The sequence below is a fragment of the Mytilus californianus genome, unplaced genomic scaffold, assembly GCF_021869535.1.
Source record: "Mytilus californianus isolate M0D057914Y unplaced genomic scaffold, xbMytCali1.0.p SCAF_11, whole genome shotgun sequence".
In the NCBI taxonomy this organism is placed as follows: Eukaryota; Metazoa; Mollusca; class Bivalvia; order Mytilida; family Mytilidae; genus Mytilus; species Mytilus californianus.
The window spans coordinates 56,388,550-56,460,638 of record NW_026262593.1 but is presented as its reverse complement, the minus strand read 5'-3'; the positions used below and the strand labels follow the sequence as shown (position 1 = coordinate 56,460,638).

Genomic DNA, 72,089 nt, shown 5'->3' with positions numbered 1-72,089 from the left:
TATGTCTAGCCAGCAGTTTGATGATGTTAAACTGTAATGTATATATTAAAACAATTTTAAGATCTACCGTGCAGCTACTTCCTGTTTGTCGATGGTTTGACATTTCAATCAATTATACACAGCGGTATTGGTCTTGTTATTGCCAGAGGCCGTTTTGAAGAGTAAACATCTCTCTGTAATCTTAAATGAAAATTTAAACTTTAAGTTAGTTATTTATACTGCTTCTAAACCGAACGCGAAAGTCTTATTAACTAAGGAAGCAATACACAGTTAGGAATTTGGTTTCGCATTATGGCCCCGGTTATTGTGTAATAAAATTGATTTTTAGATAGCTGAAGAATAATTTAGCCGTCACAGTGGGTTTATATGAACATCAATATGAAAAAGAGATGTGGTATGATTACCAAAGAGAAACTATCCACCAAAGTTCAAATGAAGTGGAGGTAGGCAATTATAGGCAATCGTGCGGCCTTCAACAATGAGAAAAACCCATACCGTATTGTCGGCTATAGAAGGCCCCAATCAAGATTGTTTTTCACATGCTTTATAGGTCATACGGACTGGTTGACAGTCCGTATATTTTTACCGTCAACGAATAATGGTTCCGCCTTACAGAAGTTCCCCTTGAAACTTTGTTATGAACAATGCCATAATATCTGCTCCTGTTTGAACAAATTCTAAACCCTTTATTCCGTTAGAACAAATACTGTAATAGTTCTTACATTTGGATTTTATAGTATGAATGAACTTCTATTTTAAGTCATCACATCGGTCCAGAAATTATTGTATTGTTTTCCAGCTAATATTTTACGCTCGAACTTTTCAATTCAATTTTATGGAGAGATGTGGTGAAATGCATATAATTCTTATTTCACCTCTTGAATTGTAATTATAAATTTCATTGGTTTTAGAAAAGGTATCACTCAAATGGATTAAAATTCTACTTTGGTCCAAATTTTGGAGATTTTTGTGACATTTTCACCCCCCCCCTTTTTTTGGAATATTTGTTATCAAATAAATGCAGATTGCTGCCATGGTTACACCAAACAGAGATTATAATTCATCATTTTAACTAATGGAAATCAATGCTGTTTCCATACATATGCACATACATTATCCCGAAAAAATTCAACAGATCGGGTTTTTATCAGTTTCCCACAATTTTCCGGAGTACCTGAGATCACCCCCGCTTTTCAGTTGGGTTCGTGTTGCTCAGTCTTTTGTTTTCTGTGTTGTGTTTTGTGTACTGTTGTTTGTCTTTTTGTTTTTGTTTTTTTTTTCTTTTTTGCCATGGCGTTGTCAGTTTATTTTCGACTTATGATTTAGAATGTCCTTTTAGTATCACTATCTTTCGCCTCTCTTTCTTTGTATTTCACGTTATATTTTAAAGTGTTGACAGAATCTGGCATATGGGCATACTTTTAGAGAAAACCACAATTTGACCACCATAAACAATAAAAATAAATCCACGCTTCAATAAAAGAGAAAGAAGTATTACACATGATTTCAAAAACACCGTGAGGGACTGGCCATTTGTTACATTAAAAGGGGTGGGGTTGGGGTAGGAGGAAATTAAGGGGCGTGGCTTGTAAAATTATTGGAATGGAAATTAAGGAGAGGTATCCACTTTTTCAATAATTCATTTAGGGGACATCGAAAAATTTCAAAGTATTTGAGCAATTTTTTAGTCTTTCCCAGTTGCAAATTTCTTAATTTGATATTTATCTTGAAAAAAATACCCCTTTCCATCTGAGATTTCTATACTGTGATTTCCATATGATTAAAACACTAATAAGATTAATAGTTATTGTTTTACATGATTAATCGTAAACTCATGATTGCCGGAGCATATATTTCAATTGTTCAAGATAATATCTAGGATGGGTGAGTGGGTAAAAATGTTATGACAGTGGAAGGGAGGTCATGAATTTATTTTCCTTCTTCAAGGTTGGTACTTGAAAAAAATAAAAGAAATTCAGATATTTCCTTCCATCCCCCAATGAAAGAAAATTATCAGTCCCTTATAAAGGAAACATCTTTGCTCAACACGGATTTATTGACCGTCTCCAGTTCAGTCGGTTTTCAACGTAAGCCTCTCTGTGATCTGAACCGAAACGTGTCAGCCTTGAAGATTGAAGCAGTAACAAAGTTTTCTAAAAGGTAGGAAATTCACGTTTGCAGGAAACATTGTTAGCTCTCAGTCAAAATGTGTATTTCGACATCGGTACTTCGTATTATAAGATTATAATTATTGTTGTGCAAATTATGTGCCAGTACTTAAACAAGACGATTGCATCACGACACAATTTTATAAAATGATCTAAAATGTGACGTCATGATTAAAAAATGGTTGTTGCATGACGTCAGACGGTTATTCGGAGACATTTGCAGTATTCTGTAAACCCCATCCAGACCTTCATACATCAATCCAGATAGAAATTCTTTATAAACTATTAATTGAGTCGACCCTTGCGAGGGAGGCGACACAGCAAAAAAAATAAAATAACCTTTCAAGACGTCATAATTATTTAGACTAAACACTATGTGAGTCTAAATTTTGACTAAAACTTTTCTATAACGTAAAATATTTAAAAAATATATAATTATTTTTACTTTCATTTGTTTATATAGAGGACAGCATACAGTACAGGTAAATATTTTTTTTACCTCAGACATCAAAAGATTTTTCTCAACTAAATAATTTAAAACTCATAATCCAAATATCTCTCCAAGTGCCTATGACTCAGTTTGATACCTTTTCTGAAATTCTCCAGACATAAAATCTTTTACAAAAATTCATCCTACAACAGTTTACATACTTTCAACCAAGCTCTAAATACCCGCGATTTCGCGGGTGTGTTCTAGTTACCCTTAAAAGCTTGACATACTGGATTGGCATAATCTTTTGTGGAATACCGTTCATATGTTGGCATATACATGTCTTTTTGTTTTATGATCATAGTATATGTATGTTTATACTTGTTTTACAATTCTTGTAGAAAACATACAATTAAGAATAATCTTTTAAAATGCCAACAATATTTTCGTCTTTTAAATTTATAATTTTCTTTTATTTCTCTTTCTCTCATATAACATGTCTAGTATAAATAGTCAATAAACCTCAAAACAAACATTAGAAGTTTGTTCCTGACCCTGCTCATAGCTTCAAGTAATATCTGAATTATTTTTTGTAACATAGGAAATATGTTCCACCGAAATTTATATCACAGAAAATTTATACTCGGAATATATATTATAAGGAAATATGTTCCAACACTGTAAAATTTGTTCCGGAACTAATTGTTTTACTAAACGTTAAATAAATTGCGGGTGTTATAGATAATAAAATGATGCATTAACTTAATATCAAGCAAAACATTCTATAGTTGTACATTACAAATTTAATACTCAACATTGAAGTCTTTAAACAACAAGAAAACATTCAAATAAGGTAAATCTTTTAGAAATTCAAATTAAGTCAGCATAAAATCATATATACTGTATAATATGATTAACAACTGTGACAAATATTTAAAACACACTATTTCATTTTTCTACAAATTCTGATATAAAGTAACATATATGTTGAATTGCAGTATTCATAAATAAATGATTGATCTATAAAAAAAATTCTGATGGATTTTTCTTATTCTTCGCTTTTCTGCCTCATTAAATTATTGTCATTTGGGTATTATTTTTTTTTTGGATAATGTAATTAAACATTTTGCTATACTCCACAGAATCCATATTGTTGACACCTTTTATTTATTACATTATCAATATAATACATGTTTTTTTATAATGTACTTGAATTATAACTTTAAACTCACTGATAACAATGCTCAGTATTAAAGATAACTTGTATAACCAGTGGAACATATTTCACGGACAAGGAACTTTTTTCTCCAGGTAAGGAACAAATTTCACAAACCCGGAACTTATTTCACTAGATAAGGAACAAATTTCACAAACCCAGAACTTATTTCACCAGGTAAATTGTGGAACTTATTTTATAGAGATGGAACAAATCATATAGAAATTATCAAATAAGTTCTCCCAGAATATATTTCCTGTGATATTTGTTCCACTGGAACTTTTTTCACTGGAACAAATTTTGGCTCACATATTCACAACTATTCTATATATTAAAGTTAGCCTTGGGAGGATAAAAAAAACTTTAAAATGTTGTAATGACATGTCCATTGAAGAAGTCCATAGATTGAACTTAATTTAGAAGTAAAGTGTCACGTTTTGTTTGTTGCTTAATTGGGTTGCTGTCTAAATTAATTAAGTCTCCCAAACGAAGTAAGACTTATTGTTTTTGCTCAGTTCTTATTCTTCTTCTTCTTCTTCTTCTTCTTCTTCTTCTTCTTCTTCCGCCGCTTTTAAATTTGAACTTGTCCGCACCCGTTCTCCAAAACCGCTTGTCAGATTAACTTAGGGTTTCACAATATGTTAGACTAACATGTCTAGTGGTGCAATCAGGGTTTTGTTTGTGCAATGGGGTTTATAAAGGGGTACTTTGAGGGCAAAAAGAAAAGAGGGTTTTACTATAGAACCCTACGGGATTTTATTTTTTTAAATTTTCAAATGATTATAAATTGAAAACCGTTTGTGATAGACACAATCTTTTTAATTGAAAATGTTCTAAATGATAATCGCCCATTAAATGAAATACAAGGTTAGTCCCCAGGGGTCAGCCCCACCCCCTGCCATTTAAGAAAGTTCTAATACCGTGTAAGTGGTCAAGATCCCTACCCCTAAACCATATATATTTTGGTTTGTCATGCTAAGATGGTTAGTCCCCAGGGGTCATCCCGACCCCCTGCCATTTGAGAAAGTTCTAATATCTTGTAAATGGTCGAGATCCCCACCCCTAAACCATATATATTCTGGTTTGTCATGATAAAGCACATCAAATGTAATACAGGGTTAGTCCCCAGGGGTCACCCCCACCCCATGCCATTTAAGAAAGTTCTAATATCTAAGTGGTCAAGATCCCCACCCCTAAACCATATATATTCTGGTTTGTCATGCGAAGATGGTTTGAATGATATACAGGGTTAGTCCTCAGGGGTCATCCCGACCCCCTGCCATTTGAGAAAGTTCTAATGTCTTGTAAATGGTCGAGATCCCCACCCCTAAACCACATATATTCTGGTTTGTCATCATAAAGCACATCAAATGAAATACAGGGTTAGTCCCCAGGGGTAACCCCCACCCCCTGCCATTTAAGAAAGTTCTAATATCTTGTAAGTGGTCAAGATCCCAACCCCTAAATCATATATATTCTGGTTTGTCATGCTAAGATGGTTTGAATGATATACAGGGTTAGTCCCCAGGGGTCATCCCGACCCCCTGCCATTTGAAAAATTTCTAATATCTTGTAAATGGTCAAGATCCCCACCCCTAAACCATTTATATTCTGGTTTGTTATGATAAAGCACATCACAAGAAATACAGGGTTAGTCCCCAGGGGTCACCCCCACTCCCTGCCATTTAAGAAAGTTCTAATATATTGTAAGTGGTCAAGATCCCCACCCCTAAACCATATATATTCTGGTTTGTCATGCGAAGATGGTTTGAATGATAAACAGGGTTAGTCCCCAGGGGTCATCCCGACCGCCTGCCATTTGAGAAAGTTCTAATATCTTGTAAACGGTTGAGATCCCCACCCCTAAACCATATATATTCCTATTTGTCATGTCTGGAACATTTGAATGACGTATATGGTCAGTCCCCAGGGGTCACCCCCGCCCCCAATGTTCTAGTATCTTGTAAATGGTCGAGATCCCCACCCCTAAACCATATATATTCTGGTTTGTCATGCCAAGATGATTTGAATGATATACAAGGTTACTAATAGTTCCCAGGCATCACTAATGCATATAACTTTACTGGACCAAACCAATTTTCACTGGACGTTGCCCAATGTCAGGCGACCCTGGGAATTACGAATTATGGGAGCTTCGTTTGGGAGACTTCGTAACAGCATCCTGTTACAATCATTTCTTGTTATGTATACTTCACATCTCCTTAAAAATTATTCATAGAAATTAAACATTGCTTAAAGTATGTTAAAATTGAGAATGGAAATGGGGAATGTGTCAAAGAGACAACAACCCGACCACAGAACAGACAACAGCAGAAGGCCACCAACAGGTCTTCAATGCAGCGAGAAATTCCCGCACCCGGAGGCGTCCTTCAGCTGGCCCCTAAACAAATATATATACTAGTTAGCATACATGTATAGTTGCTTTTATCGTCTGAGAGTAGTTATTTGTTCTTCTTACATTCCCTTTTAGATATATTTTTAGTCTTCTGTTCTTCAACGTCTGCTATCTTGCTAGGAACAGCTAGCTTGGTAGATCTAGATAACATCCAACTCAGCCCAACGATCTTGGGGTGTGTGTGGGGGCACTTATTATGTAATGAGTGGAAGGGATGAGTCGCTGGGATAGATCACTATTTGAAGCTTCATGATATTGCATGAGGTCGAGAAATTTAGTTGAAATATAAGACAAGGTTGATGATTGAATCTGAAACTAATCAGATGTCGATATTTTTTAACAGATGCAATTAAAATCACCAGAGTTTGTGTATATATATCTCTAAAATCACTTTCGTAAATGTTTAAGATATTTGTCAAATCTATTTACTAGTATCTCCCCATGAAATAACGTAACAATGATAGCTATGTGCAGGTATGTATACTTATCGTAAAAAATATATGATAGTTAGGGTAACTACATGTATGTTCTTTTATCATTCAATATATATATATGATTGTAATACTTGTTACTGGATGCTAAGCTTTCATCAATCAATCAATCAATCAATCAACCAATCGATCAAATTCAGTGCAATCGAATTAATACATTGTGATTTGTATTTAATTATATTTCCAATAATAAATATATAAAGTTAGTTATAATTTGATACGTAATTGTAATATATATATATGAATGTATACACTGTGTTAAATGTAACGTAACTTTACGCTAAAAATGGTGACAACCCAGCTGCCACCGTTTAAGGTGTTAAGTTTCCTAGTGTAACTTGACACAAAAACCTGGTGGCAGCTAGGTTGCCACCATTCATGGTTTTAACTTTGCTAGTGTCACTCAACACGAAGACCGGTGGCAGCTGGGTTGCCACCATTTCGGATGTAAGCAGTCCTCGATGTTAAGGAGTAAACTAACACCAAATCAACAAGTATATGTAGTTTTTGAAACACCATTTTGAGCGTTTGTGGGTACACCGAATTCAAACTCTGTTTGACACCTCAAGTCATGACAAGCACAGGTGTAATATTTTATACCGGGAGATCTGGTCAGTATTACATTTGTCGGTCTAGATTATTGTTACACACCGTAAATAATTTACATCCATATATCGCGTGTAAACTAAGCCATATATAATACAATATAAAGCAATCATGTCGAAAGTGGTGAATATAAACACGGCAAGTAAAGAAGAACTGATTACAATTAAAGATATTGGGGAGGCAAGAGCTAAACTTATTATTGCTGCAAGGACAGATAAGGGAAAATTAACACTTGAGGATTTGAAATTATTTCAAGGTCTTCCAAATACTATGTGGGACCCTCTCGTAGCAGCAGGTCGAATTATTTTTGAAAACACAGAAGAAGTTGATGACAGTGCGGATCAGAAAAAAACAAATCGAGAAGTTGAAAACAGAACTTGTCAATCAAAAACAAGATGCTGAACAGGAGATAAAAAAAATTCAGAGCAATTTTGACACACGGTTGTTAATTGCAACTCAAGAAAAGGCAACCATACAACATGAATTAAAACATCAGATAAAAGATTTGCAAGATGCATTGGAAGGGGAAATGGAGGAAAAGAATGAGTATGCTAAATTGATAGAAGAAATAAAACAAAAGTATGCAATGGAGTCATCAGGCAGATTCCATATAAGAAATTGAAATGTCTGTCAAAATGAATAAATAAATAAAAATAATAATTACTGTTATTTTAAAGATAATCTGTGAATGTTTTGAGGAATAATGATGTTAAAAGAAATTATAAAAATAATTTTTGGATATGATTGTTTCGGTTTAAAGTAGAAATGATTAAAACAAGTTGAAAAAATGCAAAAATTTTGACAGAATTAACTCCCATTTTTTTACACAAGGTTTATGTGTTGCAATGCTTTATGTTGACACTTGTATACTGGTATTTACTAGTGTAGTCTGGTTATTCAAACATCCCTGTTCCCAAATTTGTTACTTTTTTTAGTCAAAAACATCTGTGATATATATTTTTTTTCACTTTCAAATATTTTGCTTTATAGCTCAGTGTCTGTCAATAAATCTTATGTCAGGAATATCGCTGTAAAAACTTTCAAAATCATTGTAGGTTCCAATATATGCCAGTTAAAACTGTAAGTCATGCTGTGCATAAGAAAAAACACTTGTTGATTCTTTCATTTAACTTTATTCAAGCAATAGTTTTAACTTATATGTTTCCTACATAAGATCTGTCAAACTTGTTTTCTTATGTCTGAAACATTTGAATGTGCTAACAGTTAAAGTTCTTTGACCTGTAGTGAAATCTTGTTAGATGTTAGGCTACAGTATTTTCCAGGAGTTTTAAAAATGACTTTCAACTAGGATTTGATTTCCAATGTCAGTCAAAAAAAACAAATATATATTGTCTGTCAAAATATCTTATGTATGAAAAATCTTATGTCAGAATCAAGTCTGTCAAAATCTTATGTCAGAAACTCAATTTGTCTGTCAAATCTTATGTCAGAAATAATAAAGTCTGTCAAATCTTATGTCAGAAAAAATAAAGTCTGTCAAATCTTATGTCAGAAATAATAAAGTCTGTCAAAATCTTATGTCAGAAAAAATAAAGTCTGTCAAATCTTATGTCAGAAACAATAAAGTCTGTCAAATCTTATGTCAGAAACAATAAAGTCTGTCAAATCTTATGTCAGAAACATAATATTTAAGGCTTCGTTTGTTTAAAAAGGATGATGCTCATAATTTTTTTGTTGGTCAAATTGTCTTTATCGTTATTAGTAAAGCATGTATTCAAAAAAAGAAGTTCATTGCTTATGATTTTTGCCTAACGTGCTTATGGGAGTTGTTTCACTTTCTTATATGGAATCTGCCATCAGCTCTGCAGGAGTTCAATCAACAGGAAAAAGAAAAATTGCTGATCAAGGTTGATCAAGACAAACTGGAAAAACTTGAAAAACAAAAAGAACAAATGGATTTGTTAGAAATAGAAAGACGGGAAATGAAAGATATGATGGAATCCATAGAAAAGAAGTTTGAAAGTGAGGTTTCCGGTGTTGCACACTGTCACGTAAATGTTCCTCCGTGATTGGAGCACCTTGATATTGAACTTTACCACACTAATGAAAGATATGATGGAATCCATAGAAAAGAAGTTTGAAAATGAGGTTTCCGGTGTTGCGCACTGTCACGTAAATGTTCCTCCGTGATTGGAGCACCTTGATATTGAACTTTACCACAATATTCAAATTTGCGTGAATGTTTGATAAAACCATATTATTGGCGTAAGCCATCTGTTTATAAACTTTTACAATTATTAAGCACTACTAATGTAAAAGACTTGTGCAACTTAGGAAAATATATATTTAGAGCACTGAAGCTCAGAAATGACTGTTTTCAGTAAGTTGATTTGTAATTCATTTGTTACATATATTTGCTTTTTGGAATTATATTTATATGTATTTATTTTTTGTGTATTTAATACTTCTGTCTGTTTTGTCATGATCGTATATTTTTGTAATCTATATTTAGTATATATATTGATTATACATGTACCTATATGTTGTAAAACATTTGGTTAATAAAGAATTGTAATGTTCTTATGAAAATATTAATAACTTCAAATTACTTATAAACTAAACAAGTCAAAGCAATGCAAAAAAGAAAAGGAAAAAAAAAGTTTAAAATAAAAAATAACCTAAATCTTTAGCTTTCCAAAACTCTGATTATTGGACCAGGGGTTGGGAAAATAGTTTTTTCCAATATTCCGATAAAATAAATCAAAACAAAAAACGGGAATTGAATTTAAGTTTTGAATATATTTAACAGTTTTAAAGGCATTTTATTTGAACATTCCCTTGACATAATGAAATAGTATTTGATTTAAAAAGCCGGACCTAAATATTGGCTGTGAAATAAAATTAGTTGTGACTCAAATGTATTTTTGATTTAAACTGTAAAATAAAAAAAGGATAATTCCTCACTAAAATATTACATGATTTACATTCATACTCATGATCACAATCAGGAAACATATACAATTCCTACCTTTACTTTGTACTGTTGTGTCACCTAATGTCTATAACGCATTTTTTTTTTAATATTTCCCAAATTATAAGAAAGTCCTTACATTACTAAAATTAATCAATAAATGAAATGCCGTAAAAAGAAGTCATGCATCAATTATAAACATTGCACTGACAATGAAACTAATTCTTGAATACAACCAATCAAGAGATCATTTGAGCTTTGAGCACTTTACAATATTCTAAGTTTGTAAGAGAATGATAATCCCTTACTTCATGATAAGTACTCGCTACGCTCGTACTTAATCATGAAGAAAGGGATTATCATCTCGCTAACGCTCGTACTTAATCATGAAGAAATAAGTACGAGCGTTAGCGAGTACTTATCATGAAGTAAGGGATTATCATTCTCTTACAAACTTAGAATATTGTAAAGTGCTCAAGGCTCAAATGATCTATTCAAGAATTAGTTTCATTGTCAGTGCAATGTTTATAATTGATGCATGCCTTCCTTTTTCGGTATGTCATTTATGGATTAGTTTTAGTGATGTGAGGACTTTCTTATCATTTGGGAAATATTTTTTTTTAAAAATGCATTGTAGATATTAGGTGACACAACAGTAGAAAGAAAAGGTTGGAATTGTATGTTTCCTGATTGTGAGTATGAATGTTAATGATGTGATTTCCGAGTATTATCAATCAATACTAATACTTCTAATACAATGAAATGCTCCTAATTGTACTAACTTACCAAATATACTCTGATACTCTCTGGTTAAGTTCTAGTACAGGCGTTCTCATTCCCGCCAATACGCCAACTCTCGTTACCTGGTAACTATCTGAGATCTTATCCTGAGTTAGGTAGTTTACCATGGATCATTCCGGGAACCGGGCTACGCGGTATATCTAACTACCGTACTGTCTACATAGTAATGTCACGTCCATTATACCATATTACACAACACTCCCCCCCACTTTGAAAGGAGTGAGTTTACTTCCTATTCGAATATTCACTATCTTCATTTAGTCCACCCCGTCTGTTCGCACCACGGGGATACAAATAAATCTCCAAATATATCCAACGTTGACATTTCAACGACACACATATATTTTTCAAAATTCAACAATTGTTCCGTCTTCGCTCTGCGGAGTTATTTTAAAACTAACATATCATTCCTTGATATATACATATTACACACAATCTTCACTGTAATGTCCAATCAAAATTTACAACTGATTTCCTTCTGCTCTATATGTACATCATAGTATCCTGTCTTATATTTTAAATTACCTTGCGGTACTAGAGTCCTGGCACCGTGGACATCTGAACTTTACCATAGTGTCAGCCAGCTCTGGTGTCACATCTATACAAGCTCCATGGTACCACTCATCGCAGAAATCACACTGTATCATAAACAGTCCATCATCTGGTTTTCTGCACAAACAGTGTAAGTCTGGGTTTATCGCCTTGGTTACATCTTCACCGTCCTGTAACCGGTGCTGGCACTGTTTTAACCAGGGTGGTACTTCTCTGTCTTTACATGGCTTTAAACGGTCATGATTTATTGTCAGTACAGTTTTTTGTAATTTTATCTTGTACACATACGAAGATAATTTGGCACATACAAGTCCTGGACCTTTCCAAGGTGGGTCCAATTTCTTCGCCCTACCTTTAATTTTTGCCGTATCTAAAACATAAACTAAATCTCCTATTTTGTATTCTCTCTCCAGGATACGTACATCATAATCACGTTTCATGGTATTCTGTGTAGTTTTTAGCGTGTTGCGCGCTATTTCATGTGCAGATGTTATGGCATCTCGGAGTCTTATTACATACTCATCTTGTGACTCGTCTGTTTTAGCACCAGGTACGCTGTACAATAAATCAACAGGCTGGTTAACCTCTCTCCCAAGCATTAGCATGTTTGGCGTAAAACCAGTACTTCTGTTCACCGACGATCGAACAGCTCCTGCCAACTGTGCCAAGTGTTTATCCCAATTGTCTTGTTGTTTAGACACAAAGCAACGGACGGCGTCCATTAAGGTTCTGTTGCAACGTTCTGCTTGTCCGTTTGAGGATGGTCTGTACGGAGTAGTTCTTGCTTTGTGCATTTGCAAGATTTCACAGATGGATTTGAAAAGCTTACTTTCAAAATTGCGTCCTTGGTCTGTAAAAACCTGAAATGGAAATCCAAAACGAGAGAAAAACTCGTTCACAGCTGCTCTTGCCGTATGTTCTGCAGTTTGTGCTGGTAACGGAATACATTCCATCCATTTTGAAAACTGATCAACCATAACTAGTACATGTGCATTCCCAAATTTCGTCTCTGGCAGTGGTCCTAGAAAATCTAAGTGGACACGCTCCATTGGTGCACCTGCATGAAACTGGGTGAGCGGACATTTAGCCTTCCTGTTTGGCTTCTTGTGTAAATTGCATGTACTGCATGTTTTGACAAAGTCTCTTACTCGTTGTGTCATACCATACAATTGATATTTCGCCTTGATTCTTAATGTGGTCCTATTCATACCTTGGTGACCTGCAGCAGGAATATCATGACATAATGATATCACTTGTTCAACAAGATCTCTTGGTACCACAAGTCTTGGTGTTCTGTCTTTCTTGTCCAAATTTCTCAATATTCCATTATCATCTAAATAGAACATATCTTTGTTTATCCAATATTTCTTGGCTATTGGACTGCATCTGAATATTGTAGCCTCTGATGGTTCTGTTTTGTCCCTGAACCATACCAGTATTAACTCCAAGTCTGGGTCTTTAGACTGGTAATCTCGTAATTGCTCTGGTGAATAAGTACTAGCTTCTATACCTGTCTCAGTTATGGCATTTACATTTGGAAGGTCCAAATATGTCGCGTAAACTGACATACCAAGTGGTGTAGTGACTATTTCCACTGAACTGTGACAAACATTGTGGTTCTGGCTTACTGTATCTTGATTGTTACTGTCAAATACTTGTGGCTGGACCGGAGATGTACCTAAATTCTCATTCACGTGACTTGTCACGTTCTGGTCCCCGTCTTGTGATATTGAACTATCTGGTCTAGCATTGTCCTTTATAATCACATTTGCATGTTGTGCATTGTCCTGTTTCAGTAAATCGTTCTCAGAAATCAAAGAACTCGGTAGTACTGTAAGTGGTCCTGTATTGTGTGTTTGCTCAAAATTTTTACAGTCTTGATGTGAAGCTAAAGGAATAACGTTATCTACGTCTTCTTGAAAACCAAGCCAACTTTGGTGAGCACGAGTACAATAATCGCATGCTCCACAGGGTAGATTGTGTTTTAGCACGTTTCCAGCTGCTAATCTATTCTGTGAACAGGCTAAATCTGGCAGACGTGATAATGCGTCCGCATTTTGGTGTCTTTTACCTGGCCTGTGCTTTACTGTCATGTGATACTGGCTTAGCTCCTCTAACCATCGAGCTAGTTGTCCTTGTGGCTCTTTAAAGTGCAATAACCACGTTAAACTGCTATGGTCTGTACGGACTATAAACTCTCTTCCTAAAAGGTAATGTCTATAATGTCTGGTGAATTTCACTACTGCAAGCAATTCTTTCCGTGTCGTGCAGTATCGTTTTTGCTCATGGGTTAATGAAAAACTTCCGTAGGCAACGGGACGCTCTACACCATCTTGTACTTGTATTAATTCTGCGCCAATTGCGAAATTGGAAGCATCTGTGTCCAAAATAAACGGATCTTTATTGTTGGGTAATGCCAATAACGGAGTTGTTGTCAATGCCTCTACAAGTTTGTCAAAAGCCTCTTGCTCTGAATCTCCCCATTTGTACGGTTTCTTACCGGTCAATTGATACAAAGGGTAGGATAAATCTGCAAAATTCTTAATGAAAGTTCTATGATAATTAGCAAAGCCAAGAAATTGTTCAACCTCTCTTGTTGTCGTAGGTACTTTCCATTTCTTAACAACTTCAACATATTCACTGCCAATTGCCATACCATCTCTATTGATTGTTCTGCCTAAAAAGTCTATTTCCTTTTTAAAGAAATCACATTTCCTGGGTTTCAATTTGAGCCCATACTCTCTGAAACGTTCAAAAACTGATCTTAAATTCTGTAAATGGTCTTCAAATGTCTTTCCCATTACTAGAATATCGTCCAGGAAGGCTAGTACAACATTCCATGTTAAACCTCTGAGAACGAGATTCATTACTCGTGAATATGTTCCAGGGGCATTGCAAAGGCCAAAACTCATACGGACAAAGTGGAATAATCCATATTTAGTGATGAAGGCAGTCTTTTCCTTGTCTGATTCTTTCACTTTAATCTGATAATATGCACTATTAGCGTCCAATTTTGAAAACCATTCGTTTTCCGCTAACGTGTCCAAACATTCGTCTATCAAGGGAAGCGGATAGACATCTTTTTTCGTCACGGAATTCAACTTCCGGTAATCAATGCACCAGCGCACGTTGCCATCGCGCTTGCGCACAAGTACTGGGGCAGATGCCCATTCTGATATAGATGGTTCTATGATACCTGCATCTAACATTTTCTTTAAATGGTTTTCTTCTTCGTGTGCAAAGCACATAGGTGTTCTTCTTATTCGTTGTTTGATAGGGCGCGCATCGCCTGTATCAATCTCGTGTTCAATGTGGTTAAATGTTCCCAAGTCAAAATCATCTAGTGCAAAAACATCAGCAAATTCATGAAGTAAATTTGCAACTTTGGACTTTTGGTCTTCAGCAAGTGTACTGGATTTATCCAATATGTTCTGCAACTGTTCCGGTAGTGTATTGTTATCTCTGGCTATTCCAGTTGTTGCTACTGACGGGGCTGGCCCCGTTTCAACAACGTCAGCTTCAATTGCTTCGCCTAAAAGAGTTCCCTTTTGCAAAACTATCTTGTTGTTGGTTACATTAAGTAAACTGACACATGGCAAAGAACTAGCGTTGTAATAACCACGTGGGATTAACAAATCTATCTCTTTATTAGGTTCAACTATAAAATCAGTTAATTCCGCTGACAAATCTGACTCTAATTGTACGACTGAATTAGGAGGTATGACTGTTGTATGTGGAACGGTAATTTTAGCTACTCTTGCTATAACGTTCACAGGTGGTACCAGTCCAATATGTCCATGTACCATAGGTAGTGCCTCTCCATTGATGAAGAAGATTAATTTTCTGCAGTCTAAAATTACTTTTGCTTTGACTAGAAAATCAAGTCCTAATAGCATGTCATTATCAATAGGCGCAACATAAATATCTGTCCTATATGTTCTTTCAACAATTTGTAATTCAACTGGTCCCACTACATAGGCATCCATGTGCATACCACGCCCTGCTGCATGCATTGTTGCTTTTCTTTTCATGGGTGGTTTTTTGCTAAGAGATTCATAAACTTTGTCAGAAATTATTGTAACTTCTGCTGCGGTATCTACTACCGAAATTACAGGCTGTCCATGCACTTTTAAAGTGAATCGAAGCATAGATGCTGAGCCTAACTGGCAAATAGTTCCCCCTAAGTGTACGGGATCTTGCAACTGAAGGTCAATTACTTTCTGTAAATCATTATCAGGCACCGTTGTGTGCAATGATAAATTAGACAGAGTATCTGTGGATGTTGACATGTCACATGTTTTCAACGGGGTAATCCCCGAAACAGGTGTCTTGTTTCTTTCGTTTGAAATGGTGTTTAACGTTAGGCGGTTAGGTGTGGTCTGAGTCAGGGTTCCGCCCTTTAGCCCGACTCTTTCTGGTTTAAATGGTCTGTGTAATTTTTACCTGTTGATGAATGTAAGACAGGACAGTCCCGTTGTATATGTCCAAACTGGTGACAGAAATAGCAAGCCATATTTGCTAATTTTTCAGGTGGTATAGGTCTCCAGCACCTTTTAAATGGTGATTGTCGCTGATTATCTTGCCTACTATCCCTGTTACGCCATTGTTGGCGATTACCTTGATTTTGTTGGCTGAATGGTTGGGTTGCTGGCTGGACTTCATTTTGTACAGGAAACTGTTTTGCCTGCTGTTGTGTTTGAAGCTGCTGTTTAATGTCTCCAATTTCCTGCTTATGAAATGCTTCCATAGCAGTCATTTTCTCTAGCAATGTTTCCATTTGTTTAGACAAATCGGACTTTGTGTCCGTCTTACCCATAGCGTGAACAGCTAGGTCGCTATCATAATCACTTGGTTCATCCTGATTTGGTGTTGGGTCACGTCTACCGGTTGGTTTACCAAAGATAGCTGTGTGGTTATGTTGGAACCATTTTATCTGGTCAATTGCTGCTTCAACAGATGTTGGTCTGGCGGTGGCTCCATGTTGACCAGCTTCTTTATCTGAGCATCCCTGGCATATTTTCCAGATAGCTTGTGTATACATATAACTGTCGGGAAGATTTCTAAAGGCTTTACAGGCTAACGAGAGAACTCGGTCTGCCCAATCTTCCAATTTCTCATTTGTATTTTGTCGTGCACTCATGAACTGAACTTGCAAAGTCTCTGGTAAATCTTGAAAATTGAACCTTTTCTCTAATTTGTGAATCAATTCAAAGTAATCCACACCTTGGTCTCTATCCAGTAAATTTGCATAGTAATCACCTGCTTTACCATGTAAACACCAACACAGTTGGTCTTTTCGTTCCGTGGTAGTCCATGATAAACGATCAGCATACCTATGAAACTTGGTGTAAAAAGTTTTCCAACTTGAGGAACCATCATACTTCAGTCCTTTAGGTATTTCTAGGTTCTTTGATTTTGGCTTTGCTGGAGGCATTAATTGCGGCGACTCCCCATAACTTAAATATGGTCTTGGAGGGTACATATTTCTGTTTGAAGAAAAGTATGTTGGATTTGGTGTTCTCAAGGAATATACTGGTTCCCTAAATATTTCTGGTGAAGGTATTCTGCGACGGAATTCTGGTGGAGGTATATGTGATTCTACCTGTTGACGACGTCTTGGGACTGGAACTGGCCTTTCTAATCTAGGTTCGTGCTCGTTGGGCCCTTGCTGCCATCCCAATTTTGATGTCTGCTGTTGTGTATTTTGATTACGTGAATAATCACGTTTTTCAATGTGCTCATTGGGACCTTGCTGCCATCCCAATTGTGATGTCTGCTGCTGTGTATTTTGGTTACGTGAATAATCACGTTTTTCAATGTTTTCCTCAACATTTAATCTGATACTTGGTTTCGTGTACCCTAATTCATCTGTTCTATGAATTTTGTCTGGCTTAAACTGTCGATCAATTGAAAAATCTTGAACTTTATCCTGGTCATCATACTTGGTTTGTAGTAATGGTTTTCTTTCATCAGGTCTTGACAATTTTGTTGAATACTGGTGGTCCCCATACTGCAAAGTGTAATTTAAAGGCTTGCTCATTGCTGAACTGGGACGTGATAACTCACGTTTGACTTCCTCAGGCTCAGGTTTAAGCAAACATTCATCAGAAGGTGTGTCAGAATATGAAAAGTCATTGATTTCTGCTTCTCGTCTTGCATATTCCGAATGAAATCCAGATGTTTTAACTTCACCATAATCAACATAGTCTTGTAAATCATAACTTGACTGAGTCCGTGATTTGTATTCTTGTTGCTGTGTAACTGGTGAAAAATCTATCAAATCCATCAAGGCTTCAGTAATTCTTAGTCTTGGTATTTCAGAAAGATGCTCAGGCTGAATATTACCAAATGTCTCTCTCATAGACATAATCTTGTCAGCTATGACATTTCCAACACCAGGTAACAATAATAATTCTTCATAAGTACAGCTATTAATCTTTGTACGCTCCTTCTGAAAAGCTAAGTCTGCCATTATGTTATTATAACACAAATACAATTTAATTTAATCACTGGTTGCTGAACCAGAAAAAAAAAAAATTAATGTGTATGTGCTATGTGGCTAACCACACAAAAAACGGCTAATTTTTCCGAAAGTGGCTAATTTTCTCCAAATTGCTCTGATAACAGCTAATTTGTCTAATTTCTACACAAAACGGCTAATTTTAGCAAACGTGAAACAATTTTCGAAAATAAATTCTGTAATTAACGCAAGTTTTTATGCTTATATTATTTCCGTGTTCAAACACTTCATAATATACCAAATATAGCAATATGAACTTCGCAAATACACGTGACGTACTCACTTCTGTTTCTCGATTAATTCGTCTTTTTAACACAGGAAACCCTGCTCGCCAAGCGCCAGTGATGTGATTTCCGAGTATTGTCACTCAATACTAATACTTCTAATACAATGAAATGCTCCTAATTGTACTAACTTACCAAATATACTCTGATACTCTCTGGTTAAGTTCTAGTACAGGCGTTCTCATTCCCGCCAATACGCCAACTCTCGTTACCTGGTAACTATCTGAGATCTTATCCTGAGTTAGGTCTACTTTTACCATGGATCATTCCGGGAACCGGGCTACGCGGTATATCTAACTACCGTACTGTCTACATAGTAATGTCACGTCCATTATACCATATTACACAACATTAATCATGTAATATTTTAGTGAGGAATTATCCTTTTTTTATTTACAGTTTAAATCAATTAATACATTTGAGTTACAACTAAATTTTATTTCACAGCCAATAATTTGGTCCGGCTTTTTACATCAAATACTGTTTCATTATGTCAGGGAAATGTTCAAAAATAACGTCCTTAAAAGTTTTTAATGTGTTCAAAATTAAATTCCTGGGTTTTTTTTATCGGAATACATGTATTGGAAATAACTATTCTCCCCAACTGCTGATCAAGTAATCAGAGTTTTGGAAAGCTAAAGATTTAGGTTATTTTAAATCTGAAAGATTTTTTTCTTTTTTTTTTTTTTGCATTGCTTTGGTATTGTTTAATTTTATAGTAATTTGAAGTTATTAATATTTTCATAATAACATTCACGGTACCAATTTTACTGCACCAGTAAACTTCAACTTATTTTGAGATTTTTGTTTGTTTCACAACTCAACTTTTAGTCAGTTTCAATCACTGTGTGATAAATCCTTTCAATCTGATAAATGTGCTTCGGGGCAGTTGTAACTCATTTATAGAAACTCTTTGTTTTGAACTGTAAATAGACCCAAATAATAGGATAATCCCTTACTAAGAACATGATTTACATTCATTCTTCACAATTAAGAGGCATCCAAACCTACAATTTCATTGGTCGAGAGTACTTTGCTATATTCTAACATATACTTGAACTTAAAAAAATTCGTGAACAGTTACTTTGTATACGGACTTTCATTCTCAAATTTCCGATCCTAAGAATGGCTTCAAGCTTTTTTCCAAGTTCGTGTCGTTCCGGCACATCTAGTTTATATTTCAAAAATAAATTATACTCCTAAACATAAAAACAAAATAAAAGATTGTAACAAAGAAAATATACAATGAGATCCAATTTTCATTCAACAAAAACATTATTTAAATTAAAAAAATCAAAACTTTTGAATTTTTATTAATCTCAAGTTAACATATATGTTGCTTATCTGTTTTCACTCAGTACATGTATATAGAAGTAGAACCTGACTTGAAACTACATGTCCCTTTAGTGTAAAAATATAATCAATTAACGAATGTTTAATCCTTTCAGAAACAGAACAAGTTTTTGTACATGTACTTAAGGTGGATCATTAGATTCACTATATATTAAATTTTCCTCAGATAGAATTTTCTAATACTTTGCCAAAATGGAGATTTTGCCATGCTTTTTTTTTTTAAATATATCAAAAGTATGGGTCACCGTGCTATTTTTCAAGCTACAAGTCGTCAAAAATATTGCCCAATTTTGCATAGATTATTTAAGAAAAAACACTTTTTTTTGTGAATAAAAAGAAAGCTATGAAATAGAACTTTGAAATAAAATATGAGAAGATAGGTTTTATAATATGCTTCAAGAAAATAAAAAGAAAAAATGGTTTCACATCATTTGTTTTCTTGCTACAAGTCAAACATGAAAATTTTACTGCAAGATTTATCTCCCCTTATATGACCAAGTTGGAAAATTGAATCGGAACAAAATCAAATATTTAGTATTTCTTAAAACATCCTATATTATGCAACAAATCACTTATTTTTCTTTATTATAGCCAAAGTCTTAGACATAAACTGCTAATCTGTCTAAGTTTTTGCAGATTTGAGCAAAAAACAAGACCGATTGTGTACTGCTATTTTCAATCCAAAATGGCGGTTATACAGTTAATCTACCTTAAAAATATTTATAGTGAAATATTTTTTCATTGCAGGTTTATTAATTGGCTAATACACAACCATCATGGTGAGAGTACTGTCAAGAATATTTGAAAAAAGTTTTTTGAAAAAAATGTTCATATTACAAATTCTGCTGTTTGGCTTATATGTAATAAACAGAAGGTCACAGACGGTTGAATCTACCACTGACGTAAAAAACTATATTCAAAGGTCAAATGTTATTGTTAATCCTGATCCTGATCTGCGATTTGCGCATGCTACCTTGAAACCAATAGATTTAATTCGATTTGATTGTGGTGAACTTTGCAACACATCTAGAAAAGGTCAACCTGGTCCTTACTTTGACCATGTTACGGCAAATATAAATTGTGAAGCACTATTTAGTAACGAATACATAGACAGCGGGCATGGGTTGGCACGTGCGCCAAAGGAAATTCCCAAAGAACTTATGGATGAATACACAATGAATGGTAGAGTTGGTATAAAGAAATGGTATTTTGATGAACAGTATCTAGGCAAAAAAGCATTCACACCAGTGTGGACGGAGGAAATGATAGAGAAAAACATCAAAGAAGCAAAAGCGCAAAAACTATTCAGTCCGTACGGTCTTGCCAAAATAAACGCTTTGCGTGATGGGTTGAAACATGCACCTGGAATCCAAGATGGACGAGTTCTTGTTATAGGTTCCGAACGGCCTTGGGCAGAAGCATGTGTGTTAGAAGCAGGAGCACGCGAAATCCTGACTTTGGAGTATGGAAAAATAATTTCTACGCATCCTAAAGTAAAAACCATCGTTCCGCTTGATTTCCGAATGCGGTATCTCAATAACACTTTGGGAGAATTTGATGCAGTCGTTACATTTAGTTCAGTTGAACATTCTGGCCTCGGTAGATACGGCGACGCCCTCAATCCATGGGGAGACATTATTGCAATAGCAAGAGCTTGGTGTGTTACAAAACCTAAAGGATCCCTCACATTAGGTGTTGAATATAAATATGAAGGCGAATACATAGCATTTAATGCACATCGTTATTATGGTAAAATACGGTATCCATATTTAACAACAAACTGGAAACAATACTATAAAGGGATAGGAACACAACTTGTTCATGTTTTTGTTAAATAAATAAATATGTTAGATATGCTTTCATTATAAAAATAAGGAGATGTGATATGATTACCAATGAGACAACTATCCACCAAAGTTAAAATGAAGTGGATGTAAGCAATTATATGCAACCGTACGGCCTTCAACAATGAGAAAAACATATACCGTATAGTCTTCTATAAGTTCATGTACATTTTAGCTCAGCTGACCCAGATTATCATAATGAGCAGTTATCATTTTGCATCCATGATCGTAAGTTTTTCAAAGGATCTGCGCATGCTCTAATATAACTTAATGAATTCCACTCAAACTGTGCCTTACTAATCCTTAATTCAAACCTCAATCTTACTAACTCGGTCGCTATTACATCTTTTAATGAAAAGTAAGATGATCAGAAAATTGAATTATTTTTTGTATATAATTGGTAAATGTTGATATAAAGGATAAACAAGATTGTCAAGGTCATTCGAGATGGAAAAACAATAATTCTTAGATAACTTGCCATCTATATATATAAAGAACACTGTGCGGGACAAATTTGCCATTCCAGAATTGGCAAATCTGACTTTGTTGTTTTACAAGATAACAAAAAATGTTTTGGCCAAGTGATAAAAAATTTAAAAAAAAACAATTTTCCCATGTATGTCCAAACATATCACTGTTGTCACTGTTGGTAAGGCTTATATAGAAGTTAGGAACTATAGGTCACTGTACGACCTACAACAATGAGCAGAACCCATACCGCAAAGCAAGCTATAGTTGAGTAACAGGTACGGTACGTTAGTGACAATTTCACGGATTTTTATTTTATAAAAATGTTGCAAGCAACTAGAGCATGTGGAATAATTTGCATATGAATATCCGATACAAAGTTAATTTTCTACTATCGGAGATACTCTAATTTTATTCATGTGTACTACTATTTTCCGGATATTTAATTTGCTGTATATCAGAAAGAAAAAAAACGTTGTGTATATATTTTTTCTATGTTCATGTGCAATACCTCATGCTCTAGTTGAGGGTGGACACTTTTGAGGGGAGGTGGGAGAGAAAAAGGGATTCCAAAAGTGGGAGGTGGGAGAAGGGTACACCCTGTCCACCCCCTCCTAGTTGTATGCAAAATGTTGTACCACTCCATGAAATCACCAATTTACGAACCGGTGACCGGTAACGCATACGTTAAACAGTGGACGTATAACAAACATAAACACGACGGGTGGAGTAGGATCTCTAACCCTTCCGGAGCAACTGAGATCACCCCCAGTTTTTGGTGTTATTCAGTCTTTTGATTGAGTTAAGCCATTTCAATTGATATTTTATTGTGTGTCTTTCTATGGTGTGATGTTACACTATTGTTTCAGATAAGGGTGATGGTTTGGTACCATTAAAACGTTTAAACCCGCTGCAATTGTTTGCACCTGTCCTAAGTCAGGAATCTGATGTTCAGTCGTTGTCGTTTGTTGATGTGGTTCATAAGCATTTCTCGTTTCTCGTCTTTTATATAGATTAGACAGTTGGTTTTCCCGTTTGAATGGTTTTACACTAGTAATTTTTGGAGCCCTTTATAGCTTGCTGTTCGGTGTGAGCCAAGGCTCCGTGTTGAAGACCGTACTTTGACCTATAATGGTTTACTTTTATAAATTTTGACTTGGATGGAGAGTTGTCTCATTGGCACTCATACCACATCTTCTTATATCTATTTAGAACTCTTTTTTGTGTTTTGTGTACTGTTTGTCTTTTCGTCCTCTTATATGTAATTTTATAGGAGTTATCTACCTTTACCAAAAAAATTTGTCGGTATGTTTTTTTAACTCATAAACTTTTAACCGTATAACCCTGGAATCTTTTTATTTGAGGCCCGTATGTCCTAACTTAGAAAATGAAGTCAAGGTCAAAGGTCAAGGTCAAGTTCTCAACTTTAACTTTTCCTTGTTTTTGCATTTTCTCCAACACTTTTAAAGATATATATATATATATCTTTTGTTTTATGCCATGGCAGCATTGTCAGTTTGTATCTGACTTATGAGTTTAAATATCCCTTTCGTATTTTTCGCATTATCTATTCTCATCTATAATACTATTCTATTCTATTTTTTTGAAATAATTTCAATATTTGCATTTGACGGAGTTATCTTGCTTTTCTTTGCACAACTTTTAAATCTTTATCGTTTTTTGTTTGTTTTTCCTACAAAAAATAAATTATGCATTGATGGCACATGGTTGATAGCTTCTTTTTTATCTCACTTTTTTTGTATCTTGTCACATTATATAATCACGTTTTTGTGTTATCTTGAATACTGTAAATATAATAATAAGGAGATGTGGTATATGATTGCAAGTGAGAGAGCTTTCCACCACAGACCAAATGACATAGAAGTCTCAGCAACTATAGGTCATCTTACGACCTTCACTAGTGAGCAAAACCCAAACTGCATATAAAAAAGATATAAAAAGTCCGGACATGGCAAATGTCATACGAGAAAACTAACGGTCAGTTTTATCTACCTATTAATTTACGAAGAAAAATATGATGATTTACCACAATAACCGACAATCATTGCATTGCAAGCTGCTGACTTATGAGAGGCACATACATACTGTAGATTAATTTATTATCGTGGATTGAGGAAAGATTTTTTTTTTTCGTTAATATTTGATTTCGTGATTCTACCGAATTCTCCATACAAGACAAATATTAAATTTGAATTTCGTTGAACGTTTAATTTCGTGGTTTACCTGTACCCACGAAATCTATGAAAATTAATATTCCCGAATATAAATGAATTCGTAGTAATTTGGTAGGGATATGCATGTTTGCGGGCGCTCAACCCTCGTCTTACCTTGGACAGTGGTGTCGTCTTACCATGGACAGTGGTGTAACAACTACATAAGAAGAAAGTAAAAAAAAAAGATCAGTTGAAAAGAGCTTTAATCATTAGATCGTCTCAAAGCACAAACAAGAAAGTATAAAAATAACCCTTGAGGTCGTTGTTTGTTGGGTTGTAACCGTATTGGCGTATACCCCAAATTGTTTTTATTTAGCAAGCGAGGATTTAGAAAATATGTAAAAAGCAAAATAACAAAAACACCGAACTCAAAATCAAATGCTCAAACATATCAAACGAATGGAAAAAAAGAGTCATATTCCTGACTTGGTACCTGTAGGCATTTACTTATGTAGATGGTTAAACCTGGTTTTATAGTATGTAAACAAGAAACACAAAAATAAAGGACGGAATGCATTAATTGTCGTTTTCGCTCGGTTAGTAATGAACGTTTCGAATTTTGTTGAAAGTTTCTGTTTTATCTTTCATTTTTTTTTATCGCTGTAATACACATAGAAGCAATAAAAATACGCGAAAAGATACACAATAATGTTTATCGATAAAAAATACTTTAATGTACACGGCATCAAATGTTATAACATGAAATTGTTACACACAAAAAATGTGTTAATAATGTAAGTAATATTAAGTTGTTTATATACAGCCTTTCAATTGACGTCAACATGTTTGTCTCACATCTACACACTTAGCTGTTACAGTATCCATGACTCAAGATAAACTGCAAAAATCTAAAAACTGCTTCATTGTGAAAACAATCCTTTGTTTCTTTAATATTTATTTGTGAATAATAACCTTTCCGTGATAGATGTTGCCTAAGAAGAAGATTTTATGTAATGTTTGATTTACAGACAACACAAAAATACCATTGAAAATTCAGCGACTAAAAATACCATTGAAGGTTCAGGTTGCACTTTGTAAATACAGCTGTTTCACAAACCACGCCTTTTTTGGGGAGATACATAATATGCATAGATATTTTGTTTTGTTTACCTTCTTGTTCCCAGATATGATCTCTATGATTCATCTTGTAGAGCCATAACTTGGGAATGTTACCAGTAAATATACACATGCATAGCGGTCAAATTGAAATCTGTGGAAGACCCAAAGTGAAGGGAGGGGTAGTACATAACTTAATATAAGTTTAAACTCTTAGAAGTTCGGGCATATAAATGTTGAAAATATGCCGCACAGCCCTATATTTTGACCTTTGAAAAAAAAATAGTTGTGCATATGAGCTTTCCATTCTATGATACAATTTTTTACGAAACTTCATAGTAAAAGTGGTACAGTCTTGGCCGTAAAGGGAGGTCCTATGGGTAGTTGCATTGTCTATATTTACAGAATTGCAACCTATATTCAGCGACCCAAAAATACCATTGAAGGTTCAGCGACACAAAAATACCATTGAAGTTTCAGCGACACAAAAATACCATTGAAGGTTCAGTGACACAAAAATACCACTAAGAGGAGAGTTCAGCGTCTATTATGATACAACGCTACAATTTAATAATACGGAGATGCTGTATGATAGCCTAACAAAAAGGGGGCGATACCTAATCACTATATACCACACGCCTTATAAAAGTGGGGATCGAATACCCAATCACTAAATACCGCCTACTTTAGATCCCCCAGTTTTGGTGAGGTTTGTGTTGATTAGTCTTTGGTTTAATATGTTGTATTTGTGTACTGTTGTTTGTCTGTCTGTCTGTCTGTTTGGTTTTTTTTACTTTGTTAGCCAGTTTATTTTCGAATTGTGAGGTTGAATGTCCCTTTGGTATCCTTCGCCTCTCTTTTCATTTCAAAAATGTATTTCTTATTTGACTTACTGACGGGCGGTGAATCACGTGTCGTATAAGAATTATTTGACTTACTGACGGGCGGTGAATCACGTGTCGTATAAGAATTATTTGACTTACTGACGTGCGGTGAATCACGTGTCGTATAAAAAATATTTGACTTACTGACGTGCGGTGAATCACGTGTCGAATAAGAATTATTTGACTTACTAACGGGCGGTGAATCGCGTGTCGTATAAGAATTATTTGACTTACTGATGTGCGATGAATCACGTGTCGTATAAGAATTATTTGTCTTACTGACATGCGGTGGATCACGTGTCGTATAAAAGTTATTTGACTTACTGACGTGCGGTGGATCACGTGTCGTATAAAAGTTATTTGACTTACTGACGTGCGGTGAATCACGTATCGTATAGGAATCATTTTGACTTACTGACGGGCGGTGAATCGCGTGCCGTATATAAACTATTTGACCTACTGACGTGCAGAGAATCACTTGTCGTATAAGAATTATTTGACTAACTGATAGGCGGTGAATCGCGTGTCGAATAAGAATTATTTGACTTACTGATGGGCGGTGAATCACGTGTCGTATAAGAATTATTTGACTTACTGATGGGCGATGAATCACGTGTCGTATAAGAATTATTTGTCTTACTGATAGGCGGTGAATCGCGTGTCGAATAAGAATTATTTGACTTCCTGATGGACGGTGAATCGCGTGTCGTATAAGAATTATCATGTGGTGGCCATCAATGCAGACGTACCTTATATTAGGTATATTTCATTCGAATTTTGTTGAATAATATTTTCTATTTCATTTTTTCCTTTTTTTTCAACGCTATTATATATACGGAAACAACACAAATACGAGAGGATCAAGGACAAAGTTTATTTAAACAAATAGCTTAATGTACACGTCATCAAATGTTCATATGATGAAATATTGTCACACAAAAAACGGGATAATGTGGTAATTGCATGTATATGTAAAATTTAGTTGTTAATATACTGTTTATCAATTGACGTCAAAAAGTTTGTCTCAATTCTGCTAACTTACTAGCTGTTATTCATGACTCAAGGCAAATTGCAAAAATCTAAAAGTTTCTTAATTGAGAACAATCCTTTGTTTCTTTAATATTTGTTGTTGCTGTGAATAATAACCTTTCGTGAAAGATGTTGCCTAACAAGAAGATTTTATGTAATGTCTGATTTACAGACGACACAAAACTACCATTGAAATTCGAGAATTAAAATTTACAGGTGCAGTAATTTCAATTACACATGCAGTCGGCAATTTTGTTTATCTTTTTAAACTTTTTGATTTATTTTGTTTTATTTCAGAAATCATAATTTGTATACAATGTTTAGTAGAAAATTTAATAAATCCGTGCAAACTTAGTAACTTTTTAACAGGTAAATTTCGTGAAGACACAATGCGTTTTCTCGCACAAACGTGGTATTTTTTCGCGCGAATGTAAAACAAATTCGTGCAAACGTAACGTGCCGATTGAATGAAGGCTGTAATGGAACTGGTGTTATTTGTGTCTTTTGGTTGTTGTCTTTAGTAACACATACATCGCATCTCTTTTTATACATGATACATAAAAGATTTGTTCTAATTCTTTTTAGATGATTTTCAATCATATCTTTTTTCTCCTTTTTATTTTTATTTGTATTCATTATTTTAATAAATTATAATTATTCTCATTTTGGCTGTGGTCAGTTATTTATTTCACGGAACAGTTTCATACGTGAAATATCTCTACAGGCTAGAGCTAGGAAAATTCTGAAAGTGATACATTTGCAAATTACAAAAAAAAACAAAACAAAAACAAAACAAAAACAAATATATATAAAAGAGACGCCTACAGACAATTAACACAATCAACAGGTGAATAAATTCAGTGTTAACAAAACAAAAAACAAATAACAAAAGGCAAGAAAGAATTCATTTCTATATAAGTAAGAGAATCATTGACAAATTACAAAACAATAAAAACAAAAAAACAAAAACAAAAGTGACATTGGTTATACAGGCATCTTCTCAATATTAATACGTTATAGATAGAATGCAATTAGCCGTGCAAAACGTCATCATTAATGTTACGATTAGTTCACGCTAACAACATAAGGTGATTACGGCAAACAAAAAGGAATTCAAAACTCATGTTCTAAAACGAAAAACATTTCCTGTTAGAAAGTAATATACCCTCCCCCCCCAAAAAAAAGCAACAAAAAACCATTTCAAACTTGTACTATTAGAACCAAAAAGATATAGAACGTCAATCGCATTATACATATTTATCAAAGGGTGATTTTACTTCTTACATATAACATTAATAAATATGTATAATGCGAATGACGTTTTTTAGTACTTAGTTAGTTTAGAAGTACTACGATAAGTTAAACCTATGAGTCACCGTACTGTTTTCAACAATGAGCAAAACCCATACTGCATAGTAAGCATCCCTATAATAGAGTGTATATTTTAATTTGTTTTGATAGATTATTGTTCTCACATGAAGAAAAATGATTTAAAAAGATGATACCATTAATGAATGATATTAACAACTATGAATGCATGTCACACGCTTCCCTGGCGGGAGACACAATAAGCACATCTTTCCTGTGTCTTGTTTTTTTTTTTATCAATTTCCATTGACCTGCACGAATTTTTTGTTTCCTGTTTGTCACCTTGTTATTACGTTCAAAATCCCATAACCCAATCTTTGGAAAATTGACAATTTCTTAAATCTTGACACGTCCATACACTTAAACACAAGTTATTGTCTGAAAACTAGAAAAAAAAGCTTGTTTTATACCCTTTTTGGCCCCTAATTCCTGAACGGTTGGGCAATTACCCCCAAAATTAATCCCAATCTTCAACTTGTAGTATTGAACCTTGTGGTACAAGTTCAGAGCAATCAAACTACTTATACACAAGTTATTGTCCTGAAACTAGAAAAATGCTTGTTTTGGGCCCCTAATTCCTAAACGGTTGGAACCATTATCCCCAAAAACAACCCCAACCTTCTTTTTGTGGTATTAAATCTTTTGGATAATTTCATAGAGATCCGTACACTTAAACTAAAGTTATTGTCCGGAAACCAAATGTCTTCGAACGACGACGAAGACGACGTGATAGCAATATACGACCGCAAAAATCGTATAAAAAGTATGGAAATATCTTCCACAACTCTACAAAGTTTCAAGAAAATCATTAAAATAGAGTAACAAGAATTCCGATGAGTTCCGAACATAACAAACACCTAAACAATATATTATGAATCACTTGGTTACAATAAAAAAGGGTGTAATATTATAACCAAGAAAAATATCCTGAACAACTGAACAAAATAAAACATAGTAATCTAATACGAAATACAAAGTTTCAAAAAATTCCTTCAAGTAATATGGGAGGATATTACAGCACACACAACTATAGAAATATAAAAAAAAACCCATCAGTCCCAAAGAGTCTATCATAGAATTTATGCAAACTGGAATTCCTGACAATATGCACATGTTGACTTTGTGATGCAACACTTTCAAAGTAACAGCAAAAAATGATTTTCAACAACTTGACAAACATGAACTAAATTTAGCTACCTGTAATTTACCTATCTTTTTTTTTATTAATATGTTTGTTTTGATGAACATTCACTTTTGTTGTGATAACTACTTTCATCTATTCCTCGAACGCCAACATAATTTTACAGCTAAATTGTCGGTAGATCAAAGGATGTTGGCATTCAAGGAATAAACCGTCCAAAAAGGGGGGTTCCAACCCCAGGACACCCCCCCCCCCCACCCCAGATGGCCCCCAAAAAAGGAGGGTTCCTAAATTATGCAATCTGTATTTTTGTATGTTAAGCGTGTTCGGTCGTCGGGTTTCTAATCCAGACACACTTATCCATCAGTATGTTCGAATATGAATGTTTGTATAATGTTGAGAAGAGGGGACTTTTTTTGTCAAAACCATAGCATGTAAAATACATTTATGATTATCTTCATTAAACTGATAAATGTAAGTACTTTGGGTTATAAATATTGCGTCTTCTTCTCTTCAGTCTCTTCTGCCAAATCCAAAGCCTGACTCAAAATGTCGTCCGTCTTATACCTGTCCATATTCACAACTGCATACAAGGAGCATGATGTATTTTTGTTTGTAATAAGAATGCACGATACGGTCAACCTTGACCTACTGGTCCATATTATCACATGCATTTAACGGGCAAATACAAATCGGCAACTTTGACAAATATAGGGTTTAGTATCGGGTGTAAGTTAGTTATATACTTCGGGATACAGCGTGTCTGCGGCCGTCGGGGTTTCTTATCCAGACACACATATCCCTCAGTGTATAACTATTACAGAACAGACCAGCACGACATAACATGAAGTCAATGTTCAGATTTTAAGCTTGTTTATGTTAATCTAGTTTTAATTATCTTTCGGTCACGACCTTGTATGTTCACAATATGCACGTCCACATGATTACATATCATATCGTATCTGTTATAGAGCACAAATTTACCTATTCTTATAAGTAGTTAAATATACTAAACAAAGTACACATTAATTTTTATACTTTGTTTATTTCAATGAATCCAACACAGACTATAAAAATTTTGAACAGTTGTTATCACCGAAACAGGACCAAAAGATGGTAAACAGCTGCTAACATAAAAAAAACCAACACATAATTGTATTCCCCTCTTAAGCACATTAAATGTTGAATGAGTCAAACAAAAATCACCTCAAAAGGCTACTAATCTCTACTGCTTTCATTTTTCCAGTCCCTTCATGATAGGTTTCTATATAAGATATTTAAAATATTTGTTCATATTTATAAACGATAAAGTTTGGAGGGCGGAATGTGACAAGATTAGTTTAAATATTCTTTGAAAGTAAAATGTCAATGTTTTTTGCTTGGCAGTTTCAAGTGGCGAATGAGAAATTTTTAAAAAGCGGGAGGAGTGCCCTCTGAAGATGTTTGCTGGTAAGAGGGGCGACAGTCAAAAATGAAAAATGAATTATAAAATAATGGAATTGGGACGTATAAGGGGAATACCTTGAAATCTCTTTCCTTTTTTATTCTTTTGTGTAGTACATTTGAAGCTCAATTTGTTGTTGCATGAGAAACATTGAAACAGTTTTTGGTGGGGTTCGTGTTGCTCAGTCTTTATTTTTCTATGTTGTGTTAATGTACTGTCGTTTGTCTTTCGGTCTTTGTTTTTTTTTTTTGCCATGGCGTTTCCAGTTTATTTTCGACTTATGAGTTTGAATGTTCCTTTGGTGTCTTTTGCATCTGTTATGTGATATGTGCGGATATTTTAATTCTAGATGCGAAGCAAACACCATGTAGCTAAAATGTTTTGTTTTTACTTCTTTTCTTTCAGTTATTATTATTCTAAATAACCAACAACCAAAAGTCTTATGATATCTAAACTAACCACAATATTTATCATATATACATTGTAGTGTATCTGCTTTCTTCATTTATTATTTTAAACTACTTTTTATCATTATTCATTTCATGAAGTGCACATGCCATTTGGACTCTTTCTTTAACGAAATTTTAACACTGTATATAATCGTTGTTTTGTACAATACTTATTTGTATTGTTCGGAATAAAAAATACAAATTCCAATTCATCAATACAAATATAAATCTACATGTAATATAAATAAAACAGAACGTAAAGTACTTATTATTTTCCTTTGACAGTGTAAAATATTGAGTCAAACATGCGGGTCTGCACGTGGATTGGGGTCGTTTATTTCTATTTTCTTTATTTTTTTAGACCAGTTTTCACTTTTCTTTATTATATATTTCAGCTCCCCAATATTCTCTATTATTTATTTTTTTTTGTCTATTTTTCCTATACTTTATCTTTTTGTTCTTAATTCTGTGCCCATTTTATCAATTATTCTCTATTCTGTAAACCAAAACCCACATCCAGACCCTCAAACATGCAATTATATAAAGACGTCTATATCAGTAAGAACGGATGTACTTAAAAATATATTTCTTAAATCAAGGACATAATTGATGAAGCTCAATCGGTACGTTTTTCCTGTTTAATCACCATTATCGATTGGCGTAGATTGCAATCCTTTAAAGGTTATCCATGACCTCATTGTGACAACGGCTAAAAATAGATTGGGGTATACTGACGTATGCATGGTATATAAAGGTAAACATACGACAGCTGTCGACACATTTATTGACAGTCAAAATGAACAAGCGGGATATTATGTTCGACACAGAACAGAAAGATTTCGATTTGGAGAAAGTTTTGGAATTATTGAAGAAATGCAAACTAGATGATGATACTATTTTATTGGAATATTACATAAAAGCTTACAGAGAACTATGCAGGTAAATAAAATCACGTGTTCCTACACTGTGTTTTACATAAACACGAAGATTATGTATTAGATACAATACAAAGGTAACAAAGAAACAGGCCGGTAACAACCGTTGCCGGATAGTTTTTCTGCACGAGTAGTCAGGTCAAGGTACGAGGCGATAGCCGAGGACCTTGACCTGACTACAAGTGCAGAAAAACTATACGGCAGGTTGTTTCCGGCCTGTTTTTTGTTACCTTTGTTTTGTATCTGACTTGTACGACGTTTCAAGAAAGAAGTAGTACATTTTGCATTTGGAAGAGGTAGCAAAAATAAACATATAAGGAACTTAAATGATCATATACAAGTTTATGTAAGTTACAGTTTAAACACATTTTTTTTCACTTCCCTTCAGCCGAGAGTTTTTTTCACAAAAAAATCAAGAATCTAATAACTTTATGAAAAGAACCATTTCAAGTAAAAGGTGAATGTTGTACACATTTGAGACTTTTTAAAATGCAACTTCGCAAGTAAGTAATGTATAAAAAGGATTTCAGAGGTAAGCAAGCTACTATCTGATTTTTATTGGGGAAAAACCGAAAAGGAGGGGGGGGGGGGGGGGTAAATAAATTTAAGATAAACATTCTTGATCCTTTTTTGGTTGAAAAAATGCAGGATGTGCCATTCCATACCCCCATCCCCCCTTAAAAAAATCGTAAAAATCGTACGTTTGCCGCCAAATAAACGAATTCAATATATATATGAATTCAATAAAAATATAAATGTATCAAAATAATGAATTTACTATTTCATTAGTGAATGAAATGATATGGAAAAAAGGATTTTGTCTTTTTATTAGATATATATAGGCATATATTTTGGATTTTTTTTCTAAGTTCAGGTTTTTATATGTCTCTGATAGTGTTGACCACGATTAAACACGTGTCACTATATGCTCCAATCGCAGCTTACCGTCCAAAATTGATGACATAAGTTGAATGATTTTCTTCAAGATTTGCTGCATATTTGAACATGTATTATGTTACACGGACACTTTTTATCTATAGGATCAATCGTCCATTGGTGAGTTGATAGGGATTTTACCTTTTGGTTAGATTTGATTTTTATATATATATATTTCCTGTCTTTTTTATTGATATATAAACGTCGGTACCAGCTTTTCTTTACCTTCAGCATTGTTCAGAATACTATTCATGTCCATATATTGAAAAAAATACATTTACGGACCGACCATTTAGCTTCAAAAGGGGGTTATGTTCTTTTCTTAGTAAGAAAATTAATATTTAGTTTTTTCAACGCTATCACACAATTTTTTTTTTTTCGAAATTAGCACTATTATATACGGTATTCGAAAAATCAGGAATCAGAACATTATTTTGTCATCTGCTTGACCACATAATGTTTTTTTCTCATAAAATTGGGGATCAAAATATTTTTTAGGAAAAAAACATAACCCCTCTTTTAAAGTTAAAGGTCAATCCCTTAGTGTACTGATATGAATAGTCATTTACTGGAATTAATTGGAAAAAAATATTTATTGATGCTAAAGTAAATATTTTAATCAAAAAGACGGTAATTATTTCGGTGAAACAAAAAGTTCAAATCTAATTGAAATTTAAAGTGCCCATGAACTCACTGATCATGCACGGGCGATTCTATTCATAAAAAGAGTCCGGTAACAACTAAAAAGTGTCCGTGTATCATTTAAAAAGAGTCCGTGTAACACCCGTTAAAGTACTGTTTTTCTATAGCTCTGCTGGGGGCAAAGTCGTACAAATATAGTGTAGTATCTTAAAATACCTGTATTTAGAAATTAAATTAAAATCGATAAGTCATTATATTTGTTTAGACATTAAGGTTGAAATAACATGTGTATTTTAATATAATATTGACATCATTAAAAAAATATTTCGAAACAAGAAATTTTCAGTTGACAAATGAAAGTATCTTGCATGTACCTTCTAGTATAATAATGTTAGCTATACTCTTGATGCTCGAGCCTTGAAAATAAGGAGATGTGTTGTGATTGCCAATGCGACATATAACCTCAAAAGACCGAAAGGCAACTAAGTAACTGGTAACTGTGTGGCCTTTAACAATAAACAGAACGTATGTAATACAGTAACTTAAAAGAGCATGTGAAACAGTAAAAAAAAAACGAAATTCGCTAGTATTAAATATAAACGGTTATAACTGACAGCAACACACAACTATACCTTGAGTACAGGCTACTGGGAACAGACACGCAGAGAATAGGACAGTTTTTGACATTTTGTTTCCCCTAGACAGTCCTATAAGTACGACCATATGCTTCTAGCGTTCACTTCCAGAATTTTGCCTCCTACTTTTGAATGCTTAACCACGATTTTCACATTTCGAACAACCAAAAATTAAAAAGCAGAAAAGTGCAAATAAAGTGCGATGTCAAAAGTTATAGGACTAAACACCCCTTTAACATAGGACAATTGTTCAACAATTTTTTTTTTACAGTTTATTTTTCATCCTTTCATAATGTTTCTATGCGAGTTAAAATAATTCAAAACTATTTTTTGAGATCGACTGTTTTATAAGTCAATTATAATAGAGATAATCCCTTGTTGTCGATAAGTATATTGTATTTAAGAGATTAAAGAAAAAATAGAATTTAATCCATTGTTTTTGAAGTTTTTGTAGTAAAAACTAAAGAAAAAAAAAACATCCTATTTAACCGGAACTGATCATGGTCCTCATTGGTAAATTGATCTACATTGTACATGATTGTGTCTACATCAATGTGCGTCACAAGTTCTAATGACCTATTACTAATCATGATACTTTATTCACTCAATGGGTACATGTAGATTAGTTCAATTAACTTGAATGACAAAGTAAATAATCTATTTCACTCTATATGATACAGCTGTAATGATAAATTGTGATGATATTAAATGAACTCATCATAAATACCAGGATTAAATTTTGTGCGCCAGACACGCGTTTCGTCTTCAAAAGACTATCACCAGTGACTTTCAAATAAGGAAAAAAAGCTAAAGGGCCAAATAAAGATAAGGGACTGAAACAAAATAAAACAAGACATAATGTGATTTCTTTTTCATCAGTTAATCCGGAAAACACTTCGGACTAACCAAATTTTATGAAACATGTGACTACCTTTCTAGCCAGATGTGGATCGAGGATTTTTTAAAAGGGGGCACAAATTCAACTAAACAACGTTTGGTGTGGAACATGTAAAAGGTTTATCCATAAACCATACAAAGACCTCCCCCTTGAATCAGTATTGATGACTTGCTAGCAGTAGATCGATACTGCTGCTGACGGACTGTAAAATGGTATCATCCACTCTGTATAGTCAATTCTTCGATACTGATTTATAACTTATCTTTCCTGTTTGTATCTTCCGCCTCTCTTACGTAAATCATCCGTTAATAAATAAATTAAAAGAATTAAATCAATAACTTAATTGCAAAAAGTAAAACCTGAAATATTACATGCATTACATAAGAATAGAATGAGAATGGAAACGGGGAACGAGTTAAAGAGACAACAACCCAACCACAGAGTAGAAAACAACCAAAGCATTCTTTGGGTCTTCAACGCAGCGAGAATATCCGGCACCCGGTGTATTTATAAGAAACATGATGAATAAAGAAACAAAATTTATAAAGTTTTTTTTTAATCTTTGCTTTTCATGCTTTTCTTGAATTTCATGGACTATCGTCTAGATATAATACGGTGGCGAAATATAAAGAATAGAGAATAAGTGAAACATTGAATAAAGGATAGAGAAAAATAGTTTGAAAATTAAATAAAAAAGGAATGAAGGACGATCCAGATCCTCGTGTAATTCATTTTTGTTTTTTGTTTGTTTGTGTTGTACGTTTCCCTAAACATATCAAATTATAACTGATGTATACAAACATGAAATTTGAAAAAAAAACTAATATCTATTCCTTTGTTCCCCAGATTTTTTCGACTTCAAGGAAGATTATTCGGCTTTGTGGCAAAAGATTTAGAAGAAAAGATAGGTATTCTCGAAACATGGCGACGTTGTGATACTTGTGACAATTACAGATCCGTTCAGTCAATGATCAACTACGAAGTCGAGTATGGACTAACGACCTTCAGAGGTCGTGTGCCGTCAGGTTCAAGGACATTACTTAGATTACAAAGAGCGTTGGAATTTATATTAAGATTTATAGACGAAATGAGTATGAGTGAGGACGAAGATAAAAGTTCACATATTGCTCACACAGTATACAAAAGAACACTAGCCAATCATCATCCGTGGATCGTTCAAAAAATGGCGGGATTTGTCACGTTCATGTTGCCGAGCAGAAAAGAACTTATAGAAACCATGTGTAAACAAAACTATGACCAAGTACTAATATTAATGCACGAAGTGACTCAGGAAGGAAATCCAATATATGACATTACACAAAGTTTATATAAAAAACACAATTTATTAAACCTGAAATAAATATGCATATGTGTAATTTCTATATGTTTGTTTTTTCTTGGATAAAAGAATTCCTATTATAGCTACATGATTCGAGTAAGTACCATCACATAAAGTGGTATGATTGCCAATCCGAACCTATCCTCCAGAGAACAGATGAAAATATTAGAGTTATCGCCCTTATTACATCTCTGTGAAAATATTTTCATTCAAACTTATAAGACAATGTAATGTGAAATTAAATTTAAAAATTTAAATGTCTACCCGAATAATGCTGATGAGAACTATGTACAATGCTAAACATAATAACTTAGTTGCAAAAAGTAAAACCCTGACGGGTTAAATTGCAAACATATTAGAGGGTGGTAAAGGGTTATTTTCGTGCAACGTGTTTTGCCATTTTTATTTCACGTGCAGCCACGAAAAAGGTTCGTTATTAACCGTGTTTCGTGAAATCGGTAAAAAGATCAACGTGCAAGAAATTTTTAATTGTTCGTTCATCGTGAAATTGCAATTTTATTTCGCGTTCTTCCGTGCAGACACACCCCCCTTTACGCCCCTCATATTAGTAAACGTATTTACACTCACTTTACACAGTAAACACTATACCAAGAAACGGACAAATGATACAGACAATATATTACGAAATATGAAAATAAGAAGATATGATATGTTTGTCAATGATACAACTATCCACCAGACCAAACGATGTTGTTCACACTCAACTTTAAAAGGTTATCATACGGCCTTCAACACTGATCAAAACCCATTCCGCACAGCAAGATATAAAAGGGCCGACACAATGAAATTTAAAACGGTACTACTTTCAAACAAGAAAACTAATAGCCTGATTTATTATAAAAACAATATTAATGAAATAGTGAATAGTATTAGTTTATATATTTCAATATTTCAATATGACATTTTCAATTATTCCAACATTGTTACCACATAGTTTATATAGTAATTTAATCTTTTTTTATGTATATTGTTACATATTTTGTATAATTTGTGCATTTTAGTTGACATATTTAAATTCGTTTTTTTCAAATTTGGTTTAAAAATTTTTTTTAAAAGGTTGCTACATTTAAAAAAAGCATTTTTTCTATCCTTCCGAAGCACCTGATATCATCCCCGTTTTTTTGGTAAATTTCATGTTGCTCAATCTTTAATATTTTTGTATAGAGTTGTCTTTTCGTCGCTTTTCGTGTTTTGCCATATTGCTTTATTGGTTTCTCTATGACCTATGAATTTTGATTGTACCTTTGGTATCTGCTGTCTCCCCCCCCCCCCCCCCCCCCCTATATGAATTTTAATTAGATTGATGATTTTGAGATAATCCTCGATTTTCGTTGGGTGTATCATTCTGGACTGACTTCTTTAGTGTCTTTTATTTCTTTTTCTTCTTTTTTTTTATTTACATTGTCTTTCGTCGATCTGTTCTTCAACTTATGTTTTAATTGTTTATTTGATATCTTCTGATTCTTCTGTAAGACACACGTGAAACCGAAAGCATGTGATTTAGATTATTGGGTTAATTTTCGTAATCTATACATTACTGACGAAGGATCTTTTAGCAATTGCTCTATTACGAAAGAAATAAGTGAGATACTTTCCACAAGAGTAATTCATTAAATTTGCTTTTTTATGTTCATCGTGGATGTGGGGGGGAGGGGGGGGGGGGTAAATCTTTGTTACAATTAGGCCATTGGTGATTAGAAACTTCGCAGGTTTTTATTCGTGTCTTATAAATCTGCGCGACAAATATAAATAGAATCAATTACAAGTATTCGATTCTTCAAGTTTTGCGAAAACAATTTATCATAACACATTTGTAGTACATTCGTGTCTTACAACAAACAAATGGCGAACATCATATTTTACCATAATGTAGTTTTGGAGGATAATTCTAACTTAGCTCACTCACATATATATATCTTTTCCGCAAGTTTATTGTTTTCTGTTTGATATTAAATTAATATTTAAGATCTATTTTGTTACATCTGGTGATCATTTTATTTGGCAATCGCCAATGGCAGTCAGCAGGGTTTAAGAACATCCGTTGTTCGACCTGCTAGTCAAATGCGTTTTGTTGAAATATACTTTGTCACTTTTTTGGTCTTTTGGAAAATGTTGTTTGTGCTGTATTTAGACCCCTTTACCAAGAAATTTGTTTTGCATGCACACGTATAAAAATTGCGGTTTTATCCAACGCAATATTAGGTTTGAACGTTGTTTTCAATTTAGACTTGTATATATATATATTTACATATACAAATTTGGTGTACAAATTTTTGCACCTCATGTTTGCGGTATACCATCTTCTCCGCAAGTTCATTATTATCTGTTTGTTTTTAAATTAATAATTAAGATCCATGTTTCATATCGTGATCAATTTATTTGGCAATCGTCAATGGCAGTCAGCAGGGTTTAAGAACATCAGTTGTTCGACCTGTTAGTCAAATACGATTTGTTAAAATATACTTTTTACTTTTTTTGTCTTTTTGGAAAATGCTGTTTGTGCTGTATGTAGACCCCTCTACCAAGATATTTGTTTTACATGCACACGTATAAAAATTGCGGTTTTTTCCAACGTAATCATAGGTCTGAACGTTGTTTTCAATTTAGACTTGTTTATATATATTTACATATATAAAGATTGTTTCCGATTATATTTAGTTGTCACTCACTATTAACATTTTTATGCCCCCGCCGTAGCGGAGGGAGTATTAAGTTTTATCCTTGTCCGCCTGTACGTACGTCCGTACGTACGTCCGTACGTACGTCCCAAAATTGGTTTCCGTTCTCTAACTTTAGTTTGCCTAAACCAAATGTTATGACACTTATTCATCATGCTCAGTACCACAAAACACAGATCCAGTTTGATGTTTGGTGGCGTCACTTTTATCGTTCTAGAGTTATGCCCCTTTACAAATGGAAAAATTGCTGAATTTTTCGTTTCCGTTCTCTAACTTAAGTTTACATCAACCAAATGTTATGACACTTATACACAATGCTCAATACAACAAAACACAGATCCAGTTTGATGTTTGGTGGTGTCACTTTTATTGTTCTAGAGTTATGCCCCTTTACAAATGGAAAAATTGCTGAAATATTCGTTTCTGTTCTCTAACTTAAGTTAGCTTCAGCCAAATGTTATGAAACTTATGCACAATGCTAATTACCTCAAAACACAGATCAAGTTCGAATTTTTATGGTGTCACTTTTACCGTTCTAGAGTTATGCCCCTTTACAAATGGAAAAATTACTGAATTTTTCGTTTCCGTTCTCTAACTTAAGTTTACCTCAACTAAATGTTATGAAACGTATACACAATGCTTATTACCACAAAACTCAGATGAAGTACAACTTTGGGTAGCGTCACTTTTACAGTTCTTGAGTTTTGTCCCTTTATAACGTTATATGCAAGCGGGGCATCATCTGTGTCCCATGGACACATTCCCCATTTATTTTCAATTCTTATACAATGTTTATATAAACCGTAGTTATATTTTTTCAATAAAGTTTAATGTTCTCTTAAAAATGGAAAAACAGGAAGACAGAGTAACTATGTGTTAATGATATCTCCCGCCATGGAAGCGTCTGTCATAGATGTTAATATTATTCATTAAAGTGGTCATCTTTTTAAAGCATTTACCGTCGTGTGAGAATAAAAATCTATCACAACAAATAACACTCTATAATAAGGATGCTTACTATGCGGTATGGGTTTCGCTCATTGTTAAAGGCAGTACGGTGACCTATAGGTGTTAACTTCTACCCCATTTGGTCTCTGGTGGAGAATTCTCTAATTGGCGATCATAACACATCTTATTTTGATGTTAGTACTTTTAAACTATCTAAGTACTACAGGACGTAATTCACACTAAATAATATATGTATTAAAGTAATGTAAACATGATCACGTGTGTTTGTTTATAAATAATGCACAATAGGTTAAATGGTTAAATGTTTTTCATTGGTTGAGTTAGAACTGACCATGATATTTGAATAAGGTCAGTAATATTTCGTACTATAATAGTTTTGGTGGTTGTGTTGTTTTAAGGAATTTGCATTTGAGGTTCGCCTTCGGTGCTGCAAAGTTTTCCCACCATTCAACACGACAACATGTATTTGTCTTATGCTATGTTTTATTAAGAATGTGGGTATAAACTGAATTTCTAATTTTGATTCATAATTTGTATTTGCAAAATGAAAATTATTTTTATTCTTGTAGTTTTTTTTTTGTGTTTGTTACCTGCAGCGGCCGAGGCAGAAAGGTTATAGAGAACCCCGGGAAAGAATTCAAAATAGAAAACTAAAGATTTGATTTCAGCTGATATTATATATTTATGTCTGGGAGGCACACTTCAGTCCTTTTCCGATAGGAACGAGTAGCTGATACATCTAGTATTTTACCCTCTTCATATATAATTGTATTTTGCATAACAAAAACAAATATCCTATCATATGTTTTTTTGGTCACAAAATGTACCTGTAGCTATCATGAGTATGCCATCTCGTGTATTGATTGACACTATATTGACACTATATATCTGATACATGTATATATAATATATAACTGGTTTTAATCCTTATTTCGAGGATAAAGATTTTAATGACAAAATAAACGTAAAAAAATTAGGATAGGTGACCAATGGACTCTACGTTTTGGGTTGGTGGCAGACAAATACAGTATGTACACTAACGAGCTGGGACAATAATACCAAATGCAAAATTTTGAGCAAAGGTTTGGTGAAAAGGAGCACTTGAATTTATCGTACAATTAACATATACTAGACGAAACATTCGTTGGTCACTAAATTCTAAATTGAAAATACAAAAAAGGCAATAAAAAACACACATCGACGTTTACCCACAAGAATTCCATTCATCAACAAATATATGCCAGATCTCTTTGACGAACCCGAAGTTGAAAATTGAAATGTGATGCTTCTCCGTTTAGCACACACGATAATTAAAAGAGCAATAGTAATGTCTGATCGGCTTGTAATCAGAAGAATGTGTCCAGGAATGGGTTGACATGCTATTCTGCTCTAAACACATGGCTTTTAAGGTTAATACCACGTCTGATCGGCTTGTAATCAGAAGAATGTGTCCAGGTATGGGTTGACATGCTATTCTCCGCTAAACACATGGCTTTTAAGGATACTTCCAAGTCTGATTGGCTTGTAATCAGAAGAATGTGTCCAGGTATGGGTTGACATGCTATTCTCTGCTAAACACATGAAATTTAAGGGTAATACTAATTCTGATCGGCTTGTAATTAGAAGAACATGTCCAGGTATGAGTTGACATGTTATTCTCCGCTAAACACATGGCATTTAAGGGTAATGTCACGTCTGATCGGCTTGTAGTTTGAAGATTGTGTCCAGGTATATGTTGACATGCTATTCTCAGCTAAACACATGACATTTAAGGGCAATACCAAGTCTGATCGGCTTGTAATCAGAAAAATGTGTCCTTGTATGGGTTGACATGTTATTCTCCGCTAAACACGTGGTATTTAAGGATAATACCACGTCTGATCGTATTGTAATCAGAAGAATGTGTCCAGGTATGGGTTGACATGCTATTTCCGCTAAACACATGGTATTTAAATTATTGGGTATTCCATTCCCTCTTGCTCTAAGGCGAGCGGTACTTAATTATTGGGTATTCCATTCCCTTTTTCTCTAAGGCGTGTGGTATTTAGTTATGGGATATTCCATTCCCTCTTTCCCGAAAGCGTGCGGTATTTAGTTATTTGGTTTATATTCCCTCTTTCTCTAAGACGTGCAGTATTTAGTTATTTGGTATTCCATTCCCTCTTTCTCTAAGGCGTGAGGTATCTAGTTATTGAGTATTCCATTCCCTAGCCTCTTTCTCTAAGGCGTGCGGTATTTAGTTATTAGGTACTTATTCCTCTTTCTCTAAGGCGTGCAGTGCTAAGTTATTTGGTATTACCCTCCCTCTTTTTCTAAGGCGTGTGGTATTTAGCTATTGGGAATGCATTCCCTCTTACTTTAAGGCCGGCAGTATATAGTGATTGGGTATTCCATTCCGTCTTTCTCTTTTTCCATATCTCATTCAAAATGTATATATTGTGGTAAAATGAAGCACAAATAACAAAAGCAGGTAAGCACAGTCATAAAAACTTAATAACCCTAAAGTTATACATATCGTTTTACTTTAATAACCATCTTATCATTTTTTTTAATCGAGACAACTGTTGATTATTAATGTTTTTAATGAATTATTATATTGAAAAAAAAGAAGACAACGACTAATATTTGTTCAAAGCTAATTCCGTCTTTGCATATTTCCTTCTTTCACGAGTAACCCCAGACCCCCCCCCCCCCCCCCTCCGCCCGAGTTGCCCGATGTTTTGAATAAAATAGGCTCTCCAACCCGTAGGCCGTGGGTTGATACCCGTGTCGGTGGTCGACGAGATCCTTGCGGATGAGGGCTGTAGCCAGACTCCTTATGGTCAGAAAATACCCGGACGGACGAGACTATAGTTAAATAAGCTGCTTTGGCTCCGATATCACCTAGTAAACGGGAGGTCGGATGGACCCGGTCCGATCAATCGGCTGGTCATATCGAGCCCTTCAGTAAATCCTCAACAATAAGCTTTCTTGTAACAATTATCATTATATACACATGTATCTGAATTAAACTTTTTATATTTAGGATAACAGCGATGGCTCATGGGTCAATCAAGTGGTACGCCTCCTATTTCGCTTGACGACTACGCTCTGCTTGAGTATACTATTCTTGGAACATCTGGTGTTTTCCGCAGTGGATCTTGGTTGCTTATTTTGGGGACGAGCTACATTATACTTGGAAGTCGTTTTCAGCATTAGCACTTGACCCCGGCTCGCCACGGAAACACAGCATCGCCCTTGGAGGCACTCCGAGGTAGGTGGATAACAAGAATGGCGAACCTTTCTTATTTCCCATGGCACACCAAAACCAACCCTCTAAATCAGCTTTAGTAAATAAAAAAAGAAAATGTGATGACTCAGTGCCCTGTCGGGAAGATGACAGTTGGCCCCGATTTATTGTAATTAAAGGAACAGATGAAAAACCAATTTCAAAGATATCTCCCTTTGTGATTCACAAACAAATTCAAAGCATTGCTGGCACCTTAACATAGTTACATAGTTGAATGTTCCAACAAAAGCGAATCAACAAATTTGCTGACAATGAAAACAGTTACAGACTTTAACGTTTCTGCCTCTCCTCACAATAGTTTGAACAGTTGTAAAGGAATCATTCGAGACAGTAGTCAATATCTGGGTGACCTTACCGTGAAAGAAATTTGGGATGAACTTTCAAACCAAGGTGTAACTGATGATGTTAGATTTCAAATAAAAAAGAATGGAAATATAATCAAATTAAATACCTATCTGTTGACCTTTAGAACTCCAACTCCTCCTTCATCTATTACTTTAGGTTGCTTCGGAATCAGAGTTGACAGGTTTATCCCTAATTCAATTCGATGCTTCACTTGTCAAAAGTTTGATCATGGAACCAAACAATGTCGTGGTACGCAGAGATGCTTCAAGTGTTCTGACGAAGGGCACGAGGGAACAACTTGTAACTCTGAATCTTCTAAATGTGTAAACTGTGGTGACTGCCCTGTTTATCTTAAAGAAAATAAAAATATAATTAAAAGTAAAACAGAAAGAAACATCAGTTACAGAAGCTAAACAGATAGCTTCTGTTTCGAATGATCTTCTAGTTTCGAACAAACAATCGTACGCCAGCAAAGTTGGCCGCTCATTCAGTCACGAGACTACACAAACTCGCATGGACTGACAAATTGATGCTGTTACTTTTACAATGTTGCCTGTTGAAACAGAACCTTCTGATAAAATAATAATTCCAAGAAAACCAAAACCTTCTAAAACCAGTACCCAGTCAACTCAATCTTGCTTACCAAGTTCAATGTCATCACCTAAAAAAATGAAAATAAGAAATCAAGTAAAAACGATGCAGATAAATCAGACAGTTGGGGCAATGGATCTATCTGGGATCTTCCCGATGACATAGATAATTCATTCGTCGTAAATAGTATTCCTACATCTGCATTTAATAAAAAGTCTACTAGTTTATCTTCTGCATCTCGTAAACAGTCTATTAAAGCCCCGTATCCTCTTCGTTCTCCAAAACAGCAGAACGTCCGCAAAACGCCAGCAAATCCGTCCCGTCAGAAGTCTTCTGATAGGAGGTCGCGGGGTAGGGGTCAAGGTGGAGTAACATCAGCTGCGTCTAGTACAGGAGATCGACGAATCTCCTCACAAAAGAGATTTACCACACTTAATGATGCATCAGAAATGGAATGCGAAAGTGTTGTGCCACCCAAAAGATCACAATCTCAGGGTGATAGAAATAAGAATGCTGGCAAACTCGATAGCATTCGTCCTTCTATTCATAAATCATGACAGATATCATTCAATGGAATTGCCGAGGTCTTAAAATAAATCTTCCCGAGTTTTTTTACCTATTGCATTTTGTCTTCAAGAAACTCAACTAAAAAAAAGACAATGTATCTTTAAAAAGATACAACATCTAAAGCACATTTTCTAAGGAAGACAAACGTGCTGCAGGCGGATTTTTGTGAAGGACAACGTCATTCATAGCACAGTCCAACTCACCACGAATCTGCAGGCAGTTGCAATTCGTTTATCATTAGATAAAACAATTACATTATGTTCTATATATATTCCACCTACTAGTAATTCAAATATAGATAAAGCTAAACTCAAAAACCTTACTGATCAATTGCCTTCACCTTTTATACTTATGCGAGACTTCAATGCCCACAGTCCCTTGTGGGGAAGCAACTCTCATAATGCCAAAGGTAAGATCATTGAAGACTTTGTCTCTCAAGAAGGATTATGCATTTTTAATGATGGATCTAATACTTATCTTCACCCTGGAAACGGGTCATATTCTGCTATTGATATCTTTATTTTTGATCCGTCTCTTCTTCTGGATTATTCATGGCGTGTCCATGATGATCTATGTGGAAGTGATCACTTCCCAATAATACTTGCACATCTTTTTACTTCTGTTCAGCAGAGAGTTCCACGTTGGAAACTGGACAAGGCGGACTAGTCCTTTTTTGAGAATCTCTGTCGAGCAGAACTTCTCTTAAAGATGTTTGAGACTGTACAAGATCCAATTTTAACTTTTAACACAGTTTTAACTTCAATTGCTGACAGAACAATTCCTAAGACCTCGGCAAATCCGATACATCCCAGCAAACCATGGTTTGATGACGCTTGTAATGAAGCCATAGATGACCGTAAAAAATCTGAAAGCCGGTTCAATCAACATACTATTTCCGTATTTTTCGCACTAAGGCACGGCGGTCTTGCAGGCAAGTACGACGGACGTCTTGGAACAAATTTGTCTCGGGGATAACATCTCGCACTCCGATGACAAAAGTATGGAACATGATACAAAAGATAATAGGTAAAAATTCTAAAGCCACGGTAAAACATTGAAAAATGGCAATATTTTATTAACATCTGAAAGAGATATTGCCAACAAGCTTGGTGAAACTTTTGCGAATCTTCTTCTTCTAACAACTACAGGGAAGATTTTAAAAAAGTTAAAAGAACAAAAGGAAAACATTAAGTTGAACTTTAAATCGAAAAATGGTGAACACTATAATAAACTCTTTTCTCTGGAAGAACTTAAAACATATCTGTCAAGGTCCCATGATACAGCCTGCTGGCCTGATAATATCCACTACCAACTTTTAAAACACTTGCCAGTTTCCTCGCTGGAAGCTCTTTTGCAGCTCATGAATAACATCTGGGAATCTAGTGATTTACCATCAATCTTGAAGCTTGCAACCGTCGTGCCTATTCCAAAACCAAGTAAAGATCAAACGGATCCCATTAACTATCGACCAATTGCTCTTACCAGTTGTGTCTGTAAAACACTAGAACGGATGGTCAATGATCGCCTTGTTTGGTTCCTGGAATCATATGAGCTATTAGCCAATATCCAGTACCACAGTACTCTTGATCATCTTGTTCGATTCGAATCATATGTCCGTAATGGTTTTGCGAAAAATGAACACGTGGTGTCAGTCTTTTTCGATCTTGAAAAGGCCTATGGCACTACATGGAAGTATGGTATTTTAAAAGATCTTTTTGACATGGGGTTGAAAGGCAATATGCCAAATTTTATTTCGAATTTTCTGTCTAACAGACAATTTAATGTTAGAGTAAGTTTAACCATGTCTGATTTGTTTGGGAAGCATTTTTTGTAACAAAAGGAAATTACATCTTGATCCAGAACTCACCTTATACGGAAACCCAATTAAAATGGTTGATGAAACCAAATTTTTTGGGTTAGTTTTCGATAAAAAGTTAACCTTTCTACCCCATATCAAAATGTTAAAATCGAGATGTTTAAAAGCATTATATATTTTAAAAGTTGTCGGCAGCACTGACTGGAGTGCTGATCGCAACATTTTACTTAATTTATATAGATCTCTAGTTAGATCTAAACTAGATTATGGCTCTGCAAGGAAGTCCTACATATACATTCTCGATGCTGTGCATCACCAGGGTTTGCGTCTGTGTCGTGGAGCCTTTAAAACCTCACCAGTTGAGAGTCTGTGTGTAGAGGCAGATGAGCACTCACTCTCCAACATACGTTTGAAGCTTGGACTTAATTTATAATGTTTAGCATCAACTGAGTCACGTTGCATATGTAATAACATCGTCGATTTTAATCTATTTTTTTTACTGGAATCAATATTACTTGTAAATTACAGGCTATTCTATTTAATTTGATAATCAAGGAAGATTGCACTTCAATGGCAAATAAATGCTCAATTACAATGTTTCCCTTTAGGTATTTAGATCTACCTTTTTGGTTGAGACTACATTAACTTGCGTAGACAATATTCGTAGTGCTACGGTTTTGACGTTGGGTGACTGGCAGTAACCCTTCACATAAGCTTTTATCCTCTTTCCGAATGTAGACCTATGGGTGATCATATTTCTATTTCCTAATCAGCCCTTGGGGTACAACAAATTGTTGATCTTTATAATAGATAAAAGAGAAGGAAGATTATAAATACTTTATATTATTTTTGATTTTTTTTTTATTACGATCAAGTTTCCATAGGATCATTTATTTTAATTCATTTAAGGCCTTCTGAAGCGCTTCTTGAGTTTCTGATAATAAAATGATATCATCTGCATATATGAAACATGCTAGTTTTATATTACCAATATTTCAATATTACTGACTGAATAACTGCATGGTTGAGCGCGTCAACAAGATCGTTTATATAAAGATAAGATAATGTGGGACTAACAGCATCCCCTTGTTTAAAAAAGATAGAACTGGTATGATTGCCAATGAGACAACTATCCACCAAAGTTCAAATAAAGTGGATGTAAGCAATTATAGGCCAACGTACGGTCTTCAACAATGAGAAAAAACCATACCGCATTGTCGGCTAAAAGGCCTCGACAAGAAAAATATAAAACAATTCAATTGAGAAAACTAATGGCCTAATATATAACAAAACAATTTACGAAAAACAAATATGACAGACGTGAACCAACGACAACCACTGAACTACATGCTCCTGACTTGGGACGTACCTTTAATTGTTGGATGCTTAAATACGCAACCATGTCTAGTCGGAATGGGGACGTTAATTCTGAAGCCTCGTGTAGAGTAATGCAACGCCCTCTGCACTGCAAATGATCCAACTGGCAACGACTAAAAAGAGGGCTGTAGACTGCATATAGCAATGTCTATTTTCTCCCCTGTACAACATACCATAGTTTATGATGGCAGCCCAAATTCTACCTTCATCTTTGTCGGCCTACCTTGATGAACCCATTTATTGCATTCACTTTAAATAGTTTTCCGTTCTTAATATATAAATAAATTCTTCTGACAGATACCAGCCTTAAAATTGAGTGCGACACACGCGCGTTTCGTCTTCAAATGACACAATTGATGTAATTTGTCTTCAGCATTTACAAAGTTTACGAAATCAGAATCACAATTAACGCAATGTTGCTTTTGCAGTGTACAACAAACAGAAGAAAAAAATATTTTCATTTACTTAAATTAGATTTTATGTATTCATTGATTGGGAATAAACCTGATACATGTCAGTATCACTTATGCGATAACCTTTAGTTTTCTAAGTATTATTGAATGGACGGTTTTTTGTTTTCGTTTCTTTTTTGTCATGGCGACGTCAGTTCTCATTTGACTTATCAGTTTTGAATGCCCCTTTAGTATCTTTCGCTTTTTTTATTGACGAAGTACTAATGATGAGATGAGAACGCCTGATAACATTTTCATGGATAATATCTTTCTCATAGGGATGAAAGAAGGATATGAATTGACAAATGAAAGAAAAAAGAAGTATCAATCACTGAGACAGCAACCCAACGACACAATACGATGTTTAATTTGTTCCGATTTTATTTACTACATACACATCCATTTAGAATGTTATTATTTTGAAACAAAAAAATATTGAGGACATACATGTGACCAAAATTCAAATGTCTTCTTAAACAATGTATGTAGTTTAAAGATGTGATGAAATATATTTTGAATTTTGGGTTTTCTCCAACTATCAAACAGTAAGTGAACGTGAATCAAAGAACAACGCGTCCTTGGAAAATTTCTCTTAATTTCCATTTCAAGTTGAGTTGATGTCACACATGCAATTAAAGCGTTGATCACACAAAAAACAATAAACTCATTGTCTGAAAGAATTATTCATGTTCATTTATGTTCTTCACGTCAAAAAGAAAGACATCTCCGTCGCCAAAATTACAAACAAGCAGAACGTTTTCTTTTTTGTCAAAAGAAATTCCCCACGGCCTATCCAATCCATCTGATTTAGTAAGAAGTTCTCTATAATGTTTACCATCTTCAGATATTACTATAACGGTGTTGGTATTACTATTAGTCACATAAACATTTCCTTCGTCATCTGTTGTCACACGACGTAAATCTTGAAATTTATCATTTGTAAAACTCCAAATTAGATTTCCATCTAACGAGCAGCAGTATATTGAACTCAAGTCTATACAGACCATCCTGTCTCCGTCTACTGTATTGTCGCTTATATCGTCTGAAGGTAAAGGTATTGTACGTATTACTTTACCTGTCAGGTCCATCACATGTATTATACCCTTACAAATAACAACGTACAGGTTATTATCATTATATGATATTTCGTAGCAGTCGTCACTAGTATGGATTGTACTGGTGACAGAACCTGTAGATATATCTATTATTAGTATGGTTCTTTCACTACAGGATACTGCCACAGAGCTACTATATACCTCTGTAACATACCGTTGTTTATAGGACAGAGGAATGTGATGTATATCAGTACCGTCTGCATTACAAATAATTAGTCGGTTATTTAAATAGTCGGAAAACATTAATTTATTGCCAATTTTGACACAGCTTGTAATGCCCTGAATTTCGTTCGTTGGCTTTTTGATATTTAACTGTTTACGCAAAGTGATAGAAACGGGAAGGTTGTATTTGACAGGTATTCCAGCTTGGGCGAATGCTTCTGTGGTTATATCTTCTGAAATAGATAATGATGCATTGATTTCATTATTTGAACTAATAAAAGGTTTAACTATAGTGCAGGTAACCGCAACAAGTGATAGAATGTTGTTGTAGTTTTGTTAAGTCTTACACAATTACAATACATGTTGTATAGAATCTTTCACGACCTTAATCTTTTGTAACTGCATTTTTTATGATTATATCGACGTCTATGAGTGTTATTTTCACTTTTAAATTTGAAAACTCACTAAAGCTCTAATTGGAGATTAGCATATTCAGAACACAGCATAGAATCCACGGAACACAGAAAACGTGTACAAATGAAAGATTGAAAAACAGAAATGAGTTGAGCATAGTCATGTTCAACATGTTGTTAAATTTGAATTAAATTACAACTTTAAAACCACAATCACATTGCTTGAATACATTACGTTTCAATAACTTCTTTGACGTATATTTATCGCGCTTTTTCCTTTTTATGTATTTTTTTTTACTACCGTTAGTTCATAATGTTCAGTCCGTCCGGCTCTAAAGATTTTAATTTTTTAATCCAAAAGGCTTCTTTAGTTTTTCGGTAATAATGGTTATGTTGTATGCAGTGGATTGCTACTGGATCGTCTGTTTTGTTAGTTCTTATATTTTAAAAGTTCAATAACATGCTTTGATACAGTGTATCGCCTGTTTGTCCTACATATATAAGTTATTTTCGCATTTCGTACAGTTTATTGCATACACTACGCCCACAGTTTTACAGTCTATTTGTCCCTGAATGGTATATTCTTTTCCTGTGTTATCACAGAATATTTTGGTTCATTTATGTGTGAACATAATGCAATTTTTTCCGCATGGTCGACAGCTGTTACTCTATTTGTAAAATAATAAATTATGTTTCTTGTGCACTAAGATGTCTTTAATGTTGTTGTCACGGTTGAACGCTATGATAGGCGGATCGGATTAGTGCAGAATTTTCAAATGTTTTCTGAGAATGGATTGATATTATGAAGCGCTTTGGAATAAGTAATCACTAAATGTACTCTGTTGTTTTTCTCTTTTTGTTTTGTATTCTAAAAGATCGTCCCAGTTTAACTTTTCAACTTTTTTCAATTGATCTTCAGTTGACAAATAATGATATCCTCGGTTTTGCACGTGCGTTTTTATTTCTTCTCTTCTTGGTTTGTAATCTTCTTCTGTTGAACAAATTCTTTAAACACGAATACCGAGTCCATACGGTATTGCATTGTTGACTGAATTTGGATGGCTCGCCGAAACATGGAGGTACTGGTGCTTATCTGTGGATTTTGTATAAATATATGTTTTAAGTGTTCCGTTTTCAATGGCTAGAAAAACATCTAGAAAGTTGATTTTTTTCAGTATCAGTATTGTGCATTTTGTTCACACATTTATAAAACCAAAGTATTCTGTGATAACACAGGAAAAGAATATTCCATTTAGGGACAAATAGACTGTAAAACTACTGCAATAGAAAAAATATTTTGCACAGAAATTTACCGAAAAACTAAACATGTTAAAGAAGGCTTTTAGATTAGAAAATTAAAAACTTAAGAGCAGGACGAACTGAGCACTATGTTAAGAATTAGACATATTCAAAACCTTCAAAATATCATATCTCAAAAACTATACATCCAATTTCCACGAAATAAAGTGTAATTTCTTTCTTTTTCAAAGATCTGTCTTATGAATGAAAGATCAGTAAATACCACTAATGATAAGTTGTGTTGTACCATGCTATATATTCACGTGTTCAATAATCTATTTCTTGAATACCAATAAGATTTTAATAACGCAACTAATACATAAAAATTATATGTAAGAAAATAAACATGTATAAAGAGAAGTCTTTTGAGGTACATTCATTTGTAAACGAGGCATGTGCAATATTTCAGTTTGAATAGTTATTATTGAGAACAAATACAGTTCATAGTAATGCAATTGCCGATGGTATTTGTTTCAAGCTCAAAAACCATTGAAAGGATTCCAATTTCGAGTTGAACGCGAGGCAAATACTTCATTGAGGCAGTACTCTTGGGACAAAAATAATAAACTCATTTAGGGGACAGCTTACAACTTCAAGCCAAAATGGTTGTAAATTTAATTTTAGAGAACTGACCAAAGAGCTGCCATCAACAAATGTTGACAGGTCAATAAGATCAACGGTTTTATTTGAAAGGGGCATAATTCTGGTAACACAACTACAGTTACCTGTTGAAATCTTTTCTTTTTTTTAAGGATTCCTTTGTGGTATATAAGTACACAATGGAAACAAAATTGAAACTTAGATATACGACATATGAGACGATTAACTATGCATTCACAAGCTTTCCATTTTCGGACGGTTATGTTCCTCTCTGACATAATATGAAAAGTAAAACTGAGAAACATAAAAGTATTCGTGCATATATTCCAAATGTTACTTTTACAAAGTTACTATTGCCACAGACTTTCGGATAATTTTAAAGATGTTTACAGTCGGTATCTGCATCAAATCTGTAATATCACATGAACCAATGTTTCTAGTAAAAAAAAAGATAGTAGACCATATTTGTCATTCTATCTTCTATTGTGATGTCGTTAAATAAACTTAAACAATGAAAAACAATATATATGAACTCGGAAAATTTCTAAAATCTTTTGAAGGGAAGGTCTACAGGCGTTATATACAAACTTATTTCGTAAACATTTTTTTTCCCGATAGTCTAGTAACTTTTAGACTACTGGCCTCTCGGAAATACTCAGGTTATAAAGAGACTTCCTGAAACCTGTTTGGAGTGTTTTTTATTTTTTTTTAGCGACAGTGTGCAACCAGCAGATGTAGCTACCTTAGCTAGCATCCTATTGTAGCGAGAACATTTTGACCCGGCTTTCCAATTATCTACCTTTTTTTTATTTCAGTGTTCACATAAGCAATTATCCTTTATGTAGCTGCACTGTGCAGCGAAAGTTAAACTGATCTGACTCTGCTTTCTCAATTATGTTAATTATTTTATTTCAATGTTTACGTTAGTGGTTATCCTTATAGACTATTTTCATATTACCGACTTTTGACTCCGGATTATATAATTTGTCGACTGGTTACCTTGGACATCATGGTACCAAGTCAGGTAAGAGCAAGCTGAAGAAGTAAAACCAAGCTTTCAATCGGTACATTTTTGGGGGAAAATTACCTGGTTAATATTTGTTTTCACTACAAAATCATCGGAAAACAAAAAACTTTCCCCTCAAATTACACCGATTATACGTTTGATTTTTTACTTATTTTGGTTGCTTTTACTTGACCGAGTACCATGATGTCCAAGATAACCAGTCGACAAATTATACAATCCGGAGTCAAAAGTCGGTAATATGAAAATAGTCTATTGTATCTGCACTGTGCAGTTTATTCTATTTTGTATTTTCGTTTAACGACAAACGGTCAATATAGACAAAGCAGAAGGTTGGGATCGTGCGAATGTAAATATGATTAAACCTAACCACATTGTGAGCCTGTATCACATCAGGCTATGGGGACATGTGTTGTTCATCGTTTTATTTCTTTGTTATATACCCATAAGAAACAACAAAAAAATGCACAAAACATGTGCACACCAAGAATTCATTTAAAATGAACTGAGAATTGAACCAATATCATAACGGTATGCCAATACAAAAGCAATGGTTTTAGGTTAACAGATACACAAAGTCGCTGTTTCATTTTGACTATTTTATAATATCTCATTTGTGACGGATTTGGTTGTGACATGTCCACCATCATTTATTTCTAGGTCTTATTTAACATGAACAACAAAGAAAAAATAACTATTGAAAACGAAAAAGAAACAAAAGTATGGTGGATCAATTATGATTCATTATATAATGTCTAACCCAAGAATCCAAACCAAACAAAAGTAGAAACATGCAAGGAACTCTATATTTTGTTGTTTTATTTTTACTTTTGAAAAATTGATATTCACGGATACCAAAGAGTCAATAAAACCCACTATTTACACAATCAAAAGACAATATAGTTTTCTTTTCTGAACCGAGAAAAAAAATGTTTAATAACAATTATTTGCTAAAACCGAACGTACGTTAAAATATTGACCATAACTATACACATTTAAGCACGGGGAATATCGCTTTTTGGGTGAATAAGTTGTTTTACTCAAAATCTAATTCGTATAGAAAACCTTCTAAAATAATACCAATATGGAAGAAAATTACTTTATTTGTCTGTTTTTATAAGTATTAACAGGTACAGTGTATATTTACAAATGATAAAATTATACTGATAAACTATTTACCAAGATCAATAGGTAGGAGTGTTGCAGTAATATTCTGAATTGTTCCGCCTCCGTTTGAATATTTGAAGATGGCGTCAGATATTTTTCTTAATTGCTCAACCATTATATCGTCGTTTTCAAGTAAGTGGGCTTCTATGTCAAATTCTAGATAAACTTGTTCTCCTATGGTTTTTGGTTTATTCCATTGTGTGTTCTCTGTAAGGTAAAATAAAGAAAATAATAAGTTGAGCTCAAAATCCCTACCATTTTTGCTTTTTCGAACTTAGTTTTTGATATCTTTTAAGCTTTACCCAACATGTCCATAATTATTTTGTATGGCCTCAGCTAAGTTCAGATTTTATAAAGGAAAGGCATGCGTGTAAAGTTTTTAAAGGACTACGTATTTTTATATCTGCATTGCAAAGTGTCGGCAGATACACGTTGTACGAAATGTTGAATCCACACTGATGTGGCTCATAAGTTGTGTGACAATAAATGACAACAAGCTAGGATATCTATTTATACGATAAAATAAGATGAATAATTCAGTATGAAAAACATTCAAACCCTTAAGGTGGATTTAAAAATATAATAATATTTGCCAAAGGCACTACAAATTTCAGCATTTTATTCTGGTCGATGTATCTTGCAAAACCTACCCAATGGTTTAAATACATAAGTGTTCCTGTCACGTTAGAAAAAAACCTATCGATCAATAAATATCCTTAAATTATTAATTTTTACAGGACTGTGTGTTTCTGATGGCAAATATAATCCTTTTAACTGATGTTTTTTTTTTTCAAAATATACTTGAGTTTCACCCCAACTGAAACCGCCGATATTTTATTGTTTTTTGAAACATTGATTATTCACAATGTACATCATTAAAAATCGCGAATCAGATATTGATTTAACATAACTAACAAACCTTCTACAGGTAACAAAACTATATCAATAGTCTCAGTAGGGAAGACAGTAATGCGTGTCAAAATCTTTTCTAGAAATAAAGTCAGGGTCGTTAGTAATTTGTCGTCTGTTTCAAACATTTCCAGCAGTATATCTACATTCAGAACAACACTTCCTTCAGTGGCAACAATGAATTCTATACCAATTAAACCTTCATTTATTTCTTCTTTAAGTGCATTAAGGACTTCGATATTGCTCTCGACATCAGCGTCGTTCTGAAAGACGATCTGTACACTGATTTTCTGTCTTCCTACACAAATAAACACAAATATTATTTTGCCGTATAAAGTGTACCAAAACGGAGTTGGCAGCTTTATGTCTATATATATTTGCATGTATTGGAAACAAATAGAAAAATTTTAAAATAAAGACACCTCCGTTACATATAGGGCAATACACTATTTTTGAATTGTTTAGTTTCGCCATTTTCCTATTTCTATGGGGTTCAGATGAAACACCATATAACTCTCTTTAAATATTTATTATTAAATAATTGCTGTCCAATCTAAAAAAATTGTTATTGTTTTAAATCATCTTCTTGCACAAAAAGACTAATTGCAATGATAAGTATATAAACATAAGTACTTTGAACTTGGACACCAGAATCCTCATTATTTTCCTTGTTTTCTTTATATGTGAGTACTCAAGTTTTTAAAATAATCTCTGTCACTACTTGTATATACACATTTATTGTATAGTGTATTTCTTACACACGATTTGTTTTAACTTGAAAGTGTCTAACCTGCCAAAATATATTTATTATATATAAATGCAAATTACCTTCTAATTTTGTGTCCTTTAACAACGATCTTAGATTCATCAAAGATCTATCAAAGCTTTCTCCCCAATACACCTTTATAGGCCTCTTTTCATATCTCACTACAGAAGGAAAAAAAATAACAAAAATATAAAATATCGAAATTAAGTTGATGCAAATCGACAATGAAAAACCCATACAATGACACTTATAAGAGCCTAATTTATAACATAACAAAAAACAAATATAAAAGGCATGAACCAACCACACCCCTGCACTTCAGAATCCTGACATGGGACGGGCACATAAAGAATGTGACTGAGTTGAACATGCTTATAGCGATCAACCCTCCGCCTTCCTGGGAAAGTGGTGAAACAGCGCCACATAAGAACAAACTGTAATAATCAGTTGCAATTAGCTTAATTCAAAAGATTGGTACGAAGGTTAACAAATAATGGACACAAATCACTGAGATAATAGTAGTCGTAGTTACTGAAAGACAGTTTATAGCCAGTTACAACTAATAAATAAATTATGTTAATTCAAAACGAGGTAAACTGCTATTCCCGAATTTTCACATTTTTGTTATTAAAACGCGTTCTTAACCTGTATGATATATCTGTTAGATATTTACATGTTGTTCTTGCATTTATATTCTCCTCTTACTAGCACAAACTTTCTTTGAGCTTATGAAAATATTCTGAAATTATTTAACATCAACAAAATTGATCTTATATATTTTTCCATTCACTTCTTGAGGATCTCGATAAACAGTATAAATGTTTGGTAAGCTTCATAGTTTTTTCTTTTGTTGCTCATATTTAATGCGTGTATGTTATAAATCCTTTAATCTGTGTATATTGCAAAGTCGGAAATAATATTTAATGAGTGTATGTTATAAAGTCTATAATTAAAGAATGTATATTGTAAAGTGTATGATTAAAGCCTGTGTGTTATAAAGTCTACAATTAAAGACTATGTGTTACAAAGTCTAACATAATAGACTGTATGTTATAAGTTTCTAACATAAAAGACAGAATGTTATCAAGTTTATAATTGAAGACTGTATGTTGTAAAGTCTAAAAATAAAAGACTGTTTGTTACAATGTCTGATATAACAGACTGTATTTTATCAAGTCTATAATTAAAGACTGTGCTGTAAAGTGTATGATAAAAGCCTGTGTGTTATAAAGTTTATAATTAAAGACGGTACATGTATGCTATGAAGTCTAAAATAAAAGACTGCATGTCATTAAGTATATAGTTAAAGACTAAGTTGTAAAGTGTATAATTAAAGACTGTATATTAAATAGTCTATAATTGATTGTGCATATATATAAATAAATAAGAGATACTGCAGTTAGTAGATACATCACAGTAAGATTAATTGCAGCCTTACATTTAATGTTTTCAATCTCCTTCATTGCATTTTTAAATTTTGCCTGCATTGCGGTATCCACCCCACATGTTCTGTAACCAATTATCTGCTCTTCATAATTCGTCGTTTGGGAGAAATTCAGATCCATTCTATTACCAATACCACGAAACTCGTCGAAATATTCATTAAACTCATTTTTTTCAATTTTGGTGTCGCTTCGATGAGCAAGTTTATTTCTGTAGAATCGGATTCGTTCAATATCATCTCCTAAATTTATATCTACTTTGTCTGGAAGTCTTCCCCAGCCTTTTGTGGGTGATGGTATTAATGAAAACTGTCTTAATAGTTGGTAAATTAATGTAACATCTAACGAACCGTACGTATTTGAATACTGTAGCTCTTTAATGTTTGTTTGCTGTTCGGGATAGAAGGTTTTTAGAACAGGAATACACTTTTGATACAGCAGTTTAGCAGGCATAATCGTTCGAATAACATCTCGTAGAATGTTGGGAAAAGTTTCGATGATAGGGATCGACAGCCTAGAATACCTTTCTCTCTTCTCACTCTCAATATTCGTTAAGGATTCTGCCATTAAAAAATAATTTTTTTAAATTATCAATTTCATCTGACTTTGAACTAATAACATATATTTTAGTAATGCATTCATAAATAAAGTGAAATTGTATGACATTTTTTTAATCAAATGTATCGTATGCATAAGACCAATTGTACTACAACACTAGTACTTGGTGGATGGTACTTCCTTTATAGATTAATACGTATGATACCGATTTTGTATTGCACAACTTATGTTTCTTGAACAACCTGCATGTGATTTTTTCGAGACCAAATGCAGGGTTAACATTGTAAATGGGTAAAAATATATGAGCAGGAAATTGTTACCGTTTTATTTTTGATACACACATTAATTAACGTTATAATTTTACCTTTAAAAATACTGATTTATTTGAAACTTACTATCAATTGGTTTTACTCTTGTAAGATCTTGTAAGATGGAAATAGGATCTGTTTCAGATCTACACAAATTGTTGTACATACTTCCCAAAGTGTCTTGTTTCAAATAACAATCAATTCTGGTGACCATCAATTTGATTTCCTCTATCAACTCTTCGGAATATCGTTCGGTTACCGCTTCAGATTTAATACCAATTATTGAACTAGTTGCATTAACTAGCCGTTGTATGTCATCGGCAATTTCTATTTCAGTATCATGGGGAACATTTCCCCATTTACATTTAGGTTCATCTAGCATGTTTTCAGATCTTAGTATTTTGTAGCATATTTCAATTGTAAACTCATCCATGTTTGGTAGCTTGTCCATTAAAACGATTTCTTTATCCGTAAAAACAAAACGGAAATCTTGCTTCAAGTATTTTCGTTTTAACCATGGTGGATTTACATAATGTTCCAAGATCGTCTGCATAACTTTAGGAAACAATCTCAGGACCATGCATCCTAACTTTGCATGGCGATCTTTAAATATTTCGGACATGATGCTATATCATCTTATCTGGTCACCAGTTTATTTCTTACAGACAAAACTTATAGATATAACGTAATGATATCCATCTGCAAACAAAATGTAATAGGTAAAAGCCTTAAGTCATCCATTAGCAGATAAAATGTGTTATCGTCATTGGAATAATGATAAACATTCAATACATTGTCAAAACAAAACAACATGAGTGTTACACCTCCTCCTTTGTAATTTTAATTTCGATACCTTATTGAGAATTGATAATAAAGCCTAAACGAATACTGTAGTTCTTAGGTTTTATTGAGAGTTGATAATGTAGCCTAAACGAATACTGTGTTTCTTATGTATTATTGTTAAGCATTTATAACTGAATATTCAAAGATATTTAACAATACAAATGAAAAAAGACGTAATAGTTGGAGTTGTTAAAGATGTTTGTGGAAAAGTAAATCAGTTTCAGTGCTAACACCACGGACTATTCGTCCACATTGAAAACTGACATTATGATAACAGTTTTAAAAAAACACACTTTCTATACCTTCTTCTTATAGTCAGCAGTTTCAAATAAATTTAAGTATTATATTGAAAATACTTTTTGCATTAAACAATTGTCCGGATATCCGTAGTTCGTTTCGGTTTTTAAACGTCCTTTGCTTTTACATATTTGGTATTTAGCGTTCGTGATAATGGTAAATCGAGAAATTTATTTAAATTTCTTTGTCCATTGTTAGCTAATTTAACACGGTCACTTTGCTTTCCTTTTCAATAATGTAAACCATCTGTGTACTTTTCAGTTATTAGCGCTATGACTCCTATTATTAAATTTAAATGTCTTCTAAGTAAACTACGAGTTATTACAGTGTGTTTGTATATGCTGATTTCTATAAAAACAAAGGAAATGCCAATTATATATAGACACATCTATATCATTTCAACAGCCAATTTTAACTGTTCGAAGAGACTAAGCAATGTATTTACTTTGTTGATGTTCTGAGAATAAAACCTAAAAGATCTTAAAAACGATTTTTTTCCCTACTTTTGTTTGTATTACATTCTACCATAAGCACCGATCTACGTAACGAGTAGGTAAGTAATGTATCATCGGGTTTATGCTATTGTCCTTATTCTATCAAATTTAATGAGCTTATAAATTTTTAATCTTGTTACGGAAGTCGTTATTTTCCTCCATAAAATAGTCACATTAACGATTGCATTCAAGTATTATGGAGTCTACTATCCTCCATCAAAGTGTTTAATTATACAGAACATTCAATGTAGCTAGATGTAATTTATATATTGATGGACTATAAGACACAACACTAGATTATTCTTTTTAATTCTCACTTTAAAATATGAAATTTATATATAGATGAAAATCATAGTCATTTCCAATAACATCAGCTAAGTCAGGTATTGAATTTTTGAAAGAAAGAAGTACAGTAAGCATGAATAATAGTTAAATGGGGATCAATCATGATTTAGTAAAAAAAAAACACCAAAATATGTGGTGCATTTTTAATGTCCGTCTGTCCAGATGAAAAGTATAATCATTTCCAAAGCGAAATGTTGTTTCGGATGAGAAAACTGAAAAAATCGAAATAAATAATTTGTTAACATTTGCCAAGTTAAACAGTTTTATAGCGGAGCCATCATTTGTATTTTGAGAGCAAAGTCAACAGAAAGCTTATAAGGCCTGTTCATTGAAAATTTAAGATGAGATACGAACAGTTTTAATGCCGTATGGTGATTATTTCCAATAGATTGTTATTTCGCAATTGTATTAGAGTCGTTTAAATATTAAAAGATTACAATGAAATATTTCAGGTTGACTGATATTCATTACAAATTTGCTATATTTTCATTTCGTGTTTGAAGTGTAAATTTCATCTGGTATAATTATGCTTTCTGCCTTGAACCTATAATTTTAAATGCAATTAAACAAAGCGTAATACATGAATGTATTAAAAAATCATGTCAGTAATGGTTTAGGTACTGGGTAAAAATACCGATTGTTACCGGGGCTCTTTAGAATGGTGTTCAGAAAGAAACCTTATTGTAAATAGAAAGCAATACTAAACAACTATGTGAAATTTTCAATTTAATGTAATGACTATTAAAATATGCAAATGAAAACATGCCTTTTGGGGTATATTGTGTATCTTTTCACTAAAAAAAATGCATTGATAAAATACATTAATTGTAAACTTTTTTTTATAGTAGTTGTTTTGAAGGGAAGGTTTTTCCGATTGTTTTATTTCGGGGAGATCAGTTCCATCAAGATTTTGCAATGTAATGTTTAAATTTTTTAATTGTCGGCTTTCTTTGATAAAAAAATCGAATGTGTCAAGTATAATTATATACACAATCATATTATGTCTAATCATTTTAAAGTAAACATGCCTTTTACATTATTGAAATAACTATGGCATTTGTTATTAACCTAGTAATATAAAACACGAGAACTTGAATAATTGTTTTTTTGTTTTAAGAAGGAGAGTCTTTCAATAATATGTCCATTAGAAAGGAAACGATGAGCTGTTTTGTTGGGTTTATTTTTGTGTAAGAGAAACGTCCTACATGAGAGCCTCACGCGAAGAATAAAATTTGTTAGCACTATCCTTTAACTTAAAACAATCATGCTAGTAATCGAAAAGCTATTTTATTTGACATGAGTAACACGGCGGATGCAACTTTTGAAACGAAAACTACTTAGGACAAGCACTTAAAAAGGAAACGAAGAGTTATCTATCTTCTTCGTATCTTCTGTTGCTTAATTTTAAACTATTCTCATTCTCTGATTCTTCATTGATTAAAAAGACAAGTATCCGTATAATATTACCATAAGTTTTATCCGAATCACACGACAATTGGACAAATTGGGGATACCAAATTTATCAAAATCTTTAGAATCATTTTCACTTCACGCGATTTTGATAGACAAGAGATACATTAAAAAATGAATATTTGAAATATATTACATTTTCCTGCTTGTATCATATAAACATAGTCCATCCCTTTACAACATAACCCTCGTTTCTATTGGCATCATAACACAAAACTGAATATTGTATCAAATTAATATCGCGAACAAACGTCAAAAAAAAAAAAAAATACTGATTCAATAACCATGGTTAAGTTTAAATGTATACATGTTTACGCATAGTATATTGAAATTATCTAGGGCAATCTTTAAATAGATTTGTCTAACAATAAACCATGTATTTGTATCAATGATATTCATAAAATGGAGGTTAGACTTATTTTAATTTCGGGTCACACTTTCCTTATATAAGTCTGCAAAAGAACATAACTGGCTTTTTTATTATTTTTTTCTTAATACCTTATTTCAGTGAATAGGTTTATGTTCGTTTCTTCAGACTTCATTGAGGTGTAGTATACCAAAATATTAAAGATTATGGGACTTTTATCACCATCAGCACAGTGGAGGGGTATTGCCTTAATTTTGTCATTTCGTCATTATCTGTTCTCGGAGGTCCGTGCACTGATTATTTGTATAATTACAAGAAAATAAGAATTTAAAGTTTTGATAAACTTCATCTACTCATGAAGACTTTGACAAAAACTTTAAATATTCAAAATCAAATTAAAAAAAACTTACTGTCTGATGTATTCTCCTTTTTGGTATGAATTTAATTTTTTAGCAAAATGTTTAACTACATTATTCTTCCTCTTCGCCATTTCAGTTTTTAAAAGACCAAAACGGGTTTCGTATCAACGGTTAAACATAAGATCACAAGGTCAATTAACAGATTTGGAAATCAAGTTATTTCACCATCAAGGTAAACCTCGGATCTTACTTCCATTTAAATAACCTTCATCAAACAAATAAATCCCAATGCACATATATTAATACAAATAGTAACCGTATAGTAAAATAACTTTTTTGGTTGAAGTGTGTTTTAGTAAAAAAAAACAAAAAAAAACAAGATATTTTGGAGATGGATTTTAACCATATACTTAAACCAACCCACAAAAACACCACTATTAGAAATTCAAAATTGACATTTTAAATCGAAATGCCTAACATTTGCAATATTACTTTTTTCAAATTTTAACACGTACACATAGACACTACCTTCCAAAATATAAATATGTTTGTCTATTGGCCTCATAACACAAACCTAAATATTGTATTATATTTAGATTGCGAACAAAAGTCAATAGAAAACTACTGAGCAATAAACATTGATTTATTTTAAATGTATTCAGATATCATACTATTCAGGTATTTATACATGTTATATTGAAATTATCTAGGGTAATTTTTAACGTTCTTCATAACAATAAACATTTTTATTTACATCAATGATTTTGACAAAAATAGAAGTGAGTCATATTTTAACCTCGGGTCATACTTCCCTCATTAACTTCAGCAAAATATTATTACCGGCTTTATGCATATTGTCATTCTTTTCTTAAAACCTTATTTGTGTGGGTTTATTGATATTCTTTTTCTGAACACTTCCCCGTGGTGTAATCTTAAACCAACAAAGAGAGATTATGGGAGTAGAAAGGTGCTTCCTCATATTCGTTTGTTTTTAAAATATATTTTGGAGTTCCATGCACCGACTTTCGTAAAATCACAATAAAAATAAGAATGAAGTTAAGAACTTATTTAAGCGAGAAGAGGACACATAAATTTACTTAGCAAGTTTGATAGGGTATATTTACTTGATGAATTCAAACATAATTTTAAGGTTTTAGTAAGAAACCTGCCTAAAATAATTAGGCATGAGATTTCTATCTTCTCGTAGAGACTTTGACATAAACGTAGAATATTTAAAATGTATTCAAAAATAAACTTACTGTCTGAGGTATTCTTCTGTTTTGGTGTGGTTCACTTCAATTTTATAGATAATATAATGTTTCAGCATAATAAACAACTACGTTATTCTTTATCTTCGCCATTTTGATTTTTTAAAGGTCAAACCAGTTATGTACGTCATCCGTAAACATAAGATCACATGACCATGATCAATTAAAAACATCGGAATATAGGTAATGTTACCAACTACGTAAACGTTAGCTCTTTTGACCGCTATTATCCAACAAATAAATCGCATACTTCTATCTCATGTAAATATTGACAGTATAGTAAAATTGACTTTTTTGTTGAACTGTGTTAAAGTAAAACAAAAATAGAAACAAGATAGTTTTTTAACCTTATTCTTCAACGAACCAACAAAGTAAAACAATAAAAACAAATTCAGAATGGTCCTTTTAAAACGAAATTTCCTATGTTTACAAAAGAGGAAATATTTATGCATGCAACACGGGTTCTAGTCTTGCTGACGGACCGTAAAACAAAATTAGGATGTAATAAATGCGCGGAATTTCAAACGTGAAAAGGTACATATTGTAGTCATGTATAGCCGATTCCCATAGAAAACAAGAGGTACATATTGTATTCATTTATAGCCGCTTCCTAGAGAAAAACAATATCTATATATTTAGATATATATTGTGCAAAAAGTACAGGTTTCATACTTTTGTGCTACATTAAAGGCGAACAAAGTTTTTAATAGTGAACGCAACGTACAGCCATTGCCTCACTTGTCAATAGGAGAAAACATATCGTAGAAGTGTTACAAACGAAGAGGTTGCTATCATCGGCTATCCGAATTGGTATTCAAACTTAGAGAAACTTAGGCAAAATTACTCTTCTACCAAAAAAAAACGTTAACGATAAATATGTATTTTAAATTATTTATTTAAAAAAAGCACACATATAACGATTTTTGGTTGTTCCTGCTTTGAATACACATACTTTTTACACCGTTAATATAACTATGGCATTTGTGATTAATTTTAGAAATATAAAGACATCAGTACTTGAGTAATTACTAAATGTTTGAAAAGGCATGAGGCAAACACGAATTTTTCATATAACACCAGTTTCCTTTGGAGTATTGTTAAAACAATTGTTAAACACTATTGTAAAATTTACCTTTTGTCTTTATTCTTAGAGCAATCAATATGTCTATTTTCAATAAAAAAACGTGTTGTTATCCCATTAATTTTTTGTAATGCAAATTATATAGAATCTATTTCTTTTTCAATCTAATGGAAAAGTTTGAGTGCAGTGTCCAAAATCACATGCGAAAATTCAATCAAATTGTGGATCCCATATCAAAATGGTCAGACTCTGTAACTGTTTCACTGCAGGAAATTTTTAGAAACAGAAGGTACATTTAAAAATTAAATTTGAAATATTACATTTGGTGGTTTTAACATCTAAACATATGGTATTGGCTTTGCGCATTGTTGAAGGCTGTAAGGTGACCTATAGTTGTTAATTTCTGTGTCATTTGGTCTCTTGTGGATAGTTGTCTCATTAGCAATCATACCACCACATCTTCTTTTTTATATAGACAATTCATTTTAAACATCAAAATAGTCGTTAAACTGGTATGCACTAATAGTAATACGACTTCATACTTCAGCGATATTATAACATTGCCATATAAGCGGGAAGTTTGGCTAGCCATAAAACCAGGTTTAACCCATCATTTTTTCATAAAATGTCCTGTACCAAGTCAGGAAATATGACAGTTTTTATCACATAGTTCGTTTCTATGTATGTTGGCGTTTGTTTTTGTTGCACTTCAGTGTGTCTGTTGTTCCGTTGTTTTCATCTTATAGTTGATGTGTTTCCCTCGATTTTAGTTTGTAACCCGGATTTGTTTTCTCTCAATCGATTTATGACTTTTGAACAGCGGTATACTACTGTTGCCTTTATTCACACAAAATGCCATTGATCTATCACAAGTAGATCCTATCAAACTGATTTTAGGGGAAACTTTACATTGAAAATAGCTAATAAATTCAAAGTCACTGGAAAAAGACATAGGTAGCAGGGCCTTAAAATAGTCGTCAAACTGATATGTTCTGATGGTAATGCAACTTTATATCAGATATCAATGATCTATCACAAGAAGTTCCTATCAAACTGACTCAAGCATAAAACTTATCATCAAAAGTTGCTTATTATTGCAAAGTGGCTGGATCATGACCTAGAAGGTAGGACCTCAAAATAGTCGTCAAACTGATAAGTAATAATAGTAATTCGACTTCATACATAATACCATTGATCTATCACAAGTAGATCCTATCAAACTAATTTTAGCGGAAAACTTAACATTGAAAATAGCTAATAAAGTCAAAGTCATTGGACCATGACATAGGTAGCAGGGCTTCAAATTAGTCGTCAAACTGATATGTTCTGATAGTAATGCAACTTTATATTAAATATCAATGATCTATCACAAGTAGTTCTTAATAAACTAACTTAAACAGAAAAACTTAACAATTGTTGACGTCCTCGTCGTCGTCGTCTCCGGAAAAGCAATCTACATGTCTGGCTTTCCACGACTTTCGTCGCAGGCGAGACAACTACATCTTTCTATTGAAATATGTTAAATTAAACAAAACAGAAAGAAGATCTTTATTTTCAAACCGTAAAATTAAAGGAACACACAATGTAAAACCTGTAAATCAAGAGATTTCAAATTGTCTTTTTTAATCGAAATTTTTAAATGCACATCTATTGCAATAAAATTAGTACCGTTTATATTAGTACTACCACTGGGTCCATGCCTCTCCTATTGGACTAAATCTCCGAGGGTTTCACCAGCACAGTAACAAGTACTTCGGAACTGACATGAAAATACGGATATTGCTCAAATTTGCTGTTATGAAATTTTGGAAATTATAAAAAATCAAGGAATATATCTCCCTTGTACAAAGCGTTGATTCTTTTTTTTTATGTTGCTATACTTTGGACCATTTTGATTTGAATTGCTCTTAAAATTTGTTTTAGTGTTTTGGTTTTAAATCAAATTGGCCTCGAGCATCACTGAAGAGACATTATTCGTTGAAATGGTCATCTGGTGCAACAAAAATAGTACAGTATTCATCTATACAAAGAAGAGATAGTTTATATCTGCAGCCCGAGTTCCAATCCCGCTGAGGGAACGAAAAAAGCAAATTGCAAGTGAACAAATGTAGTACTTTTCTAAACTTTAAAATTGAAAATTGAAATGGGGTCTGTGTCAAAGAGACAACAACCCGAACAAAGATCAGAAAACAACCGAAGGCCACCAATGGGTCTTCAACGCAGCGAGAAAATCCCGCACCCGGAGGCGGGCTTCAACTGACCCCTTAACAAAAATGTGCACTAGTTCAGTGAAAATGGAATTCATACTAAACTCCAAAACATATAAATGAACTAAAATTAAAAACCATACAAGACGGACAAAGGCCAGAGGCTCCTGATTTTGGACAGGCGCAAAAACGCGGCGGGGTTAAACATGTTTTGTGAGATATCAACCCTCCCCTATACCTCTTCCTAATGTAGAATAAACAACCACACAGCAATACATGCAATTTATGATACGATAATCCAGGGCTTGTATTTCCTACCATGATTTCCTTGATAGAGGGTTGCTGTTCACAAGGAAGCTATTTAACAAAGAGTTTCAATTGGTCTAATTTGTTGATTTTACGGACGCCATCACGAGTTCGATGACCGTTATGGAATATCTGTTACACAGCTGACGACGGATATGTTCCAATTGTGTTAACTATAACCCCGTCCTCTTTTCCCCGAATGTGACCTACCGAATTTGACTTATCACCGGGTTTGTACTTACATGAGTATTACGAAGGGTATTACATGTGGAGCAGGATGGTCTGACCTTTCCGGAGCACCTGAGATCAACCCTGACTTTTGGTGGGCTTCTTGTTGCTCAGTCTTTAGTTTTCTATGTTGTGTTTTGTATGCTGTTGTTTGATTTTTTATCTTTTTATTTTTTGCCTGGCCTTGTCAGTTTATTTTCGACCTATGAGTTTGAATGTCCATTTGGTATCTTTCGGCTCTCCTTGATGAAGTAATAGTGTCAAGCGATAGACAAGTGTAAGTACAATCTAGGGAGAACGATATGTATTCAAAATATTTATATATTAATTTTTACCCTTTTCATTCGAATTGAATGTCTTTCGTATATTTTGAATAATTCTTTCCTTTTGGTTTTGGTTCAGTTGTTTTTTTCTCACTCGTTCCGATGGTTCAATACGCAAGCAAGATAGTTCGTCATGGAACATCTGGTTCATCAATAAATCTGACAAGCTAATATTGAAGATGGCATCTATACTATGGTAGGATTAGTGATCACTGGTTGTTCCATTGGCTCCTGTTCAATGTTTATCTGTCATGATTCATGATGCACGTGCGAAAAAGAAGGTTTTCCATTTTCTATCTACATTTGAGACGTAAGAAGTCCATAATGGTGAAAGCCCAGTACAGTCATTGTCCCAATTATCTTTTGGAGAAAACATCATAAGTATAGAGGTAACTATCATCGGATACCTGAATCAGTATGCAAACCTAGAGGAAAGTAAAGTATGCCATCTTCAAGTTTTAGCTTATCTCATTTATTGATGAACCAGATGTTCCATGACATACTATCTATCTTGCGTTATCAACAATCGGAACGAGTGAAAAACAACTGTGCGAAATGGTAAATGTTGGGTACGCAATTGTAATTATGGGTATGAAATGGTAATTTTGGGTACGAAATGGCAGTGGTACGAAATGGTCAAGGTCCGAAATAACTTGCTTCCTTCCTGACTTGATACAGGAGATGCAGAGTCAAATTGATATCAGATCAAGGACAGAACAAAATTACAAAGACGTTATAGGCTATTTCAAACTACCTATTTCTGGAAGCCTATAAATAAATCTAACAGGGGCTACTATAATTTGTAATTGGCAACATAAAATTTCAGATTAAACATACACAACTCGGATTTACACGAATACAACCGCCAAACGTAAAAACAAAAAAACCAACCCTGTATACAGGAGGACAACCGCTAGCAAGGACTGGCATAGAAAAATGTTGACTTGGTTGAAATGGTTAATTCGGATTCATTATTATTCAAGGGATATCAATTTTCGTTTATTTAATTGTTAAAAGAAGAACACATTTTCTTCAATATTACATACAGGCTTTGGCAAATCCATGAAATCAAATATCCACGAAAATCCTCAATCCTCAAAAGTTGGTATCCACGAGAATGAATAAGTCCACATAACTACATCTCTTTGTGTATTTAATACCGTTACATTATCAAGTTAGATATAAGAAAGTGCTTTTGGGGACATGTTAATAATATACCATCAATTTAACATTATGCTTAATTTTCTCTAAAAAAATATTTGAAATAAAAACTCTTTGTACTAAATTATATTGCAAAATTAAATGAGACAGTCTGTCTTTTCCCTTTTTTCCTTTTTCTACACGCATTTCTCTAAAAGATCTTAAAACTGAAAACAATTATTTGCTATATTACATGTTCAGGTTCCCTAATAAGGAACAACTTATAAAAATGGTCAAAAATCCAGTTAAGAGATAATCATGTCAAGGCCGTAGCACAGGAAATGTTAGCTTGACGCAGAGAGGGTATTGGGGATACGCCCCTATCAGAATGTAAGATTTCCAGGGGAGAAGCTCCTGAATTCTGATTGAATTGGAAATTGAGAAGCCAAATATAAAAAATGTTCACATCTGTGTTGTCTTGGAATTACACGAAAAGCCACATTTATACATGTTTTGTAGCCGTTCCTTCAATTTCTGATTAACTGTTTCATACATAGTTATTCCGTTGTCAGTTTATTTTCGACTTAAAAGTTTGAATGTCCCTTTGGTATCTTTCGCCTATATCTACTGAGTGACAAATTATATTTTAATTTTGACGTGACGTATTCGAATTTTCAATAACAGATTTACCATAGAATGCTTTTTCCGTTAGCTTCCTACCTGATAAAAGTAAAAGCATTAAGCGATCGAAAAAGCAACCCTAACAAACGTGTATCAATGACAGCCAAGGAGCCGACACTATTTTCTGAGTTACTCAAGTAGTGCGTTTAACTTTTTTCGAAGAAATATTCTCATAAAGACCTATCGCATAGACTCATTCAAATATTTGAGCCGATATCAAATATATTTAGATGATGATGATGGATGGCTGTTTAACGTCTAGCGGCAAATTCACTAGTTCAGGATGAGAACATGTTAATGTAATACGAATATTAACCATGATTTATACTTAACCGACACGCCGAGCCGGAATTCTAACGTGCTAGTTCCTAAGGTGAAGATCCATATGAAGACATGCTAACCTACACGGACACAATACACGACTTCCAGCCGACCAGAATTTGTTCTTACTCCTTAATGCCTCATGGTCAGCGGAGAAGCAGCAAATACCATTGATCAAGTCTTTCGTTTTACCCGGCAAAGGTTTGAACCCACGACCTCCCGCAGTCGAAGCGAACACGAGACATTATATTTAGAAACAAAACTGTACTTGTGGTAGCAATGCTCAAACGAAGGCATTCTGTAACACTCAGCATAAGTGGTTCTTTTTAAACATCCTAAACACAAACCTGAACTTACCGTAACACTAGGATTCAAAGTCAATGAACCGTGATGATGAGTACATGGCCATATAATAGCAATGGAAATACTAATACGACTGCATACTATTATTGACTATTGGTTCATAGATTACTTTAGCTATTTTTGGGAAAACCTTTATGAATTGTGGGTCTTCAAAGCTCTTCAACTTCGTACTTTATTTGACATATTTAACTGTTTTTATTCGAGCGTCACCGATGAGTCTTTTGTACATGAAACTCACGTCTTGTGTACCAATTAAGTCAAGTATCTATGATGAGTTAACTTAAACTCATCTCATCACAAAATATAGCGTTTAAACTATACTTAACATTCAAAGTCAATAGACCGTAGCCAAGAAATCTCCATGGAAATAAGATGTCCTAACGGTAAAACATCTGCATTCCAAATACCATTGAGCTACCACTAGTGGTTTCCCTTTAGATGAACTAAATACAAATTAATGCATGTAAATTTAGCAAATATTTTTCATAGTCAATATACTTTGACTAATAGTTGGGTCAAATAATCTCCATGGAAAAGTGCTATTATTGTTTATACAGTCATTGACCTGCCACTAGGGGTTTTCCATAAACTGTCATAATCACAAACTAATACATTGTTAACATTGCCGCCACCGCCAACCCCGCCGCCGGAAACAGAACCCCCAAGTCTCGCCTACGCCGGAAAGAGCACGCCTGAGTCTCGCTTTTTCGACTTCGTCGAGGCGAGGCGAGTTAATAAATCATTTTGAATGACTGCATGCACACAAACAAAACAACTATTTATTTGATAGAAATTATGCTTGTTTATTTATGTTTCTAATTGAAGTCAAAAAGAAAAGCCTTTACCGAATGAAAATTAGAGACTAGGAGAACATTTTCTTTTTTGTCAAAATGAATTCCAAATGGATATTTCATTCCGTCTGATTCAGTTAGAATTTCTCTATGATGTTCACCATCATCAGATACTACTACAGCAGTGTTAGTATTGAAATCAGTTACATACACATTCCCCTCATTGTCTGTTGTCACGCGACGAAAACTTTTATATTTATAATTTT

General features: G+C 33.7%; 2 protein-coding genes and 1 long non-coding RNA gene across 5 annotated transcripts in view; 2 read left to right on the top strand and 1 right to left on the bottom strand.

Annotated features, from left to right (window-relative positions):
• Positions 1-21,621, top strand: part of LOC127720387 (uncharacterized) — a 23,404-nt gene extending 1,783 nt beyond the window's left edge. Inside the window, exon 2 of the mRNA XM_052226974.1 lies at positions 20,517-21,621. Coding sequence (XP_052082934.1) covers positions 20,546-21,607 — 1,062 coding nt within the window. The 5' untranslated portion in view covers positions 20,517-20,545 and the 3' untranslated portion in view covers positions 21,608-21,621. The remainder of the gene's footprint in view (positions 1-20,516) is intronic.
• Positions 21,622-32,280: 10,659 nt separating this feature from the next.
• LOC127720395 (uncharacterized) lies at positions 32,281-37,112 on the top strand. Its single transcript, XR_007990714.1, has 2 exons — positions 32,281-32,625; positions 36,579-37,112. It is a non-coding gene; the product is annotated as an uncharacterized LOC127720395 (long non-coding RNA).
• A 12,415-nt stretch (positions 37,113-49,527) lies between these two features.
• Positions 49,528-64,509, bottom strand: LOC127720379 (uncharacterized). Of its 3 annotated transcripts, none has more exons than XM_052226959.1 (7): positions 64,374-64,508; positions 59,027-59,638; positions 58,070-58,633; positions 56,694-56,792; positions 55,876-56,163; positions 54,969-55,163; positions 49,528-50,686 (listed from the first exon to the last, which is right to left on the bottom strand). In XM_052226959.1, the coding sequence occupies exons 2-7, from the start codon at positions 59,559-59,561 to the stop codon at positions 49,857-49,859; spliced, it is 2,511 nt and encodes an 836-aa protein (XP_052082919.1). In that variant the 5' UTR covers positions 59,562-59,638; positions 64,374-64,508; the 3' UTR covers positions 49,528-49,856. The 3 variants fall into 3 exon arrangements, with proteins under 3 accessions (XP_052082919.1, XP_052082920.1, XP_052082921.1); XM_052226960.1 differs by lacking the exon at positions 49,528-50,686 and adding an exon at positions 50,693-52,007 and having other exon boundaries at positions 64,374-64,509; XM_052226961.1 differs by lacking the exon at positions 49,528-50,686 and adding an exon at positions 50,693-51,959 and having other exon boundaries at positions 64,374-64,509.
• Between the last annotated feature and the right edge of the window lie 7,580 nt (positions 64,510-72,089).

Excerpts from the sequence above, each read along its gene's own strand:
- LOC127720379 (XM_052226959.1), bottom strand. The coding sequence starts at position 59,561 with ATGTCCGAAATATTTAAAGATCGCCATGCAAAGTTAGGATGCATGGTC. Across the intron at positions 58,634-59,026 it reads AAGAGTAAAACCAATTGATA|AATCCTTAACGAATATTGAG; the intron begins GTAAGTTTCAAA and ends TTTTAATGGCAG. Across the intron at positions 55,164-55,875 it reads AGTTTTGTTACCTGTAGAAG|AGAACACACAATGGAATAAA; the intron begins GTTTGTTAGTTA and ends TTTACCTTACAG.